At 35.8% G+C, this 58,582-nt stretch overlaps 3 protein-coding genes across 4 annotated transcripts; 2 read left to right on the forward strand and 1 right to left on the reverse strand.

Annotated features, from left to right (window-relative positions):
• The first annotated feature begins 9,305 nt into the window (after positions 1–9,305).
• On the forward strand, positions 9,306–21,368 carry LOC107787339 (uncharacterized). Of its 2 annotated transcripts, none has more exons than XM_016608894.2 (8): positions 9,306–9,634; positions 17,389–17,481; positions 18,040–18,251; positions 18,794–18,938; positions 19,016–19,088; positions 19,700–19,846; positions 19,961–20,086; positions 20,777–21,368. In XM_016608894.2, the coding sequence occupies exons 1-8, from the start codon at positions 9,378–9,380 to the stop codon at positions 20,846–20,848; spliced, it is 1,125 nt and encodes a 374-aa protein (XP_016464380.1). In that variant the 5' UTR covers positions 9,306–9,377; the 3' UTR covers positions 20,849–21,368. The 2 variants fall into 2 exon arrangements, with proteins under 2 accessions (XP_016464380.1, XP_016464381.1); XM_016608895.2 differs by having other exon boundaries at positions 9,353–9,634; positions 17,389–17,509.
• A 1,971-nt stretch (positions 21,369–23,339) lies between these two features.
• LOC107787338 (signal peptide peptidase-like 3) lies at positions 23,340–39,723 on the forward strand. Its single transcript, XM_075231300.1, has 14 exons — positions 23,340–23,683; positions 26,192–26,350; positions 26,527–26,638; positions 26,760–26,879; positions 28,750–28,901; positions 30,749–30,922; positions 31,739–31,773; positions 31,874–32,030; positions 32,259–32,312; positions 32,421–32,513; positions 38,097–38,239; positions 38,755–38,825; positions 39,124–39,207; positions 39,300–39,723. Exons 1-14 carry the CDS (start codon positions 23,555–23,557, stop codon positions 39,401–39,403), a joined length of 1,587 nt encoding a protein of 528 aa, XP_075087401.1. The 5' UTR covers positions 23,340–23,554; the 3' UTR covers positions 39,404–39,723.
• A 4,200-nt stretch (positions 39,724–43,923) lies between these two features.
• LOC107805316 (importin beta-like SAD2) lies at positions 43,924–57,921 on the reverse strand. Its single transcript, XM_075231301.1, has 22 exons — positions 57,717–57,921; positions 55,800–55,935; positions 55,556–55,643; positions 55,159–55,308; positions 53,861–54,023; positions 53,217–53,401; positions 52,945–53,112; positions 51,101–51,246; positions 50,878–51,005; positions 50,535–50,711; positions 49,802–49,961; positions 49,678–49,719; positions 49,460–49,587; positions 49,180–49,378; positions 48,206–48,337; positions 46,288–46,391; positions 46,023–46,202; positions 45,501–45,640; positions 45,270–45,409; positions 45,072–45,178; positions 44,724–44,784; positions 43,924–44,611 (listed from the first exon to the last, which is right to left on the reverse strand). Exons 1-22 carry the CDS (start codon positions 57,804–57,806, stop codon positions 44,451–44,453), a joined length of 2,985 nt encoding a protein of 994 aa, XP_075087402.1. The 5' UTR covers positions 57,807–57,921; the 3' UTR covers positions 43,924–44,450.
• Between the last annotated feature and the right edge of the window lie 661 nt (positions 57,922–58,582).

Consider the following 58,582-nt stretch of genomic DNA (forward strand, 5'->3'; position numbering starts at 1 on the left):
GGCCAGGTGTAAGACCAGGCTTTGGCCTGGCGAGGCCAGGTGTAATACCAGGCTTTAGCCTGGCGAGGCCAGGTCTGTAGCCTGGTCCGGAATTTTTGGAGTATCCATTCTTCTATTGTTATAACCCGACCCAACTTCAATAAATAAGCCTTGAAGCTCATTTTGGAGCAAAAAAATCTGATATTTTTAGAGAGAAGGGAGAGTGTTCTAGAGAGAGGAAGAAGCTCAAGTACTTTGTTCATCAAAATCTTGTTCAAGCTTTGAAATCCAACAAGGAAATATCACAAGATCTTCACCCAAAAGGTAAGGTTCTAACCCCTAGTCTTCAATTTCGAGTTTGGGTAAAGATGGGTGATTAAGAGTATGATTCTTGGGTGTAACAGTATCATTTATACATATCAATAAGGTTTATGGAAAGATTGTTGAGTTCAAATGAGTATAGATTAGGTTGAAAATGGTAAAAATCTTCAAAGACTTTAATTGAAGATTTGAGAGTCGAGTTGATGTCGGAATTTGGTGAAATTTGTATGGTTGGACTCGTAATTGAATGGGTTGTCGGATTTCATAACTTTCACCGAATTTCGAGATATGGGCCCCACAGATGAATTTTTAATTAATTTCGGGATTTTTATTAAAAATGTAGTGTTTTCTTATAGAATTGATTCCTATAATTTTTAGTGATTGTATCAAATTATTTTGGCTAGATTCGAGCTAGACAGAGTTGGATTATCGTGGAAAAGGCCTTATAGTGGATTAAATTAGAGCAAGACGAGGTAAGTCTCTTGTCTAATCTTGTGAGGGGGAAATTACCTCATAGGGATTAAATTGAATAATTATTGATAATTGCGGGGGCTACGTACGCACGAGGTGACGAGAGTCCGTGCGTAGCTACTATTAATGCTAAAGTCCGGGTAGTTTAGGACTCAAAGCATGAATTACTTGTGTAAATTATATTTTTTGTTTAATTAATATTAATTGATATATATATATATGAATATATTGTGAATTATTTTTCAGATAAAGATATTAAAGGGTAGAAACCTTATATGCTTGATTTTCCGTTTAAATTAATTAATTGTTAAAAGAAATTATTCTTACTCCCAAATTTATCTCTTAATAAATATACTCTCCTTCCGGAGGTACATAAGAAAATATCCTCCTTTCTTGTGGAGCGGGCCGAACGCCTCGGCAGGATAGATGCATCTATGGATCGCGCCGCACGTCCCTCGGCAGTGTACACGACACTCTGGATCGGGCCGTACGTCCTCGGCAAAAATCGTACTTAATAATAATAATCATTACACGATACTTTGACGATTTATTGCAGCTTGTAAAGCTATTTGATAAATTGAAAATTTATTGAAATTGAATTGAAATTTGCAGCTTGCAAAGCTATTTGATAAATTGGAAATTCATTGAAATTGAATTGCAGCTTGTAAAGCTATTTGATAAATTAGAATTTTTATTGAAATTGAAGGATTTAATATATATATATATATATATATATATTTGAAAGAATTTAATTATTTTTGTTGGTTAAATAAATTATTGTTATATTCTGTGAATCATGCTGATTTAAATATTCTAGTTTATTTCAATTATTATTATTGACCCATAGTGAGTATCAAAGTCGGTCATCTCGTCTCTACCACTTCGAGATTAGGCTTGATACTTACTGGGTACACGTTGTTTACGTACTCATACTACATTTGCTGCACCTTTTGTGCATGATCTGAGATAGGTGCTAGTGGAGGGCCTATCATCACATATCCACGCCATTCCGAGGCATAGTGGTGAGCTGCCTTTCTGAGTCGTTCTGCAGCTATCAGTGTCTCTTCTTATATTTACATTCTGTCTATTTCATTTCAGACAGTATTTGGAGTTTTGTATAATCTACTAGATGCTCATGCACTTGTGATACCGGGTCTTAGCACACACATTGATAGAATTTGGTATTTTATGATTTTCTTGGATTAAAAGTTTAATCAATATATGTTTGGTTTATTAGTTGGCTTGCCTAGCTGTAGTGTTGGGCGCCATCACGACCTATAGGTGAAATTGGGTCGTGACAACATGGTATCAGAGCACTAGGTTCACGTAGGTCTCACGAGTCATGAGCAAGTCTAGTAGAGTCTTGCGGATCGGTACAGAGACGTCTGTGCTTATCCTCGAGAGGCTACAGGGCTGTTAGGAATACTTCCCTTTTTGATTCCTCATCGTCCGATTCGATTCCTTTAAGGCTTATGCCTACATTTTTTTCATATTCAATCTTATGTGATGTGAAGCGCTTGTTATAAATTGGGGATTGAGGAAATTTTTAATGGTACTACAGATGTAGTACAAGATGCTTCTCCCTGTGTAATTAATTGGGCTATTGTCGTCGCCTTGCGAAAGGCCGCTCTATCATTTCAAATTAAGTATCAATACTACCTAAGGTTTTGAGATTTGGCATTAATTGTTATGACGATTCGTGCGTTGTTATCGCACAGTGTTTATGAAATGGTAAAATGCCCGTCTATGTGTCGGGGCAGTAAACGACTTGAAAGAAGGTTTTCTCAGTACATGATTCAAAGGTTCCATGTTTTAATTCCAGCGGAGAAAAGGAAATCGGACTATGAATGTTCAGGTTTGGGGTTGATGGAGTAACGAAGCTTGATATTTTCGAGTGTGGTAGAGTTCTCAATTTTGATGTGGTGTCATCGCCTTGTAAAATGCGTTAAGGTTCGTCGGTGTTATGGTTTTCTTCAACTCGCCTTCATGACGGGGAGTTAGGAATTGGTATAGGGGAAGCAGTCGTTATAGATCGTGGTGTGCAGTGATTCAGGATCGAAGCATCATTTCTAGTGTTGATGTCTCAAGAAGGATGATCGTCAGAAAGGTTTAAAGCTGGTAACGAGCTATTGGTTCAAGTGCTATAGAGATGGATTTTGAGTTAAAACAACAACTGGGCAGCGAAGGATGAGGAAGGACATGTGGTAGGTGCCTTGCGGTGGTTAGGCTCCGAAAAGGCCAAGTATAAGAAAACAGAAGCATAGTAGTTGCTTAAAGGAAATAGTTGACCAAAGTGGGAAAGTGCTAAGGTAGCACATGGGTTACGTGGTAGGATGATTACACGTCTTGAGGAACGTTTGGAGTGATTTGGGATGTAGAATGGACAATGACTAGGTCTACGGACTTAAGTTGCAATATTAGCTGCTATATTGAGGAAGATTGGATACAACATGAGGGAGTTGCTTGATATGAAGAAGGATACAACATGACTTTGGATTGGAAGGTATTGTCGCACCTCTAGTTGACGTCCATGACTTTGCTTGATAGGATACAACATGAATTTGCTTGATATGAAGAAGGATACAACATGACTTTGGATTCAACAAAGTACAATAAATAATATTTTAATAATCAAATAGATATTGAGTTTGAGATATCTTAATTTTAAAAATATCAAATGGCTAACTAAGATTCTCTTGTTATGAAAATAATTATATTGTGGATGTCTATTTATTATTCCGCTATAGATAATCTTTCTGAAGAAGATTATCCATTTAGTACTCTGTTGAAGTTTATCTACAAGCAGCTGATGCAGGCAGGTTGTAAGCAACTCAATAAAATGGTTGTAAGCAGCTCAATGAAATGGTTCGAAGTAGCTTCTTATTAAGCAGGCAAGTTGCAAGCAGCTCATGCAGACAGCTTACAAACAGCTAAAGAAAAGCCTTGCAGCTGCTTCCTGAAAAGCCTCGCAACTGCTTCCTTTCTTCTATAAATAGAGGAGTTTTCAGTTCATTATATACAGAAGTTTGAAAGTTGAATAATATATCAGTTTCTCTCTATACTTGTCTTTACTTTACATTTTTTATTTTATAACATGTTATCAGCACGAGATTCTGCCATCTCGAGCAAATACTTTGAAAGTATCACAGGTACGAACTTTCTTTTTCTAAATAATGTCAAATATTTCTAAACTTGAATTTGTAGCCCTAGATATATCGGGCAAAAGCTACATGTCTTGGGTGCTTGATGCCGAAATTCATCTTGATGCGATGGGTCTGGCAGACACCATCAAGGACAAAAATCATGCATCAAACCAAGACCGTGCAAAAGCAATGATATTCCTATGCCATCACCTTGATGAGGGCCTGAAAATGGAATATCTTATTGTTAAAGATCCAGTCATACTGTGAGATGATTTGAAAGATAGATATGACCACCTGAAGATGGTCGTTCTTCCACAGGCACGATATGATTGGACTCATCTAAGGCTACAAGATTTTAAATCTATTAGTAAGTATAATTCTGCTATGTTCAGAATTATTTCCCAATTGAAATCATGTGGTGATAATATTACTGATCATGACATGTTGGAGAAAACTTTCACCATTTTTCATGCCTCGAATATGCTCATGCAGCAGCAATATCGAGGAATGGAATTCAAAAAGTATTTTGAACTTATCTCACATCTTCTTGTAGCCGGGCAACATAATGGGCTATTAATGAAAAACCATGAAAGCCGACCTACTAGTACTTGTCCATTCCCTGAAGTGAATGAGACGAGCTTCCACCAAGCTAAACGTGGAAGAGGACATGTCCCCAGTTGTGGTCATGGCCGTGGTCGGGGAGAAAACTCTAATCATGGTAATAATAATGCACCAAAGAACCCTCCTCATCACCAACACTTAAAAAGGAAGGAACAAAAGCATGAAGCGGTACAAGCAGCAAAGCCAGAAAATGCATGCTATAGATACGGAGGAAAAGGGCACTGGTCACGTACATGTCGTACGACAAAGCACATGGTTGAGCTGTATCAAGCCTCCCTGAAGAAGACAGAAAAATGTTGAAGCAAGTTTTATTTCTGAAGATAATTTAGACTTCATGCATTTGGATGTAGCTGATTACTTTGCACTCCCAGAAGGAGAAACAAGTCATGTGATCGGTGATGGATCTGTAGAGATGTAAATATTTTAATTTTTGTTGTTTGTAGTAGATAGTATGATTATGTAATTATTATACATAAATAAAAGTTATGCTTTGATAATGATGTTTACTATCATATTTATTTTGTTTATGTCATTTTGAAGAATATGGATAATCCTCAAATTATGTTTGGATCAAAGATCAATCACGAAGATATTTGTGTAATTGATAGTGGAATAACTCATTCCATATTCAAAGATCAGAAATACTTTTCCTATTTACATAAGGAAAAAGCAAATGTTTCTACAATTTTTAGTAATATAAGTTTGATTAAAGGCTCCGGAAGAGCTATTGTATTTCTGTCTAAGGGAACAAAACTTATTATAGATAATGCATTATTCTCCTCCCAGTCCCGAAGAAACTTGTTGAGTTTTATGAATATCCGCCGAAATGGGTATCATGTTGAGACAATAGATGAAATGAACATGGAATATCTTTGTATTACAAAGAATATTTCTGGCCAGAAGTGCATTGTAGAAAAGTTACCAACTTTATCTTCTGGCTTATACTATTCAAAGATTAGTACAGTTGAAGCACACTCTATCGTAAACCGGAAGTTTACTAATTCAAATACTTTTGTGGTTTGGCATGGCCGTTTGGGCCATCCTAGATCAATAATGATGAGACAAATTACTAAAAATTCGAGTGGGCATCCATTAAAGAACCTGAAGATTCTTACAAATGATGAATTTTCTTGTGATGCTTATTATCGAGGCAAAATGATCACTAGACCATCACCAATGAAGGTTGGCATTGAGTCCCCTGCCTTTTTAGAGCGTATACATGGGGATATATGTGGACCTATTTACCCACCAAGTGGGCTGTTTAGATATTTTATGGTCCTAATAGATGCATCTTCAAGATGGTCTCATGTGTGCCTACTATCATCTCTCAACCTGGCGTTTGCAAAGTTATTAGCCCAAATAATTCGATTAAGGGCACAATTCCCAGATTATCCTATAAAGGCTATTCGCCTTGATAATGCTGGAGAATTCTCATCTCAAGCTTTTGATGATTATTGTCTATCAGTTGGGATAAAAGTTGAACATCCTGTAGCTTATGTTCATACTCAAAATAGCCTTGCAGAGTCATTTATTAAACACATGCAGTTGATAGCAAGGCCACTACTTATAAATACAAAATTGCCCGCTATTGTTTGGGGCCATGCTATCTTGCACGCAACATCACTTATTCGTCTCAGACCGATATATTATAATAAATATTCTCCGTCACAATTAATTTTTGGTCATGAACCAAATATTTCCCATCTACGAATTTTTGGATGTGTTGTATATGTGCCAGTAGCACCACCACAACGCAGTAAGATGGGCTCGCAGAGAAGGTTAGGAATATATGTTGGGTTTGAATCACCCTCTATTATACTCTATCTTGAACCATTGACGGGAGATTTATTTACTGCTCGATTTGCAGATTGTCGATTTGATAAAACAAATTTCCCACAATTAGGGGGAGAGAAAAAGGAAATTAAAGGAGAAATTGTGTGAAAAGTTTCATCATTATCTCACTTTGATCTATGTACCCCTATATGTAATCATGAGGTCCAGAAGATCATCAATTTACAGAATATAGCAAATCAAATGCCAGACGCATTTACTAATTTGAAAATGATAACTAAGTCACATATCCCCGCAGAGAATGTGCCTATCTGAATTGATGTCCCAGCAGGACCATCTACTAGTATGGGAGCTAGTGAACCTAAAGCACGTCTGAAGCGTGGTAGGCCTTTGGGTTCTAAGGATCGAAATCCTAGAAAAAAAAATCGACAAATGATCGAAATGATATTATGAAGGGATCTCCTGAAGAGACCCAAGATCTGATTAGTTCTGAGATTCCTGACGAAATCAATGAACACGAGGCTAAAGTGAGTGAGGAACTTTTAATAAGTTCTACTGATGATGGGATTAATTTAAATCGATCTGAAATAGTGGTAGATAATATTTTTGCATATAATGTTGCACTTAACATTATGCAAGATAGTGAGGATCTTGAACCCCGGTCTGTCAAAGAATGTCGACAAAGATTTGATTGGCCAAAATGGCAAGAGTCAATTCAATTGGAATTGAAGTCACTTGCTAAAAGAGAGGTCTTTGGACCAGTAGTCCAAACACCTACTGGTATAAAGCGAGTTGGTCATAAATGGATTTTTGTGCGAAAAAGGAATGATAAAAATGAAGTTGAGAGATACAAAGCTCGCCTTGTTGCACAAGGATTCTCACAACGACCTGGAGTCGATTATGAAAAAACATATTCACCCGTTATGGATGCCATAACATTTCGATATCTCATCAGTTTAGCCTTACGTGAAAGGCTTGAAATACATCTAATGGATGTTGTTACAACTTATCTATACGGGTCACTTGATAATGATATTTAATGAAAATCCCCGAAGGATTTAAAATGCCTGAAGCATATTCAAAGTCTCGGAAAATGTACTCAATCAGAGTACAAAGATCTTTGTACGGTTTAAAGCAATCTGGGTGCATGTGGTATAATCCCCTCAGTGAATATTTGCTGAAAGAGGATTACATAAATGATGTTATTTGTCCATATATTTTTATAAATAAAATGGCTTCAGAATTTGTTATACTTGCTGTTTATGTTGATGACATAAATCTTGTTGGAACTCCAGAAGAGCTCCCAAAGGCAATTGAATATCTTAAGAAAGAATTTGAGATGAAAGATCTTGGAAAGACAAAACTTTGTCTTGGTCTGTAAATTGAATATTTAGCAGACGGGATCTTTATCTATCAATCTGCCTATACAGAAAGGGTCTTAAAACGCTTTTACATGGATAAAGCACACCCATTGAGTACACCGATGGTTGTTCGATCACTTGAAGTGAATAAATATTTGTTCCGACCTCCAGAAGAGGATGAGGAACTCCTTGGTCCCGAAGTACCATATCTCAGTGCAATTGGTGCACTAATGTATCTTGCTAATGCTACAAGGCTTGACATAGCATTTTCTGTTAATTTACTAGCAAGATATAGTTCTTCTCCTACACGGAGACATTGGAACGGGATTAAGCATATATTGCGATATTTAAAGGGAACTATTGATATGGGTTTGTTTTATGCTAACAAAGATAGTGCAGATCTTGTTGGTTATACAGATACAAGTTATTTATCTGATCCCCATAAAGCTAGATCTCAAACCGGGTACGTTTTTATATGTGGAGGTACTATCATATCATGGCGCTCCACAAAGCAATTTATTGTTGCTACTTCTTCAAACCATGCTGAAATAATAGCTATTCATGAAGCAAGTAGAGAATGTGTATGGTTGACATCAATAATTCATTTTATTCGGGAAAAATGTGGTTTGGAATGAGAAAGAAGCCCCACAATTTTATACGAAGACAATGCTGCATGCATAACTTAATTGAAGGGAGGATTTATAAAATGAGATAGAACGAAGCACATTTCACCAAAATTATTCTACACACACGATCTTCAGAAAAATGGTGACATTGATGTGCAACAAATCCGTTCAAGTGACAATCCGGCAGATTTATTCACTAAATCTTTGCCAAATTCAACTTTTGAGAAGATGGTATACAAGATTGGAATGCGGAGACTCAAATATTTGAAACAAGATTTTCATCAGGGGGTGTAAAATACGTGATGTACTCTTTTTTCCTTACTAAGGTTTTTTCCCATAGGGTTTTCCTTAAAAAGGTTTTTAACGAGGCAACTAGAAATGCATATTACTAAATATGTGTATTCTTTTTTCTTCATTAGGATTTTTTCCACTGGGTTTTTCCTAGTAAAGTTTTAACGAGGCACAATACCTTTTAGTGAACATCCAAGGGGGAGTGCTATGAAAATAATTATATTGTGGATGTCCATTTATTACTCCGCTATAGATAATCTTCCTGAAGAAGATTATCCATTTAGTACTTTGTTGAAGTTTATCTACAAGCAGCTGATGCAAGCAGGTTGTAAGCAGCTCAATAAAATGATTTGAAGCAGCTTCTTATTAAGCAGGCAGGTTGCAAGCAGCTCATGCAGACAACTTACAAGCAGCTAAAGAAAAGCCTTGCAGCTGCTTCCTGAAAAGCCTCGCAACTGCTTCCTTTCTTCTATAAATAGAGTAGTTTTTAGTTAATTATGTACATAAATTTGAAAGTTGAATAATATATCAGCTTCTCTCTATAGTTGTGTTTACTTTACAATTTTTATTTTATAACATCTCTTAAATAATTACAAATGATATACACGTAATAAGAGGAAAAAGGAAAGATTATTACTTTCAAGAAAATATGGGGACGTGGCTGTATATATGTGGCTTCATTCTGTCCAATCACTTTGGAAGTTTTTTTTTTAAACTTTACTTCCAACTTTAGCTTCAGCTATCTCACTAACCAAACTGTGACAAGTCTGAATATGGCGATCTCAAGTTGTTCATCAATCTTCATATCCAAATTGGATTTCCCTGTTTCATGTTCACAAAGCATAACCAACAAAATATCAATTAGTTCAATTCCTTTTCTTAGAAAATCTGTTAGTACTAAGAAGTTTTTTATTTCCATTAAGACTCCAAAATCTTGTAGCTATATATCCAATTCACTTGTAAATGACTATTCAATTGATGAAACATCTAAAGAAAGCACAACCCAAGTTCCCATTGAAGTCAAAACCAGGTAAAATTCTATCCATTCTTTTGTTTGTTGTGTATTTATGTTGTCTATTTGAATATTCAATTGTATTTTACTGAATTCATCTTTTAGTTGTGGCTGTCTGAGAGAATCTGTAATCTGTACCTATAAACTCTAGTGTATTACAGGGAAAACCTTTCCCCGCTCCTCCCCCCCCCCAAACCTCCACCCCACCCCAAATCCAAAACAAACAGAAAAAAGGAAAAAACAAATTGTTGCCTTTATTGCCCAATTGACTAGCAAGATTGCAAATTATTATATAGGAGTTCCGAATGACACTTTCCCTGTGTTATGAAATGAGCCCGTTTACAGGGGAATATATAGCCGATCCCAGCTTGTTTGGGATTGAGACGTGGTTGATTGATTAATTGTTATAGAGTTGGATTGGGGCTAATGACAGATTGAAAATGTAGCTAATGCTTGAAAAGAATAGGCTAACAGATATATTGTAGAAGAATTACATATCCAAAAGAAAGAAAAAGGTTCTATAGGAGGATAATTAAAGCATAAAGCACATTAAGCTGAAACGAAAACGAACTTAGGAAAGACAGTCTGAATTTCAGCATTAAGGTTCCTTTGGAATTCATATGTTGGAAAAGGAGAATAGGAGGGAAGAAAATAAATTGTGATCGTCGGCCTAATATGTGGGATTGGATATAGGTGTTCGTAACACGCGACGGAATACAATAAAAATCCTAGGAAGATCTTTTCGTGTTTAAAATTTATTTACATGTCAAAGATCGGATCTAAGACGTACCTGGTGAAGAGAATCTCGTTGCAAAATTTTTTCGATAGTGCGAAGACCCTATACGTATCCACACCGAGACCGATCCTTGCTATCAACTCTTTGATCAATGAAACCCGTGAACAAATTGAATGAAATTGTGTACTGAATATTTTCTAAAACATTTCAGCCAAGAAGAACGAAGAAAACTATTTTCTTGTCAAGAACGTATTTCTCTTAGAATTTTGTGCGGTGCATACACCTTGTGATTTTTCACACTGACTTCCTCTTCACAGATATGTGTATATATATAACAACAACAACAAAAAAATTGGACTTCACAAATATGTGTATAAATACATGAAGTGAAAACAATATTCTAATAGGGCAAGTCAAAGATGGAGGCTTCAAAGATGGTGGCTTCCTTTTTGTCTTTCAAAGTCCATTCCAAATTGGACTTCAGAGAATCCTCCTTTTTGAAAAAAAAAATCCAATCCCATATCAATTTGTCTAATTGTGATGGTCGTACTTTAGTTAGTCCAATTGGACTTTCACGTCCCTTGATACAATTCAAATTGGATTATAAGAATAAATGAATATTATATATCACCTTTATATAGATCAATATCAATTTATTATATATATCACATATATATTTTAATTGAGAGATATAATTTTAATTTTCTATTCCAAATAGAAAACTTCAACTTGTCCACAATATTAATTATATCCTCTGTGCTAGCAAAGAATATAATAATATTTCATTTAGACTAATAACTAAATTTATTTGACTAATTACATTCTTTAATTTAATTATCAAATAATAAAGTAATTAATCCTTTAGCAAAGATCAGAACACTCGTTAGTGTGCGACCCTATAGGTTCAATACTAAGGCGGTAGTTAATTGATCACATCAATATACTAATCAAGGGTGGCGTCTAGCAACACTCCTTAACGACCGGATATAATGAAGTATACAACTTACTCTTAAGAACCAGTAGAAGAATAATGTAGTAATTCCTCCGGTTGGACCCTATGTCAATCATATGATTGATCTTATTGAAGAACTTGAGAAGTTGGGGTGCAAACTGGGTAAAGAGCTTTCTCAAGATTTGATCTTGCAGTCACTCTCTGAATCCTTTTCACAATTTGTTATTAATTTCAATATGCATAAAATGGATTGTGATCTTCATGAGATGCTTAACATGCTGATTGATTATAAGAATCAACTTGCATCTGAGAAGAAGAAAGGAACTGTCATGTTGGTTAGAAACTCTTCTACGAAGAAGGGTAAGGGTAAAAATAAACCCAAGAAGAAGTCTACTGCGCCTAAGGGTGGTGTGACCAAATCCAAAGGCAAAGGAGGCAAAACTGACCAATCTGATGCTGGATGTTTCCATTGTAAAAAGATAAGACATTGGAAGAGAAACTGCACGGAGTATCTTGCAACTCTAAATGATAAGAAACAAGGTAAGACTCGAATGAAAAATATTTTCAAAGTTTCTTTAACTACTACTGATCCTTCATTGTGGGTATTAGATACTGACAGTAGTTATAACATTTGCAATATGTTGTAGGATTCCAAATAAGTAGAAGGTTGAAGAAAGGAGAAATTAATCTAAAAGTTGGAAATGGTGCAAAAGTTGCGGCCGTAGCTGTAGGATCAATTTCTTTAATAATGCCTACGGCAAAGTACTTATGTTGGATGATTGTTATTATGTTCCTAAATTTTTTGCGAACATAATTTCAGCTTCTATGTTAGACAAAAGTGGTTTTCGCATACCTTCCAATGTTCCTCACAAGGATTTGCCTGATATCGGCTAGTCATTCCTAGTGCATAAGCCACATCAGAACGTGTACATGTCATGGTATACATGATAGCTCCCACCGCACTAGCGTATAGGATCCTACTCATGCGTTCTCTCTCTTCAGGTGTTTTAGGACAATCGTCCCTACTGAGAGTAATTCCAGTGCCTATCGGTAGATAGCCTCTTTTGGAATTATCCATGTTATACCTCTTTAAGATGCTATCAATGTACAAGGACCGGGAAAGCCCAAGCAGCTTCCTAGATCTATCTCTATAAATCTTTATTCCCAATATATAAGCTACTTCTCCTAAGTCTTTTATGGAGAACTGTTGAGATAGCCAAATCTTGGTACTTTGCAATGCTAGTACATCATTCTCGATGAGCAATATATCATCAATATAAAGTATTAAGAATATAATTGTGCTCCCACTAACCTTTTTGTACACACAAGGCTCTTCTTCGCATCTAACAAAATTAAACTTTTCAATTGTCTTGTTAAAGCGAATATTCCAACTTCTAGAAACTTGCTTTAGGCCATAAATGGATCTATGTAGCTTGCAAATTTTATTATGATCGGGCGAAGATGTGAAACCTTCAGGTTGTGTCATGTACACATTCTCTTCTAGTTTACCATTAAGAAAAATTATTTTCATATCCATTTGCTATATTTCATAATCGTAGTATGCTGCTATAGCAAGCAAAATCCGAATCGATTTGAGCATTGCCACGGGAGAGAAAGTCTCATCATTGTCGACTCCTTCTTTCTGATGATATCCCTTGGCAACAAGACGTGTTTTTAGGTCTCCACCTTTCCGTCCGCTCCAATTTTTTTCTTAAAAACCCATTTACATCCTATATGTTTTATATCCTTTGAAGGTTCAACTAAAGTCCATACTTTATTCTCCTTCATGGATTCCATTTCGGATTCCATGGCCTTTTGCCATCTCTCATAGTCAGAACTTTGTATAGCCTCTTCATAGGTCTTAGGGTCATCATCATTATGATAAACTTCATTTGATACATCATCTTGTACCATTAGATTTAATCTAGTTGGTACATGACGTTCTCGTGTAGACCTTCTAAGAGGTGCTTGTACAACTTGCTCACCTTGTGTTGGATTTGATTGTTGTTCAATTTGGTTTGGAACTGGTTCATTAACCTGTTCTTGAACTACATTTAGTTCTTGAACTTCAACCGTTGAAGATAGCAACTTTCTTATCAACTTCAAAACATCCAATAAAAGTTCTTCAATTAGTGTCTCATGATCTTGATATTGTGTTGATTCATTGGTTTCTTGAACTTCACCAAGTTCTATTTCTCTGCTATATTTTCCTTCTAAAAGAAATTCCCTTTCCAAAAGGTTGCTCATCTAGCCACAAACACTTTATGGCCAGAAGGGTGATAGAAATAATATCCCATTGTTTCTTTGGGATACCCAATGAACCTACACTTATCAGATCTTGAGTCCAGTTTATCAGATTGCAGTCTCTTAACATAAGCTGGACAACCCCAAACTTTAATATGCTTAAGGTTAGGCTTACGTCCTTTCCATATCTCATATGGTGTTGTAGAGACTGACTTAGTGGGAACTTTATTAAGTTAGTATGTTACTGCTTCCAAAGTATATCCCCATAAATATATTGAAAAATCAGTGAACCCCATCATAGATCTCACCATATCTAATAAGGTTCGATTTCTCCTTTCAGACACACCGTTATGTTGTGGTGTTCCTGGAGGTGTCCACTGTGAGAGAATCCCGTTCTCTTTGAAATACCTCATAAAATCTTCACTAAGATATTCTCCACCTCTATCAGACCTTAGTACCTTGATACTTTTACCCGTCTGTTTCCCAACTTCACTACAGAACCTTTTGAACATTTCAAAAGATTCAGATTTGTGTTTCATAAGGTACATAAATCCATATCTTGACATATCATCAGTGAAGGTGATGAAGTAAGAATATCCAACTCTAGCTTGAATTTTCATAGGCCCACAAATATCTGTATGAATTAGTCCCAATAATTCAGTAGCTCTTTCTCCACTTCCAGTAAATGGAGATTTGGTCATTTTTCCTTTGAGACAAAATTCACAAGTTGGATATGATTCAAAATCATTCCTGTCAAGGTACCCTTCCTTGTACAACTTGTTAATTCTTTTCTCTCAAATATGACCAAGTCTACAATGCCAAAGGTATGTATGATTTACTTGATCATCTCTTTTTCTCTTAAGACTTGAAACATGCATAATCGAATTAGCATTCACATTAGGTAAGACATAAACATCATGCTGGAGATAGCCATTCACATATAAATTATCACCATAATAAATAGAGCAAATACCATTGTTTATAATAATGCGAAAACACATTTGTCTAACATAGAAACTGAAATTATGTTCAAAACAAATTTAGGAACCTAATAACAATCATCCAACGTAAGTACTTTGCCCGTAGGCATTATTAAAGAAATTGATCCTACAGCTACGGCCACAACTTTTGCACCATTTCCAACTTGTAGATTAATTTCTCCTTTATTCAACCTTCTACTTATTTGGAATCCTGTAACATATTGCAAATGTTATAACTACTGTCAGTATCTAATACCCACAATGAAGGATCAGTAGTAGTTAAAGAAACTTTGAAAATATTTTTCATTCGAGTCTTACCTTGTTTCTTATCATTTAGAGTTGCAAGATACTCCGTGCAGTTTCTCTTCCAATGTCCTATCTTCTTACAATGGAAACATCCAGCATCAGATTGGTCAGCTTTGCCTCATTTGCATTTGGGTTTGGTCACACCACCCTTAGGCGCAATAGACTTCTTCTTGGGTTTATTTTTACCCTTACCCTTCTTCGTAGAAGAGTTTCCAACCAACATGACAGTTCCTTTCTTCTTCTCAGATGCAAGTTGATTCTTATAATCAATCAGCATGTTAAGCATCTCGTGAAGATCACAATCCATTTTATGCATATTGAAATTAATAACAAATTATGAAAAGGATTCAGAGAGTGACTGCAAGATCAAATCTTAAGAAAGCTCTTTACCCAGTTTGCACCCCAACTTCTCAAGTTCTTCAATAAGATCAATCATATGATTGACATAGGGTCCAACCGGAGGAATTACTACATTATTCTTCTACTGGTTCTTAAGAGTAAATTGTATACTTCATTATATCCGGTCGTTAAGGAGTGTTGCTAGACGCCACCCTTGATTAGTATATTGATGTGATCAATTAACTACCGCCTTAGTATTGAACCTATAGGGTCGCACACTAACGAGTGTTCTGATCTTTGCTAAAGGATTAATTACTTTATTATTTGATAATTAAATTAAAGAATATAATTAGTCAAATAAATTTAGTTATTAGTCCAAATGAAATATTATTATATTCTTTGCTAGCGCAGAGGATATAATTAATATTGTGGACAAGTTGAAGTTTTCTATTTGGAATAGAAAATTAAAATTATATCTCTCAATTAAAATATATATGTGATATATATAATAAATTGATATTGATCTATATAAAGGTGATATATAATATTCATTTATTCTTATAATCCAATTTGAATTGTATCAAGGGACGTGAAAGTCCAATTGGACTAACTAAAGTACTACCATCACAATTAGACAAATTGATATGGGATTGGATTTTTTTTTCAAAAAGGAGGATTCTGTGAAGTCCAATTTGGAATGGACTTTGAAAGACAAAAAGGAAGCCACCATCTTTGAAGCCTCCATCTTTGACTTGCCCTATTAAAATATTGTTTTCACTTCATGTATTTATACACATATTTGTGAAATCCAATTTTGTTGTTGTTGTTGTTATATATATACACATATTTGTGAAGAGGAAGTCAGTGTGAAAAATCACAAGGTGTATGCACCGCACAAAATTCTAAGAGAAATACGTTCTTGACAAGAAAATAGTTTTCTTTGTTCTTCTTGGCTGAAATGTTTTAGAAAATATTCAGTACACAATTTCATTCAATTTGTTCACGGGTTTCATTGATCAAAGAGTTGATAGCAAGGATCGGTCTCGGTGTGGATACCCATACGGTCTTCGCACTATCGAAGAAATTTTGAAATGAGATTCTCTTCACCAGGTACGTCTTAAATCCGATCTTTGACATGTAAATAAGTTTTAAACACGAACAGATCTTCCTAGGATTCTTATTGTCTTCCGCTGCGTGTTACGAACACCTATATGCAATCCCACAGTGGTATCAGAGCACAATAAATAACTTGTCAATTACTATGATGATCTCAGGTCAAAGGAAACTCTTACATCACATCTTTCAAGAGAATATTCTATTGACAATTTATGGTAATTCTAACCATTAAGAATTATCCAATTAATCGGTTCAATGATCATATCTCTATATGCATCATCTATTTATGTGATTTAGTTAATGAGATCAATTAATCTTTATCCCATAAAGGCGATTACATAAATATTGATCTAACCGGATTTCTAATGTCCAAATTAATAATCCTACGATCAAGAACAAAATTTAAATTAAATTGTAACTCATTATCATGATCTCCATCATGATGACAAGTCTCAAAATTTAATCAAGGATTTTATTAAATTAATCAAGCAATTAATAATAACTATGATAAACGAATATCAAATGCCATATATTTTTATATCAAATAACATTCACAAAAATATGTTCAAATCATCAAATATGAGATTGGATCTAGGGCATATCTAATATATCTCTAACATAATAATGAAGCAAATTAGTATATGAAAAAGGAAGTGCTGTTTCATCCTAAAGCTATTTGTTTTTGTACAAAAATTACATTATTGCTATGCTTGGAATGTATTTCAAGAACAAGCCGTTAGGATTTAATTGGAAAAAAAGGTAGCCGGTGCACTAAGCTCCCGCTATGCGCGGGCTCCAGGGAAGGGTCGAACCACAAGGGTCTATTGTACGCAGTCTTACCCTGCATTTCTGCAAAAGGCTGTTTCCACGGCTCTAACCCGTGACCTCCTGGTCACATGGCAACAACTTTACTAGTTACGCCAATGCCCTCCAGGATTTAATTGAAAGTTTCAAATAAATCATTTCTGGCAAGATAGAGAACATAACTGCGACTATCACTATTTTGTTATTTAAGATTTCTGAATGACGTCATTTAAAATATTGTCTGATTTTGCATTTTCCGTCTTCAACTGTTTATCTGTTTGTTTTGGTCCTGCAGTATGTGGAACTGGAGGGGCTATTCCATTCGATACCAGTATTGTGGCAACAGTGGCCCTGCGCTCATTTTAGTCCATGGTTTTGGAGCAAACAGGTCAACATCAATCACATTTTGCTTATAGGTACTAATTTGCAAAACAACAGCACAAACATAATATTCCCTTCCCCTCCATTTCAGAATCCTTTTCTCTTTTGGCCTTTGAATTTTTAATCACATAGTAGATAACAGAATTTGAACTTTAGAATGTAGTTTATCTTTGATATATTTACTCCTTTTTTTATATTAAAGCCAAAACTCTATTATACTAAGATTCTTCGAAGATGCTTGAATGGAAACTATAGTACATTACAGAGAACTTCACGATCAATTTGTTATCTGGACAGAGTATAGAAGATGTCTAAAGTTTGAGGTCTAATTTTGCATCAATTAAGTTAGTTTATGAATGTAAACCTTTCAATGTAACATTTCTTTTATAATTGCAAACCAGAACACATGGTTAACGTGTAGCTCTTTTTGCTGGCTGTTGGTTGATTTGGTTTCATTTGAATACAATTTCAACTATTGGCACCCTTCAAAAAGATCATGTTTGGCATTTTGTTACTGTTTCATTCTGTTTGAACCGCCGTTTAGAATGATCGTCTTTTCCCACAGTGACCATTGGAGAAAAAATCTACCTGTTCTTGCACAATCACATCGGGTGTTCTCTATTGACCTTATTGGTTATGGCTATTCAGACAAACCAAATCCTCGTGAGCTTGATGTAGACAACTTTTATACCTTTGAAACATGGGGTTGCCAGCTAAACGATTTTTGTAAGGATGTTATCAGAGATAAAGCCTTCTTCATTTGCAATTCCATTGGAGGTGACCCCTTCTCTTTATGTTTTGTTTATGAGCTTAAAAATAATGTACCTTTTACTGATTCAATGATTTTTCGACTGATACATAATTCTAGAAGACTGAGCCTTTTGTATATTAGTGTGAATATTCCAATTGATGCTCGAAAGTTCACTGAGACATCATATGAGATAAACAGATAAATTATGTACAAGAAAATCTCATTATATTTATTGTTTTCACTTGTAAAAAAGGAAAAATGAATTGAAGTTTGAGAACCGAAATCATGACATTGTGTTTTTTGCTATTGTTACCGTACATCACTAGGATATATCACATATATATGGTTTTAAGTACTAAAGGTAAAAAAACCTTGCTATTTTGTTTATTTTTATTTCACTTTCATGCAATTTTTATGTGTGGAGTAGTCAAATAGTTTACTCGCTGCGGGCTCCCTTTTGAACTAGTGGAATTCACTTATTTGCGCTTATGTGCTTCTTTCATATTTTTATGCTTTAATTTATGTGATGTTTGTAACCCATAAAAGAACTTTCTGGATACCTCTGCAGGACTTGTCGGTCTTCAGGCTGCAGTTATGGAACCACAACTCTGTAGAGGCATTCTTCTTTTAAATATCTCGCTCCGAATGCTGCATATAACAAAGCAGCCTTGGTTCGGAAGATCACTGATTAAAGCATTTCAGAATTTATTGAGGTGAACTTCTTTATTCATTACATCTCGAATCTTTTGCTATCTGCAACAGACTCATGTTCTAAGTGTTTTTGACTCAGAAATACTGCAGTTGGGAAATTCTTTTTCAAAAGTGTTGCTACGCCTGAATCAGTGAAGAATATTCTATGTCAGGTAGATAATTTAAAGCACCATTTTGTCTATAATGTTATATCTATCTGAAGAATTAAAAAGTAATTGCTAACAGAAATGTTCACCAAAAGTATAAAACAATGATCTTGAGATATCTTTCAATGTTTAGCGTCCGTCAATTGTTATTCAAGATAGCATAATTTGGGAGGAGTGGACATACATGAACTATTAAAAAGAACAAAGAATCTGACATCTAAGGCCAAAAACTTCACAGGCTACTTGTAACTTAAATTTTGGCTTGGAATAATTGAGAATTTTCAAATTTAAGCAGCTTAAAAGATTACGTTTGTCATAGTTTTAAGGTTGAAAATATTCAACTATTTGAGGTCGGTAAGTATGCATTTCTTTAAAGGGTATTGAACTTAAGTGGAGCATTAGTTGGTTTAGAAGAAACTACTATGACAAAAAGGTCAGAGGGATGCCGCTTTAGCAAGTGAAGCACAGCAAGAGATGACCAAAACATCGCATTTGAAAAATCTGTGGTATGCTGGTCACATATTTGGAGGATCTCTAGTGTATTTTTACAGTTTGTTTTCGTTTCTTTGTTGTGACTATAGCAGAAATCGATAAGATAACCAAAACTTTCTTTGCAGTGTTACTATGACACATCCCAGGTGACAGATGAGTTAGTACAGGCCATCCTTCTTCCAGGGCTCGAGCCTGGTGCTGTCGATGTGTTTCTTGAGTTCATTTGCTATTCAGGGGGTCCTCTTCCTGAGGAACTACTGCCTCAAGTAAAGGTGATCCTAAATTTATTGCTATTTTTTCTGTACTCTAATCGATTATTTATTTATTTTTGGGAACTAAATCTTTTTTTGGAATTCAATGTTCTTCCACAAATGTGCAACTTGCAGTGCCCTGTTCTGGTGGCGTGGGGTGACAAGGATCCTTGGGAGCCAATAGAACTTGGAAGAGCCTACGGCAAATTTGATACAGTTGAAGATTTCGTTGTCCTCCCTAATGTTGGCCATTGTCCTCAGGTCTTTCCTCCCTCTTTCAAATGCAGACGCAATTGTCAAATGCCTTTAATTCATTATCTGCAATTTTGCAATCATACTCGCAGACGCAAGTTCAAAATTCAAAATTTGATGGGTTCAACCTTTAAGGTCTTTAGCGCTAAACTTATAGTACATTTAAAGTTATGAGTTCAGAATTTAATATTAAACTTGAAAGTTTAGTGGTTTCACACACATACTCTCAAAGTATGGAAAATACTAGGTTAAGTTGAATCTATTAGACAAGGCTCCATCCGCCGCTGCATACTAGCTCAAAGTACGTAGCTTATATACGAAGCAATAACGTCAAGAAAACATGCTTCTTCAAAATTTGCATGTCATCTTTTTCCAAAGGATAACTCTTTGTTTTCTTACGTCTACCAAGAGAAGAAAAGCTTGATTCTTGTACAAAAGGGCAGCTCGGTGCACTAAGCTCCCGCTATGCGCGGGGTCCAAGGAAAAGCCGGGACCACAAGGGTCTATCGTACGCAGTCTTACCCTGTATTTCTGCAAGAGGCTGTTTTCACAGCTCGAACCCTGACCTCCTGGTTATATGACAACAACTTTACCAATTACGCCAAGGCTCCTCTTCAAAAGCTTGATTCTAGTGTAAAATATATTACAAGTCTGAGGACTGTGTCTCGTCATTGTGACATTTTATTGATTTTCTTGTAGGATGAGGCACCTCATCTTGTGAACCCACTGGTGGAATCATTTGTTGCCCGCCATGCCAACGTTGCGAACTGAGTCGCTGAGCCTGTAGTCTTGCTGTTTACATCAAAATATACACGTTTGTTCTCGATCCAAGGACGACAAAGGTTGCTAGTCGAGAAAGACTGAAAGAAGTATATGGGGAGAAGAAGGAAAAAGTGAGACATAGTTTACTCAGTTCATGTGTATGTAAATAGGTACAATATTTCTAGTTTTCTCTATATGATGCAGGTCCTTGAGCCTCAATATTTTTTCGAATATAACGTTGTTGGTCTCGAAACCATTCTATAGAACTTGTTTTCTTTTTATGTGAGTTCGAGTCACTCCAAGAGTAAGGTGAGGAGTTCTTGGAAGAAGGGAGCCGAGGGTCTATCAGAAACAGTCTCTTTGCCTCAGGTTAGGGATAAGGTCTGCATACACACTACCCTCCCCAGACCCCACTAGTGAGATTATACTGGGTAGTTGTTATTGTTGTAGTTGTTGTATGTACTTCCTATTACATAGCTAACACAACATGTAAATCGTAGTGCTCCCTTTCAACCATTCGTTTTGGTTCTATTTTTTTCACGTTTTACTTCTACATGTTTTTCATGTTTTACTTCTTCTCAGATATTGAAGAAAAGGTTAAAAAGTGGATAACTAAAGAGTGCAAAATAAACACAATTTCTGTCTTTTCTCATCAATCTTGGCGATATGTTAAAACAAAGAGTTAAAGTTTTGTGTACCGTTAGTGTAAAAAAAAATATGCCATCATGTAACATTGACTTGCTATATAGTTTACCAATATTATTTTAATTTTTTTTTCCTGTTTTTACAAAATCCATGGCTGCTTTCCCCCCCCCCCCCAAAACACCCCCCTCCTCCCTTCAAATACTCGTTTTCCTACTGTATTCACAGTTTATTATATGAATATATTTAATGGATTTCTCAATATATATAGAATCGGGCCAGAGCTACTGGGTTCGTAACATAAATTGTGCCTATGCCACTGATTCAATGTTTTTTTTTTCTTTTCTCAATGGTTGATTTACACAAAAGAAACAAATTTCCTATTAGCTTTTTAATTAGTTAAAGATAATTAAAGTCTTGCTCTCCCTTCCTTCCCCATTAAACTACGTATATTATTGTGTGGAACATAAATAAATTAGTACCATCTTCTTCTTTAATTAAGAATCATTCTAACCAAATTTGGATTAGTTCTTTAATTTTGCTTGCTACTTGTTCAGTTAAGATTAAAAAGCTACCTCAGGAAAATGCTAAGCCAAATGTTAATCAATTCATATATATATATATGCGCACTGTTCAGGACTCCAGGTTAGCCAAATTGTCCTGTTTCAGGCTTTTAAAATTTATAACATATCATCTTTTAAGTTTTATATTAATTTTTATATTTAATTATTAAATTCGATTAACTTGAAAGTGTATATCAATTATTGTTAGACGATTAAGAAAATAACTAGTATATGTATTACTAAAAAAATTATCCGATAAGAATATTTTAATAGATCATATGTTTGTCAGTTTTTTAAATTTTTACTAATCATATATTCACTTATCAGAACTTTATCTATACTTTAACAGAGTAAGATTGAAATAATATTCATGTAACAAAAAAATTCAAAAAAACCCGAAAAGACAAAAAAAGTCAAACCAATCCAAACTGATATAATTGATTTGGTTTGATTTTGATAAAAATCGAACTAACCAGGTTCATGTACGCCCCTAGTGGTGGTTTAAGAAAAAAAACCGCAGGCAAAAATTTACCCAATTACCCCTCTATGTTTTAGTTATGCATGCTTATTCTTAATTTAGGATATTTTGCATTACTTTGACTTCAATTCATGTGGCCTACGCTAAATAAATTGTGTATATATATATATATACAAAGGAGTCAAAGTCTTTATTTATTACAGTTTTAATTTGTTAAATGATTGGTGGCAAAGCTGCAAAAGTAAGTATTCATTGTATCATGTAAGCGAACCTAGGTACGTTAAGGAATATGTAGAATGCGATTTAACAAAGATAAAAAACCATCTTATAATGTAATTTACTAGTCCGATTTAGTAAATATGACTTACAAATTATAGTGAAATCGTGCTTGAAAAATAAATCTAGTTCAGAAATACGATTTATAATTCAAGTCGGACAAAAAGTGATGTATACTTATAAATTGTAAGTATATGCCAAATGCAACTTATAAATAGATTTGCTAATTTAGAACTCATAAGTCGCATTTGTCAAATTTCTCAAAATCTGACTAATATTGCTACAATGGGGTTTTATAAAACGCAAATTTGGAATGAGACTTATGAATAGCTATTAGCGGATGCGACTTATAAATCGCATTCTGATTACACAACGCCTTCACCGAATGCTACTGCAAGCTGGAATTGAAACTTATAAATAGCATCTAATAAATGAGACTTATAAATCTCATTCACCGAATGCTACTTGTAAAAGCATTCTGAATTTATAAATTTGATCGAATGCGACTTATAAATATGCGGTTTCCTCTGTACGGAACTTTATTGAAGAAACTTTAATAATTTTTCATTCGTTTAACTGTAAACTAATGAAATCCCAATAACGACCGCATCACCTACTTTTAACCCCTCTCTCTCTCTCTCTCTCTCTCTCTCTCTCAATTTCTGAGCAAAAACACAGAGATTTGCTTTTGAATCTCCCAAAAACCCTATGCGGAGATAGGGTTATTGGAGTAGAAAGCGGATCAATAATTTTATTATGGCATTTTCATGGCGTTTAATCGGACTGTGCATTCTTCTTCTATCATCGATCGTTATAGCCGATGATGATATCTCACGCGCCGCCCCTGCTAATGCGTCAACCTCCTGCAACAATCCTTATCGATTGGTAATTTGTTTTATTCTTTCCTATTATTCAGATTCCTTCCACTCATAGTTTATTTGCGAAAAAAAAAAATGGTGGTAGTGGCGGTTAGAGAGTATCTAATCAATTTATATGTGAAAAATAACTAAAAGTTTAAAAAAATATAAATTTAGAGCTCATAGTTTCAAAAATGTAATAGGATCTATAATAAGCTGAAGGTTGAACTTATCAAATTTAAATCCAGAATTTGACTCTGCCTGGTGGTAGTTATGTGGAAACGTAGTTGGGAGAGAGGTTTCTCTTCTCGTATTTTTTGAGTTTTAGAAGGCATAGTTTATTTGAAACCAAATTATTAGGTGTTGGAATGAAATGGGTACAAATAGAACGGTATGAATATAGAGGAGTGGCGGAGCCAGAAATTCATACAAGGGGACATAAAAGAATACTAGAGTGTCACACTCAGGATTTGAACTTGTGATTCAAGGCAATTTTTGAACCCCTTTACCACTACACTAGAATCATTCTTACCGATAAAAAAACTACACTAGAATATTTCTTATGTCAATGAGATTCGACAGTTCATATATAACCAAAAAAAATATATTTTAACCCTATTTTCTCAGTACAATTTTCCTTAAAAGGGGGTTCAACAACCCCCTTGGCTCCCTTCAGCTCCATCACTATATAGAGTATTCATGTAGCTAACCCTGACTAGTTTGGGACAAAGATCAGGAATTCCAAATAGAAATTAAGATTGAATGGTGGGCTGTTAAGCCCCTTATCACAAATAGCGGACAAAGTGAGTTGTTGTCGCTGTTATTGTTTTGTCTTAAAATTACTCTATATGGTAGTGAAATAATCTTACAAGGTTGCTGATACCCTGATAACCAAAACTTGTAGCCAAATTTGAGCTATCTTCTAATCAATATTTAATTCTGAGGTTTTAGTTCGGCGAGAGTATCATAAGGTTCACAAAGTTTAGTAGTATGAGTTATGCACTAGCAAAGTCTACTAGTGAAATCGTTATGGAGATCTTACAGGGAGGAAGATGCCTACTGGAGAAAGATAATTAATGCTAAGCATGGAATACAAAATAATTGATACAAAGTTTACCTCCTTACCTTATGGAGTAGGCAGTCCCCTGGAGGTACATTAGCTAAATGGGGAAGACTTCAAGGAACACATATACTTTGAATTAGGAGATGGAACAAAATAAGATTTTGATTAGACAAGTGGTACCTTCACAAGGTAGGGGTAAGGTCTGCCTACATACTACCCTCCCTATATCCCACTTGTGGGAATACACTGGGTATGTTGTTGTTGTTGTTGATTTGACAAGTGGTACGGAAAGAACACACTAAAGAATGCATTTCCGAGCATATTTCTAAAGGATCTACTTCGGTGGCAACTTTTGCTGATTGTAGAGATAATACTGTGGGTGCCTTCATTAAGAAAGAACTGTCAGGATTGGAAAGTCAGTTGCTTGATAAGGCTAATAGACAAACTGGAACAGGATAATTTACAAAGACACATACACTCTTGGGATCTTGACCATATAAAGGGATATGGAGAATTAAAGCTCTAACCAAGGTGATTTGTTATAGAGCTGGATAATGATGTATGAAGCTTGCAAAGACAAGACAACTTGATGAAGAGAGGATTTAACCTTTCAATAGATGCTTTCTATGTAAAGCAGACATTTTTTCTTGCTTTGTCTGGTGGCCAAGGACATTTGTAGCATGTTCCTAAACATGTTTTGAGTTCAACAGGTGATGCCAACTAGTCTTGAGGAGGCTTTTGTAAGCCGGTGCCTAAGAGAAGTGGAGAAAGAAAGAAAAAGATATGGCAAGCAGTACCAAATTTTATATTTTGGACACCATGGAAAGAAAGGAATGCAAGATACTTTGAAGAGACCTCTGCTATCCCTGTACTAATGCCTCTTGAACCCTTTTTGTTGGTGTAAACATACAGATATATCTGATGTAAATATGTTTTTGGACTTACATTGGATCCCTGAGTTCTGCATAGGAGCTATTTACACTTTTGAAATTATGCTCTTCTGGACGCCAGTATTAATAAATGTATCTTTACTTCATCAAAGAAAAAACAAAAGAGCAGTACAGAGAAGTTCTATGTGCATCCAATCCAATGAGAAAAATAAAGATCTAATCACCGAGTTGTATGCATGTGAAAATAGGTGTCATTATTGTGTTACATCTTTGAATTCGACAAAAGGTAGCTTAACTAGTTTTAGATTGAGATGTAGTTGATCGATTATTTGATCGGTTATTTCTGTATCTGTTTCTTGGTGATTTAGGAGGGTGAGGGGTGCTTAGGAATTAGGAAGTTGGGTTCTAACCATCTGATGTCATGTCATCTTTCAAAAGATGTAAATTTTAATGACTACAAGAAGATTGAGTCAATCCATTTTTTTGTTGTGACAAAGTATTCTTTGATTTAATTCTGTTATGTACCTCTGGACACATACTGAGTTACTTCTTCATACCAAGTTATTTCTTTCTTTTTGTACAGGTTCTGGTGAAGTTGTGGATTGATGGTGCTGAGCATGAACAAATAGGTGGCTTAAGTGCGGCATTTGGGTCTCTTTTACCCACTAATACTAAAAATACCCCCAGATTGCCTGCTACTTATGCAAAACCCTTGAATGGCTGTTCTAGTTCCTCTTCTAAGGTATTTATTCCAGATTCCTGACAATGTCTTTATTCTTAGGTAAATAGCCAAAATCGCAGAGGCTTTTCAACTCGTAATCTATAATTTTTGGTTGCAATTCTTTCTCTGACATATGAAGAAGGTCAACTTTTGTTATACATTGCATAAAGCAGAGATTTTTGTTTACTTTGGTCTAGTTATCAGGGTCTATTGCACTAGCTCTTCGCGGTCAATGTGATTTTCTAACGAAGGCTACGGTTGCACAAGCAGGAGGTGCTGCAGGGATTTTGATGATAAATGATCAAGAAGGTTGTCATCCATGACTTATTGCCATTTCAGTTTTTATTTTCTTTTCGTTTTTACTTTTTTGGTGATTTTGTCTCCCCCGTCTCTTCCAGAAATGACACTACTTTTTCCTGCTATCCTTTAGATCTTTTGGAGATTACTTGTCCGGACAATTCTACGGTATCAAACATAACAATTCCTGTTGTGACCATTTCAAAAGCCGGAGGAGATGTCATTGAAAAATATATCTCTGCTGGAAAGAAAGGTACAGTCTTGGCTTCATGTATATTAGCTCCATTTTCTGTCAAGGGTTAAACTTTCTGTTGATTCTAGTTCTGGTTTTCAAGGTATCTGGTATCTTAGGATACAATTTATACTTTTTTATAGTACATGCATTGTTTTTCACCACTTTCAATTGTCGTAATGTGTAGTGCGATTCTTGTATCACTGTATAGCATATGTCTTGCAAAAATCTGTTCAACACATGTCCTTTTTTCAGGATGTGATATGATCCATATTTTTATCAAACCTAGGACCCCTTTTCAGGAAAGATATGATATGGTCTTTTTTTTTATCTTTTTTACATGTGTGCCTTCAACATATATGAAGTGCGAAATTAGTATGTTTGTTGTGCATGCCATTATTATTTTGGTGCTATTTCTTTCTAACAAGCTTGGGGTTTTTTGGGGGGGGGGGGGGGGGGTCTAATTTTTTTGGGTTGGGTTTTGATTTAGTTTCCTTTTTAAATTAGAATTCTGATTCTTCTTGTTTCTCCTTGTACTTGTGTTTACTAACTGAGTGCCATTTACCTGTTAGAAAGACCAATTGAGTAACATCAAGCTGCCCCAAATGATTTGAGACTATATGAGTCTCATCTCATAAGGATGGCTGATAAATAGATTTTGGATGCTATTTCACTTGAAAGTGCCGTTTAAACACCTAAACTATATAGAAGAGTTGAGCTACAAGTTAGACTTAAGCGGTATAAGATGTTCAGTTTGAATGATTGATTCAGAGTGTTCTAGAGATCTCTGCTTTTCATCTCACTTCATCCTCATTTTTAATGCTCAGTCATCAGATGATGTGGTTCAGGAAGTTCTGAGAGTTAAAAGGCTAGTACTGGTTGATTGGTTAAGGTTTCAGGTCATGGAAAGGGCTTTAGGAGTATACCACAAATGTAAACTGAGAATAAACGGAGTTTTAGAGGTTTTCAAAGTTGGTTTTTTGCTGCTGCGGAAGATCTAGGAGATCAGATGGTGCTCATGACACAAGGATCTGGTTTGGGCTCCAGGACAATTAGGGTAGTTTGTAAAAGTTGAAGTGAGAAAGGAGATATGGAAATTTGAGAAGTTTAGGTTTTCGGCACAATGGATTGAAGGATTTGAGTAATATGGTTTTTTCAGTAAGTGTTTCATTGGAAGAGGTATACTGCAGTAGAAAGTCTACACAAAAGGTTGACTTTTTTCATAAAAGCATCTCATCATCTATACAGGGTGTGTTATTCAAAAAGATTCAAGACCAAGAATGTTTCTTGGACCTGTGAGAAAGGCTTCTCGATTTCCGGTAAAGCCCATGGTTACGTTCACTTTGAACAGACAATCCACATGAGTGCCAAAGCAGGAGCTCCTGAGCAACCTCTAAAGCTCTGTTGGAAATATTTGAGTATTAATTACCATTTCAAAAAAAATAAAAAAAATACTGAGTATTGTAAGATTTCTTGTAAAGATTACAAAGATGCCTGAGGTGGCTTTCACCGGAGAAATAAGTTATTGGAGGGTCATTGATTAGAGTGGGCTGGGTTAGTCTTGAACTAGTCCTATGATGGATTAAGAATATCTGCATATTAGTCATGGGAGACTGGGAGTGAAAAGACATCCTTCATATGGTAAGTAATGGTATACAACTGGCTTTGACGATGGGATGACTTGTTCTTAAACACCGTGACTGAGGATAGAATATTCATGCTCACTATTGAGCATGTGCATTTAAACTATATAGTAGCGGCTTCTCTTGCTACTCTGTCCATTGTGCATTTGTCATCATGCTTGTTTTAATTCTTGTTATCTCTTGTTGTTCCTCTGTTCTTGGATCGTGGAAGAATTACAACATGACGGGCATACTTTCTCTTAATGCAGTGGAGATTCTGTTGTATTCGCCAGATCGCCCCATTGTGGACTACTCAGCAATGTTCATATGGCTGATGGCTGTTGGCACAATTTTTTGTGCATCTTTTTGGTCCGAGCTTACTACATCTAAGGAAAGCAATGGCTATGAACAGGCACCGGAGGTTACAAAAATAAGCATCCTGATATATCTTTTACATTTAATTTATACAGCCCCTTATGTTCTTACAAAATTAATTAGCAATGCTCTGCTTGTTTAATCAACTTTTCATACTGTATCTTGAAGTTGATATCCTAGTTTTTAGGCTGCTGCATTGTGTTGGATTTTGGAGTTATACACTTAGGAATAGCTGCAGTCTTTCAAAAGTTTATCTACCCGCATCACCAAAATATCCAGGAAGGGACACACATATATCTAAAGTCACTCGTAGTCAATACATAATATATTCTTTTATCAGTCAAAAGAATTTCATTGATGTTGGCACTAGGATGGAAAGAGTTTCTCATAAATTGAGATCGAGGAAGTAAGTCGTTTCCTTCTACTGCAACTACTCTCTCTAGCATCCCAGAAGATAGAGCAGGAGGCTAGAGTATTGGGCTTTTGGGAGATATCATCTGCAAATATAATATTCCCATCACTAAGTGGTTCTTCAACCAAATATTAACACACTAAACTAAATTGAAACTCAAAAGAAAGCAGTAGATATTATGGCTAAATGCCATAAAAATAGTAGTCTATTAAGAACCCTTTTTAAATTATTTCTGGTATCTCCCAAAGATAAGTTTATGCAGTCAAGATTGTTGTATGGACATTGTCATCCTGTAAACATTCATGTTTAGTGATATTTGAGTGTCTTTCATCGCATAATATCATTTCAATGCACAAAGAAGGTAATAGTGAGGTCTGTTGGAAATAATTTCAGAGGATCTTCTTTATAAAAAATCGTTTCAGAGGATCTTTTGGAATGGTTAAGCATGTGTTGCTTTGTTTCATTTGTATTATTACGAGATTGTACCCTCTTTTAGCCCTTGTGTTCTTTTGATGAAGTAAGTAATTATCATTAATAAAAGGCATCCAGAAGATGCAAAATAGAAAATACAATGGTAGCAAAAAAGGTTAGCTCCAGAATAATGTCTATGCTAGAATCAGGGAGCTAACAAAATCCAAAAAAATTATCAACAAATTTAGCCCTTGTGTTTTCTTTTGACTTAATGTAGTTCTGAGCTTTTGAAGCAGGAAGATACAGTGGGATTACTTATTTTGCTTTGTTTAAAAGTTTATTCTGATTGCTGATAGGGTAAGTTGGACGCTAGTAGCTCAGACAAGACACTCATTTATTTACTAGTCCTGTGACATGTAGTTTTGCATGTGGATTCTACTGGTAGGAAATTTGATTGCGACTTAGGTGAACCACCGGGAATTATTAGAGCATGAGAAGATGGGGAGAAAAAGTTACCAAACAATTTTTTTACGATGAGAAAGTGCTAGGATTCTTTATGTTACCTAAGCTAGAGGATGAATATCTTGCATTATGGGTGAGTATGGTCCATTAAAGTGGAGAGGTATCAGGAGCAGAGTGGTGCTTGGGGCATTTTAGCTATGCTTCCCTGACATGACTGAAAGCTGAAAATTCTTCTTCGTCGAAGGAAAAGGAAAGAATGCAGATGATAGGTTCATGGCAATAAAAAACACTATCACTGGCGTAACATGTATTAGAGATTGATTTTGTTATACTGTGCGATTCTTAAACAATGAACTGATGGCAATGGTACAGAATACTTGGTCACTTGTCTTAATTTAATGTATCTAGCTTGTTACAGTCTATTGCTGTGTAGCAGGTGCTCCATCTTTTTTATGTTTGGAGGTGATTTATGTTTCTTATTTTTATCCTATGTGTCCCTTCTTTCCCATTCTTTTTGCTTGGAGTAAAAGATTCAGACAAATCACAATTAGTTTTGATGATTAATGGCTGTCACACTAGTTTATATGTTCTTCCTTTCTCATTTTTAGGTAAATGCTGGAGGCGCCAGGGAGGAAGATGACAAGGAAATTCTAAATATCACTACAAAGAGTGCTTTAATATTTGTCATCTCAGCGTCTACTTTTCTGCTGCTACTTTACTTTTTCATGTCGGCTTGGTTTGTATGGCTGCTGATAATACTTTTCTCTATTGGTGGAGTTGAGGTACTTAAATAATTCTCTACTTTGACTTGATCACGAAGTTAAGCTAACTTGTTTTGAACTTGGTTAAGGCAAAACCATCTCACTTCATAGCATTGCGTTTCTCTTCTCATGGTGCTAGTAGTTGACAGATTATAGGTCATCTATTTTGTACTAAAAGGGAGCACGATGATAAGCAAAGACGATGCCATCCACAAATTAACCACAAACAAGCCTTTCAAAACAACCCGAAACCAGAAACTGCACACAAACTGACCCACACAGTCAAATCAAACAGAACCTGATTAATAAGCCACAAATGGAACCCATCCCCACAAACCATACTAAACCTTCAATCACAATTTATGTTCCCAAAATGACCCACTAATTATAGCGTCCTTTCAGCTGATTAACTTATTAGTTATGCTGTACATAGCATGCCTAGTTATAATGTAATAAAGCTATGCTTTGTAAACCAAATTTAGTCAAGGGAATGCACCAACTGTTAATTTTTTATTCTTTTTGCCTGGTTGAATCAAAGATAAAAGTGATCTATTTTTCCATGTGAGCTCATACGAAGATTTAATGAAATTTTCTGCTCAATGCATTTTCTATGGTAATGAAATTTTGTGCTCAATGCATTTTCTCTATAGTTCTGCTGGACAATGTTCTTTAGAAGGGTTACCCTTCTCCAGCTCTAGAAGATTGAAGCTTATGGACACATATTGAGCATTTTTTGCATTTTTATGCATCTTGGTTGAACAGAACTTAGGTTTCTTTCAGTTTGGTTGACATTGTCTCTGCTTATTGACTTTTAGTGCTTAATTGTTTCCTTCTCAGGGAATGCATAGCTGTATAATATCCCTAGTATCAAGGTATAATATTTCCAAGAGTGATTGTTTGTCTGTCAGATTAATGTATGGAATAGATTTCTAATTAGCTCTTCTACTTTGTTTCTGTCAATCTTGTGAGTAGCAAATGTAAAGGTTGTGGAAGGAAGACGTTGAATTTGCCGCTTCTTGGGGAGGTTTCTGTTCTATCTCTTGTGGTCTTGATAGTCTGCGTGGCATTTGCCATCTTCTGGGCCGCAACTAGGAAAGCGTCATACTCTTGGATTGGCCAGGATATTCTGGTAAGCTTATTAGTAAAATTCGTTCTTGAAATTTCATGCATTTTCTTGCATAACTGGAAACATTTTTTGCACTTTGATCTGTATGCTGTTACTATGAACCAGGTAATAATCTACTCAAGCCAGTTATCTAATTCTCTGATAAATATGCATCATAGTCACTTGAACTTTCACTCTTCTAATATTTGCACTCTCAAACACAGTTAAAATTAAAGAACTTTTCTTTGCCAGGGAATTTGTTTGATGATAACTGTTCTGCAGTTGGCTCAGTTACCTAATATAAAGGTATGTTGATAGCTTCCATATATTTTTCTACGAGAGGAGTTTATAGCTTATTTTGCTTCACTATGATTACTGTTCTAATTTAATTTGATGATTACTGTTTTGCTTTAGGTTGCTACAGTGCTTCTGTGTTGTGCATTTCTCTACGACATCTTCTGGGTTTTCCTTTCACCTGCTATATTCCATGACAGTGTAATGATTGCAGTAAGTTCTCTCTTTAGCTACATCTATTTCTCTGTACCGTCCATGCTGACTTTCTGTATTGTGGTGAGCTCCCAATTTTAACCTTTGTGTAGGATGTGTTATATCATATATCATATTTGTTTTGAGTAGAACTTAATTCCTAAAAGTTTGATTGCATATTTAACCTAAATGAATATGGAAAGAATCTATGTCAGTTAAACAAGACTTATAGTGAACACTGGTCTTAGACTCATTTGTATACAGCTGATTCTGTACTCAAGTATTTGTGCCTCATAGGATAGACTTACATGCAATGACATAGCACGAGTACAACTTATCACCTAGCAGAACCATGGCTAGTTTATATATTAGATTCTTTAGTCCACTTGGCTGGTTTTGAAGGCTAGGCCCTCGTGCTGGCAGAAAAATCATTGGAATTGTGTCATTTATCTTCTCCTTTTTGTTAGCAAGAAACTCGAATTCTGCATGTTGATTGAGTGAGTTCACTGTCTGTTTTGTGAAAGTCTTCACTCTATGTTGGAATGTTTAGTTGTGTAGTAATGATTCAATCGTTTTGTCATTTATATAGGGTTTAACCGTTTTGGCTGTCTATTAGATTATATAAGGAAATAAGCTTCAATTCAAATATTAGAACATGAGCATGCTCATATGTAACAATGATTGTTTTGATAAGGTATTTTAGTCACAAAAGAACGAAGAACTTGCTAGGGCTGGCGAGAAACAGAAAATCGAGTATAGTTCTGTTTAAGTGAACTTAATTTTATAAAGGAAGATAACATGAGTATCAAAAGATTCAAGGACTACTGAAAGAGTAACCCGAAACTGCAAGGAATAAACTTGAACAGAAGATATACATCAAAATTTCTTGAATTCTAGGACCCGGGGATCTCGAGAACATAGTAATCAATAATTAAAATGAAGACTCATTGATAGTTTTCTTTAATCGATATGGATTGTGGACATCTCACTTGTTAGTTTACAGATATGTATAGTGTAGTCTTGTCCCACATTGGAAGAAGAGTAATATCTCCTTGTAGTGTATAGCTATAAATAGGGACCTCTTGTATTGTATTTATCATCCAATATCAATAACATATTTTCTCCCATGCCTTCTCACATGGTATCAGAGCATTAGTGAGAAAAGATCGTTGTGCGTCATTCCAGCGTTAACCGCGAAGAAACAACTTAGTCATCGTGCAATTTTTCCGGTGGCCTAAGGCTTGTCTAAGTGAAAGTCACTTTCTGTCGGTGTTGTGCTAAAGCCAACACCACCACGAGGTAGATCACCCTCCGACGACCAACCCCTGAAATTTTATCCAGCAGAAAAGCCGCCACGCTCCTTCACGCGCCAGCAACAACTTTTTCGGCGAGGGTTCCGGCCCTTTTTTTCGCGAAGCTTCTTCAGGACAGTGTGCTCTCCTCAAAATTCCGAGCTTACCCATCTAATTCAAATCAAATTCCGACCACTTTTATATTTTTCCGACGTGAACAGTGACCTTTCCGGACGTTTTTTTTGAAAACATTTCTTCAGGACAGCTCGCTCGCAAAGGAATTCCGAGTCTATCCATCCTGGTTTCGACAAATTCCGACAACTTTGGAATTTTCCGGTGAGCTACAGTATTTCCGGCACAGAACAGTGTTCTGTTTTCCTGCTGTAAACAGTGTTTTTCAAACTATTTCTTCAGTTTTCTCACAGGAGTTACTTATTTCCAATATTTCAAGTTAACCCTACTACTACAAATTGTAGCGACTGAGAACCGATGCTTTGAATAGTCAGATGGTTTCTTTAGCAGAGTATATTGAGTTTCTTCAGTATAAAGCATGTAAGCAGACATCTTCTGAGATAGCTTCTGTTGTTCAAAAAGGTAATAGCGTGACTTGTTTCTCCCAATCTTCATCCTCTGAGTCTTGGGTCATTGAATCAGGTGCATCAGATCATATTTCTGGTAACAAATCTCTTTTCACTACTATTTCGTATTCTCAATCTCTTCCAAAAGTCACAATGGCCAATGGGTCTCAAACCATGGCAACTGCAATAGGTCAAGCAAGCTCACTTTCTTCCTTACCTTTAGATTCAGTCCTTTATGTTCCCAATAGTCCTTTTAATCTCATAGTTGTTAGTCGCTTAGCCAAATCACTTAAATGCGCTGTTTTATTTCTTGATGACCATGTTTTTATATAGGAACGCAGTACGGGGCGGATCATTGGTACTGGGCGTGAATCAAACGGCCTTTATTACCTTATCCTTGCTAAATCACATGGACTCACATCTTGTCTTCCTTCTACAACTTGTTTTGTTACTGATTCACCAGATTTATTACATAAACGGTTGGGACATCCTAGTTTGTCAAAACTTCAGAAAATGGTATCTGGTTTATCTCACTTGTCAGCTCTAGAGTGTGAGTCATGTCAGCTCGGTAAGCATACCCGCTCCCATTTCCCTCGGCGTCTTGATAATCGAGCAGAGTCACCTTTTACTTTAGTCCATTCAGATGTTTGGGGTCCTAGTCGGGTCAGTTCCACCTTGGGATTCCGCTACTTTGTCAGTTTCATTGATGATTATTCCAGGTGCACTTGGATATTTTTGATAAAAAATCGATCTGAGCTGTTTTCTATTTTCCAGACCTTCCACGCTTAAATTCAAAATCAATTTGGGGTTTCTATTCGCACATTTCGTAGTGATAATGCCCGAGAGTATTTGTCTTCCCCATTTCAGCAGTTTATGAAATCTCATGGGATTATTCATCAAACATCTTGTCCGTACACATCTCAACAAAATGGGGTAGCTGAAAGAAAGAATAGACATCTTATTGAAACTGCTCGTACCCTACTCATACAATCTCATGCTCCGTTGCGTTTTTGGGGGATGCAGTTCTTACATCTTGCTATCTTATTAATCGTATGCCATCTTCAGCTATCCAGAACCAAGTTCCATTCTCTGTCATGTTTCCCCACTTACCTTTGTTCTCTCTTCCACCCCGTATTTTTGGAAGCACTTATTTTGTCCATAACCTTACTCCAGGAACAGATAAGTTAGCTCCTCGTGCTCTTAAGTGCGTATTTCTGGGTTTCTCGAGAACACAAAAGGGATATCGATGCTACTCTCCTGACCTCCAGCGGTACCTTATGTCCGCTGATGTTACCTTCTTTGAAACCCAATCATACTTCACAGGTTCAGGTCTTCACTTAGATATTTCTGAGGTACTACCAGTTTCATCTTTTGGAGATTCTGTCACTCCAGCTCCACCACTTACAGCTCCAGTTGTAGCTCCACCACCTATAGCTCCAGTTCCACCACCTACAGCTCCGGTTGTAGCTCCACCACCTATAGCTCCAGTTCCTCCACATAATCCAGTTCAACCTTCTGTAGCTCCACCACTCGACTTATCATCATCGTCCACATCCAGCATCAGGCCCAGGTGATTCACGCCCCGCATCAGATTCTGCACCTACTGCGGACTTGTCTCCTCTTAGTCAACCAATTGCACTCCGCAAAGGTGTACGATCCACACTTAATCCTAATCCCCACTATGTCGGTTTAAGTTATCATCGTCTGTCGTCACCTCATTATGCTTTTATATCTTCTTTGTCCACTGTTTCTATCCCTAAGTCTACAGGTGAGGCACTATCTCATCCAGGATGGCGACATGCTATGATTGACGAGATGTCTGCTTTACATGCCGAGTGACACTTGGGAGCTTGTTCCTCTTCCTGCAGGTAAGTCTACTGTTGGTTGTCGTTGGGTTTATGCAGTCAAAGTCGGCCCGGATGGCCAGGTTGATCGGCTTAAGGCTCGTCTTGTTGCAAAAGGATATACTCAGATTTTTGGGCTTGATTATAGTGATACTTTCTCTCCCGTGGCTAAAGTAGCATCTGTTCGTCTCTTTTTGTCCATGGCTGCTGTACGTCATTGGCCTCTTTATCAGTTAGACATTAAGAATGCTTTTCTCCACGGTGATCTTGAGGAAGAAGTTTATATGGAGCAACCACCTGGTTTTGTTGCTCAGGGGGAGTTTAATGGTTGTGTGTGTAGATTGCGCAAGTCACTATATGGTTTGAAACAGTCCCCTCGAGCTTGGTTTGGTAAGTTCATCACAATTATTCAGGAGTTCGGCATGACCCGTAGTGAGGCTGATCACTCTGTGTTTTATCGGCATTCTGCTCCTAATCTGTGTATTTATCTAGTGGTTTATGTTGATGATATTGTTATTACTGGTAATGATCAGGATGGTATTACTAATCTGAAGCAACATCTCTTTCAGCACTTCCAGACTAAGGATCTGGGCAGATTGAAGTATTTTCTAGGTATTGAGGTCGCTCAGTCTAGCTCAGGTATTGTTATTTCACAGCGGAAGTATGCCTTAGACATTCTTGAGGAGACTGGAATGATGCGTTGCAGACCTATTGACTCTCCTATGGATCCGAATGCTAAGCTTCTACCTGGACAGGGGGAGCCTCTTAGAGACCCTACGAGATATAGGAGGTTGGTTGGCAAATTGAATTACCTCACAGTGACTAGACCTGACATTTATTTTCTGGTAAGTGTTGTAAGTCAGTTTATGGATTCTACCTGTGATAGTCACTAGGATGCAGTTGTTCGCATTCTTCAGTGTATAAAGTCAGCTCCAGGCAAAGGATTACTATTCGAGGATCGAGGCCACGAGCAGATTGTTGGGTACACATATGTTGATTGGGCAGGATCACCTTTTGATATACGTTTTACGTCTGGATATTGTGTTCTAGTAGGAGGTAATTTGGTCTCGTGGAAGAGTAAGAAACAGAATGTAGTTGCTCGATCTAGCGCCGAAACCGAATATCGGGCCATGGCTATGGCGACGTGTGAGTTAGTTTGGGTCAAACAGTTGCTCAAGGAGTTAAAGTTCGGAGAAATCAGCAAGATGGAACTAGTGTGTGATAACCAAACTGCTCTTCATATTGCGTCAAATCCGGTGTTCCATGAGAGGACTAAACACATTGAGATCGACTGTCACTTTGTCAGAGAAAAAATACTTTCAGGAGATATTGTTACAAAGTTTGTAAAGTCGAATGATCAACTAGCAGATATTTTCACTAAGTCTCTTATTGGTTCTCGTATTAGTTACATGTGTAACAAGCTCGGTACATATGATGTGTATGCACCGGCTTGAGGGGGAGTGTTAGTTTACAGATATGTATAGTGTAGTCTTGTCCCACATTGGAAGAGGAGTAATATCTCCTTGTAGTGTATAGCTATAAATAGGGACCTCTTGTATTGTATTTATCATCCAATATCAATAACATATTTTCTCCCGTGCCTTCTCACATGGTATCAGAGCATTAGTGAGAAAAGATCGTTGTGCGTCATTCCAGCGTTAACCGGGAAGAAAGAACTTAGTCATCGTGTAATTTTATGTTTTAGTGGTTCAAAAATTGCTTTGTGTTTTTCGCTATACGGCAGTAGAATTTTGGTTCAATTGTTTAGTGGTTACTTCAATAAGCTGGAATAATACACGAACTTTTGTCCTTCACTAAGATGATTTAACTCTTAGAAGCTAACATCATATTTTCTCACTGACATCTTCTTGAGTTCTTCTCCTCTCATAGGTTGCCCGTGGTGACAATGCTGGAGGAGAATCCATCCCAATGCTTCTGAGAGTTCCTCGGGTATCAGATCCTTACGGTGGCTATGATATGATTGGCTTTGGGGACATTCTCTTTCCTGGTTTGCTGGTTTGTTTTGCTTTTAGGTATCCCTTTGTCCTTCATCCATCTTGCAAACAAAAGTTTTTACCCTCTCCCAAAAATGAAAAAGAACTAAGCACATTGTCTAGGTGAAACAAGAAGAATATTCCTCTGTGTAGTTGTTTTCTACCTTTGCTCTTCGAGGATATTCAGATGTTATATGTTTATAGATAGGTTGAATAAAAATGAACTGTAGTCACGCGTCTTTTGATAATTGCCGATCTGTGTTCTCATATAAATTCTTCTTATTAGTTATGAAAATATCTCTCTAAGTATCTTATTGAAGAGAGAAAATGGTTCCTATGACAGTGATTAAAATTGAAATTAATATTGGGAAAATGTATTGGATCTAGAGCTGAAAGATGTTTTCAATGCTAGGGTTGCTCACTTTAATGAGTCGACTACCTTTTTCCTTTTACAGAATTAACGTCATTTAATATCCTTTCATCTGATAAATCACTTTCTTTCTAGAAAAGGCAATCGAACCTCCTGTTAATCCTCTTTGCTATCTTTTTTGCAGATTTGACAAAGCTAGAAGGAAGGGTATACTAAATGGATACTACCTCTGGATGATAGTTGGTTATGGAATTGGTGGGTACTTTGAAGTATTATTTCTGTCTGTTTTTAGCTACTTTGCTAATTTTGTTCTCCATCCCTTTTGTAAATGATGTTATTCAGTTGCTTGAAATCATTAACACTTTGGTAACACGCAACTGAATAAAAAGTGTGAAATATAAATATGTCTTAAAGCACGTTTTAACGAAATCAAAATCATTGTTGACAAGTAGAGATCCTGAAACCTGTTATTCTTTTCCTTTTAGCACTTGTTTTAAATTTCCTCCCCTACTCATTCTGTATCCTATTCCAAATCAACTTGGAATTCTTGCAGGTCTTTTATTCACATACTTAGGTTTGTATCTAATGAATGGACATGGTCAACCTGCTCTTCTATATCTCGTGCCCTGCACGCTAGGTATGTCAGTTTTACGGCCTCTTGAACCAAAATTTGTGTTTGGTCTTTATATATCTTTTTTTTGTGTGTGTTTTTTAACCTTTAATCTTTAGGAACTTATGTGGTGCTGGGATTGATGAGGGGCGAACTTAAAGACCTATGGAACTACGATAGTGAATCAACAAAAGTTGCAGACTCACTATTGGAAGATGCTTGATAGATGAGAGAATTAAACATTAAATCTACAGACACTGATAGATGGGAGAAGAAATATTAAATCTACAAGCACAAGCCGTTGATGTATTCTTTCCATGCTATTTGTATAAGCTGTTCATAAAAATTCAAACTTTATTCAGGAAATTCTTGGCTGTGTTTTATATGTATATTTCCGTTCATGACAATGTTCTCTCTTTCACCTTTAGTTTCCACTGCAGCTGTTCTTGATTAGTATGTACAACTTCACAGTAATCATACAAAAGAAGAGAAGTTATAATGTAACAGATTTAGTAGTCAAAATTTTCCCTATTGTTCTGCAAATTGCTGTTTGATCATCTCATTTATTGTCCCCTAAACTGCTTTTCATTTGAAACATCTTGTTATTTGCCGATTGAATTACTTTTCATCCACAGTACATACTCTTCGAGTAGCTATTTGTATCGTTTTCTGCAGTTTTGTTTTTTCAGTTAGGCAGTGGGTAATTAGTTTCTTTGCTCTGCAGTTAGAGACAAAATAGTTTATCGATATAATCCTAAAGGGGAGACTGAATTTGCTGCAATAATAGTTTGAACTCCTCTCATTATGTCGATATAAACCTCCATTTCCTTGCCCTTTTTCTCAGAAAAGCTATTTGCCCTGGGTCTTTTGTCTAGCGATAACTGTTAAGAATATAGTATGTGATGTGGGGAATAAGTGCATTTCACAGGCTTGAACCTTGCCACAAATAGAAGTCTGGTATTTACGTAAAAAGGCAGACATATTATCCACTGAGTTTCAAATCGTGAGTTATTGGTCCTCGAGAATTTTTCGATTATTTAAGAAGAGAATTGAAATCTATTCTCCAACTGGAGCTTGAAGCGAGCAACGCTTACTGGAATTAAGAAAAGTATCAAACATTTATGAGTTCAGTTCAATACAAATTAAGTTGTAATTAAAATAACTACTTTTGGCATCCAGTATACAGAAATACCGATATTAGTCCAACCCAAAGTTGAAATTATTCTTGTTAGAATCACTTTGTGCACCATTTGTTGAAGCACAAACTCATCTAAAGCACATGACTTAACTCATATTCCTTCCCGTCCATAATAAGTGATCATTTGCTCTTTGGCACACTCCTTAAGAAAATAATAACTCCTAAAAAAAAATAGGTATTTTGACTAAATTACCCATAATTAAAATTTACATATTGTTAACTTGACATACTGGGATATGTAAATAAAAGCAAATTTTGGAAAAACAAAATTAATTCATTCTTGATTATATAAAAGGTCACTTATTTTGGACCAAAATAAAAAGACAAAAAATGTCTCTTATTATGGACCGGAGGGAGTATTAAGCAGTAACCCCTACTAGCTACTGCTGCCCATGTTAGCTCTCTGCTTTACATTTGGAGACATGTCTTCAAAAAACCTACAACAGATGAAGTCATGCTTTAATGCATATACCGATTATACATGTCCAAAAATGAGATTGCTCACATATATATTTTTTATTATTATTAAAAAAACCCTCCCAAATTAGGAGGATCTATAGTGTTTCCACACTTTCCCTCCAACGTTACTCGAACCCAGGACTTAACGGTCGTGGGTGAAGGTACAAATGATGAAATCATGCTGACTTTAGAGATCAAGATCTAAAGATGTGGCTTAATGGTCAATAAAGTGGATGCAAACCTTAGAGATCAGGATTAAAATTTAAGCGGAGGCAAAATCACTAAATATATTCCCATCTCTTTAAGACTCGATGGTTGGATTTACCCGATACCTTTGCATGTGAGAGGTGTAGTAGACGGAACCAGAATTTGAAGTTACCGGTTCGGAATTCTACTCTTTTTGAGTTACTGAATTCTAAATTAATAATTTATACATATTAAATAAATTTCTTAAAACAAATATAAAATTTGGATCAAAATTACTGGGTTAAGCCAAACCCACAAGTCCACAACACAAAGGCTTGCTTCGGCCCTGAGTAGGTAACTGATGGATAGTCAAGCCGCGCGGGAGCTGATCGCAACACCACCATTATAAAAAAAATCAAAAATCATAAATGAGGATGGACCAAAAGAATGATTTCAGAAATATAATCTAATGTGATTCAGAAAATTAATTTGCGAGGTAATGACAAAATGAGTTTTGAAGAACTTAACAACAACAACAACAACCCAGTAAAATCCCACTAATGGAGTCTGGGGAGGGTGGTGTGTACGCAGACCTTACCCCTACCCGAAGGAATAGAAAGGCTGTTTCCGAAAAACCCTCGGCTCAAAAAAAAACAAAAAGACAAAAGGGACAAAAAGGAAAACAATATTAGTATCATAACAACGTTTTGAAGAACTTACATTTCCATAATTCTCTTCCTCTTATCACTGCAAATGTAGGAGCTAAGCTGTTCAATCCCCATATTGGAAAAAGTGTTGTCTAAATCACGATTTAACAAATTACATATATCTAAATTTGCAGAGGACTCAGCTGTACCAGGTGTAATAGAGAGATCTTCAAGTTTCCCTTTAAGATTCTTAATCAAAATAAAACCTGCCAAATAGATATTATGAGAAAATAATAAAGAGATCAAACTTCACTTGAACCTTTATAATAAAAAAATCTCCGAACGTCAGTAGCGCACGGTAAAATATGAAAATGCCCTTTTACCCTAATTCACTTAAATATCAGGTTTTTGTATGCACTGCATTATGAAACAGTCACACGCGTCTAATTCACACATCATATGTTGCGCTCTTACCACTAAATACTGGGGGCTTTCACTTAAAATGATGTAAAAATATTATCATTTAAGATAAGAATTACTTTACAAAATATCCGGAGCTGACACATAAATTTCTTTTTTTAAAGGAAGTAACAATTAATCTGGAACAAAACTAGATAAATAATTCAACAATTTATACAGCAAACAGCAAATATTTCACCAATTTTTCACTAGTGCAAGCTTCAATATAACCAATAAATTTTGTTATAAATTCTGGAGAATAAGAAAAATTGTTAGCTAAAGAGTCGTGGCCAATTTTTTGGGCACGTTGTTGTATCAACACTTTCAAACCTATTAATAAATCCTAACAATTCAACCAAATAAAACCTAAGATATATCACCCAAAAATAAAAAATAAACACACACACACACACTGAGAGAAAACTTACAAGTTCAGACTCGGTTAAATAACAAAGCCATCGGACATCTTCAATCCTATTATTCCCTAAAACACCCCTTTCTTCTTTCATCTTAATTGAAAAATTGTCCGAATTTAGGGGGAAAAAAAGAAAAAGAAATTAGTAGAAGAGAGGTTACACCTCTAAAAGCAATGTCGAAATCATATCACGTAGCCACCGTAAATGGCTGTTATTTAAGAATTAATTATTTCAATTTTTCAGGATAAAAAATATCCTTCATTGTCCTAAAGTTAAATTTTTTAGTTTAAAATTTTAGGACAAAATAAATACTACTCCTATTTCAAAAGTACTTAACATTGACTGTGAATTTGAACATAGATTCTTCAAGTTTTTGAAAATAAAATTTATATTTTCGAAAACTACATAAAAATATTATAACTCATATTAATTCATAACTTAAAATATTTATAAAAAATATGGTCAAAGAAGAGCGTCTTAGACTTCCCAAATAGTAATCGTGTCAATCTTTTGAAAGGGAGGGAGTAGTTAAAGATTTGTGCACTTGCCCCTTAAAGATTTGCATTAGTAACCTTACCAGTCTTGTTTGGATTTCCATGTAACAATTATTTTAACTTATTTATTATGGTTATTAATATAATAAAATAATTACGACCTGACTAATTTATCTTTTTTGTGTCTTTCATAAAATTAATGAACTAATAAAAGGAGTGCAATATTAGAAAGGATTAATGATAAAGAATTAAGATAAGCGTTATCGATCTTCAACCCATAAGCGGCCCCTAAAGTTGGCTTTGTTTTTTATTTTGCCACTTTTACTTCGATCTTTTTTATTTTGACACTTCAACTCATTCTCTCATGTGCCACTTAAACACAAAACGATGACTTATCACATTGTGATTTGCACCTCTTTTGAGCTCGTGGAAAGCTGAAATTTTTTTACTTTTAAATTTTTTATCTTTCTGCTTCCTCCTTCCATCTCCGCTACCAATTCCGCCGTCAACACCACCAACACCACTTTTTCAAAAGCTGAAAGATAAAAAATTAAAAAATAAAAAAAATTCAGCTTTCCACGCACTCAAAAGAAGTGCAAATCACACAATGTGACAAGTCAGCGTTTTGTGTTTAAGTGGCAATGTGAGAGAATTAGTTGGAGTGTCAAAATGAAAAATGTCGAAGTAAAAGTGTGAAAATGAAAAGTGAAGCCAACTTTAGGGGGCATTTATGGGTTTGGCCTTTATTTTTTGAATCAGAATTAAGAATACTGCTTCCTTCCAAATAAACAGGAGATCGATTTTTACTGTTTGGGGTTGAATAACACAAACTTTCGAGAAAAAATTGGCAATCCCCAGCTTTTTATCCAAACTCCAGTCAAATGTAGACTCAGAAATAGCCAGTATGATTAATTTGAAGGAATTTATGGAGTCCCTAGAAAGAAAGAAAAAAAGAAAGAAAGAAAGAAAGAAAGAGTGCCTTTGAAAGGGCAAAATCAAAGAACTATTCAAAATGATGAACAAATAAAGCTATGATTTTCCTCATGAGTTACACATCAAAGAATATGAAATGTTTTTTACAATAAGCAGCAGTGCTAATTGCACAAAACCTCTGACATGAGAAACACCTACTAACCCAAAAATTGACCAATAAACGAAGAAAGGAATGATAGCTGCAAAGAGGCATATCTTTCTTGGTAGGCTGTAACGAGTATCTGATGGAATAGCCAAGGTGCACGCAAACGGCCCTGACACCACACTTTGCCTCATAGCCCAAAGAACCACAATGTACAAATGGATATGATATCAGACTAACCACTCGAAACATACAGAGTTGGCAACTCATTCAAGCCTCTCTCCAATAGTTCTTGAATGAATGGAACAACCAAAGAACTTGAAGCAAATTGAATTTTCATGAAGCAACGGTCGTTGATTCCTTCTCCATTTTCTCCTTATCAATCTCTACTCTTCTCTGCTCAGCATGCTGAGCAATGCTATCTGCCAGCGCTTGATAATGGAAGTCCAAATTTTGGGTGAGGCTCTGGTACCTCAATTGATCAGATGCTTGCATTGCTGGATTCAGACGTCCCGGGGAGGAGGGGTAGAAATCAAGTCAGTACATTGCCTAATACCAACCTAAAAGCACTCCTGATATCAGTTAAGCAGAGGAGAAGCAGCAGCATACCTTTGATAGTTTCCATAAAGAGAATGAATGGGTCCTCGTCAATAGCACGGAAAGCCTTTGCCTGCAAAGCATGTCAAGCGCAGAAGAAATGATAACCCTAACAGGATAACGTTTTTATCACACCTTTAAAGGATTGCAATAGTACAGGTCCGCTATTATTCTTTGTTCAACATAAACAAGACAGTCAAGTCATAGCCGACTACAAGTCCAAAAGAAAAAATAGATACACTGTTTTTTTGAATTTTTAAAAGATACTCTATTTTTTTATGATTTTTTAAAAATAGATACTCTAAATAGAGGACACAGATACCTATACTTTTTGAAGAGCACCATTTTAAAGGTACTCACCTGCGCAGCCAATTTTATAATCCTATTGCTGTCAGCTTCATCTCCTTCCTCGGTTTGCAATCCTCCATCCATGTTATCATCATCTTCAGCTTCCTCTTCGTTAGCAGCTTCCGAAAACAATCATAAACTAATTAGATGAAAGTGGACCACAAGATTCAATGATATTATGTGGAAGGTGGGAGGTAATAGAGGTTTAACCTGCTACTTGATCCTTATAGACAACAAGCAGATCAAGAATCGCTTTGAAAATACGCCCTAAGGTTTCCTCTGGCAGTTGATCTGCCGGAAGAGAGAGTAAAGATAGCAAGCCCAAGCAGCAAACCTTCTTGTCATGTTCCCTGCAAAACCAATATAACAGGTGTTAGAAGTCCTGTTCTCCATTTTGCAATATCTCTCCTTTCCATCCAAACAGAAAGCAAGAAGGCTTACCTTTTAAAGTTAACCTGAGCTCCACTTTTTTTAGTTTGTCCCAACATCTCAAACCAAAGATTAAAGATCTCTGTAGCAACACCAAGCTTTTGAAGTATGTTGAGTGTCATGGACCCATTGTAATAAAGAGTAACAGCAATCTGCCAAAGGAAAATCATCAAAGAATGGAACATTAGAAACAAATAGTTAGAACAATTAAACTTAAGTGATCTACTACACACGGTCCATAAACCATTACTCCCGGTACTTGAATACTTCACCTCGTATTATATACAATCAGAAGCAGAGTGCAGTCAAGTGCAGAAGAGGTGATAACTCCAATATACATCTTTACACTTCCCAACATTTAAATAAGTAAAAAATTATCTATTACCTGCATTCGGCTCGGTTAATATAGACTCATATATGCACCCGAAGAAATCATCCAAAGTCTTATCATTTTTATCTTAAGTTCATGTAGAAGTTAACAAGTTAGTGCAGGGCCTCATTTGGAAATTCCTCGGTTTAGATGAATTGTATTACCACTTGGATCAAGAGGCACTTCAGATATGGTTTCTCAGTTTGACGAAGACGCTTGATTGTTATTCTGATATATGGCTCAACCCAATGATCTACCTGTCCCTTGCTGTTCTGGAATAGAACTTGGATAAGCTTTGGTGCTGGCTCAATGATCCCATCCTCCAAACTCTCATCTCCCATGACCTGTTCAAAAATTTAAAGCAGTATTACATATTTTAATCTGCCTCACTCGAGCAGGGCCAAACTGCAGTGTCAATATTCCACTTACAGATGAAATCATATTCCAAAGACTTTGTTGGTAGTCTGGATCTTTGCATGTTAGGAAGTGGGCAGTGCTCCTGGATATATAGTTGTCTAAAGAAACCAGAATATCTGCAAAAATATAAATCCAAAAACAGTCAAGGGAACTAGATCAGGTAATGGAAGAAGAACTGTACTTTTCAACAACAACAACATACCCAGTATTATCCCATATCGTGGGGTCTGGGGAGGGTAGTGTGTACACGGACCTTACCCCTACCTTGTGAAGGTAGAGAGGTTGTTTCCAATAGACCCTCGGCTCAGGAAAACATAAGAACTGTACGTTTCTGTTGCATATAAATGATAAAGCATTTACTATCCAGTGAAAAGACAAAGAACATGCCGCATTCTGCAGCACCAAGCATCTCTAACAGAAGAATTCACCAAAATATGTTAAGCACTACAGTATTGGTGCAGCAGCAATACAAGAACATAACGACAAAAGCCTTTGGAGAAATTTTAGTTAGCAGCCAAGCCAGATATGTTGTTTTTGTAAAGTGACAAGCAGCTCTGACAGTTGTTTCATGTGAAAAAGTCAAAGTCGGAAAGTGTGTGGAATTTAGAAAAGCAAAAATGCTTGACCTAACATATATAAATTACACATTCTCAAAGGATAATATAGCAATAATTGGGTTTTCATTTTCGGTAAAAGCATAAAGGCTGATGAGCAAAGCAAGGGTCTCAGCTGCTTTATAATTCTTATGACTCAAACCATTTAAAAGAATGACATTGATTTCGAAAGGGGAAAGCTCAAGAAGTATCTGCCTTAGGATATCAATTTAGCCTCAAGTGGTCTAGTGCAATATTTTTAAAAGCGAGAAGCGCGAAAAAACGACAAGATCCATGGAACTTGAAGCAAAAAACATGCTTTTTGAAGTGAAGCGCATAATTTACGAAAAATTAAAAATTACCTGACATGAATTTAGTACTATAATCTTACTTTACCTATCAAAAAAGAAGTACTATAATAATCAAGTTGTAATTAAATTAACTAGTTTCGGCATTCAACATATATAATGCCGATATTAATCCAACTCCTCAAAGTTGGGATGCAACGTACGCACACTTCTTGTTTGGATCACTTTTTGCATCACTGTTTGAAGTGCATGGTTTCACGCATGAACTGATAAACGCTATCTTCATAATACTGGTCTGACAGTTGATGAATCTTCAATGGAGATCATTGGAGACCAGTGTCTGGTAGAAGAGGCAAAAAAAGGTGATCGTTTCCCATCTGTCTAAGTCTTGGTGGGCGAATTTACCAATACCTGTCCTGGTGGGAGCATGCATCATTGGTGAATAATCGAGCTTCGAGCAAGCTGGACATTACTTAGTTCTACAACTGTGACATCATGCTTTCAAAGTTAGGGAGAATAAAAGGTGCCCGCCAAGATGACCCTTCCTTGAAAGGGTGCTAAAACAGCAATTACCGAACCATCTATTATGGATTGCAGTTATTTGCATCACCAACACCCTTCCCAACCCATTAATTAAAAGGAGGAAAGCCAGAAAGAAAAAAGTAGAAAGAGGAAAGAGAAGAGTACAAATAAGATGCATGAAAGCCATCCAAATTGACAATGCCTACCAGCAACTATAAAAACAAAGACAAAAAGCTTCTCATCCATGAAACTTCGATCTATCACATGCTACCCTTTGATAGAGATGATTATTCTTTCTCGAAACTTTAAATAATCATCATGCGACTTAATAGATCATAAAATGACTTCCAAGAAACCTGTTGAAGATCTAAGAGTAGCTAGTGTCTCATAGCAAATATGCTACCACCAATAAAGGGAAGAGAAACCCCATTAAAACTACCAATCCAACAAAATAGAAAATATCGCCCTACCCAACAGCAAAGTACAAGTGATATATTTTGGACATACTTGGAAAGAAGTCAATAGCCCAGTCTAGAAGTGCTTCCATCATTAATGGCCAAAGACTCCACATTTCCATGGATATTGTTGGCGGGAAAAATGTCATAAATGAGACAATTTCCGTAACTTCTTTGAAGATCTCTGCAGGAACATGAATCAGTGAGAAGGGAGACATACTTTTTCCCTAGAGGTTTACAAAGGTATCTAATTTGTTTCAAGATGAGGACTCACAGTTCGAACTACGTTCTGCAAACATATATGACTTAGGATACGCTCAGCCCAGATTTGTCACATTTTTACTAAAATTTCGCTGAACAAATAAGAAAGCAGAGAAAGATTGATTCACCATGTTCTCCTAAGCAGATAGAGTGGGAATGAAGGAATGCTCCCTTTTGTTTTAATCGAGAAGGAATGCTCACTTATACCTTAGTTAAACTAAACTTTAGTTATTTTTTTAATTGGAACAGTTTTTAGCTTTCACATTCTATCCTTCAAAAAAATAATTAACTTTTGGCATGATAGTTGTAGTCATTCCAGAGATTAACATTTCAAAAATGTAATTTAAAACACATAAAAAGTAAACAGAACTTTTCCACTTCCCCTTCATTTTACATAGAGGAAGTGAAAAGAAAAAAGAGAGCAAAATCACTTTCATCTTGACCCACTTACCTTAAGAAATAGGACAGAGAAAGCATATTGTATCTTCATATCCTCTTTGCTTTCTCTCAAACCAAAATGCACTTCTTAAACTTCTCTTCCATTTTCCTTCTATTTGCCTTCGCCCTAACAAAAAACGAAGTTTGGCTGATGGCATCAGCTAATGTCACAGCACGACTTCAAGGACAATGGATTTTGTCCATTATACTATGTAGGACATATTGCTGAAATCTAACTTACAGAATTCGGAAACTTTAACTTCAACCAAATGCTTTTGTCCTACTAAATAGCAAAAAGTTAAACAAGCTCAACAAAGACTAAAGCACCTTGTCCATCAGTAGTCAGCATCCTACGCATTATTGGGACAAGTGTCGGCTCAATGTGAACAAAGAGGTGTGGCAGATGGCTAATTGACTCAATGATTGTGCCTATGGCTCGCAAACATCCAAATGCAACCGGAGAACCAGGATCATCACCATCGTCATCATCTTCAGCCGTGTTAATATATTTCCAAAATGCAGCAGCCTAAAAAGAACAACTTCTATTAGATTCCACTGAGCAAGATATCATTTGCATTCAAATTCCTCTAATAACATATACTCTCACCAGATTATGGCATAACCGATGAGCATAAGGAGCCATCTCCACACCAAACTTGTACACAATAGTCTCAAGGGTAAATACAACATCGCCATTCTCAACTTCATTCATTAGTTTGTAAATTTCTGAATGCGCTTGTTGTGAAAAGATTGTTTAACGAAATCCATCAAGAGATGCTTAAATTTTTTATTTTTTACGAAATGAAATAAAAATTTAGCACATACCATCTAGTAGTTGAGGAAGAATGTGCCGGATTTCATTCAAATCTGCGAGGATAAACACATGGCCAAGTCTAAACAGGGCTCAGTGAGATAAATATAAGAGATGATAGTGTCAACTAAATGTTACCTCTGCACGCATCAACAAAGGTACGTAAAGCACAAACAGAATCAACACGAACTGGGAGGTCAGGGTCATGCACTCCAGCCACCACAAAGTGTAACGCTTTCCGGAAGTTATTTGGATCTGAGAAGTTTAAATGGGCATATTCTCCAGCAATCCAAGCTGCCTAATATGGTAGAAAGATTAAATAGCTTAATGCAGTGACGCTACATCCAAATCAGTTTCAAAATTTAGAAGGAAAAAGGAGGAAATGGCATATCCCTATCTGAAATAAGAATTTGTTCAAAGATGAGGAATAAGTCAAGCATCAACCTTCATTCATAAATTGAAAAAGGAGCAGCAGCAACATGGGTTTAACATTACAAAAGGAAGCAGCTACCAATATTTAAATGAGTTAATTAGTGTACATTGGCTCCTTGAGCTATCGAGGCTTTGTAAATATTTTACAATCAGACAAACAAAGAACAATGGAGTCAACATTGCTTGAAATAGATATCAAGATAGTTAAGCTGTATAAAAGGACGGCATTGAACACAGATCATACGCTATTCATTTCACCATAAAACTTATCACATCGGACTCTCATGGGGAGGATCGGTGAAGATAAGAAAGTATATGTTATCGTTCAGTATATGCCTCTCAATTAACTAAGGGAATCAGAAAGTGACAGAACGAACAACTTATCAAGGAGGATACAAAGTGCATGTTAATCAAGAAATAGGCAACATATCCTACACACCTTGGCTCGAAGATGGCCCACGGGACAGCTGAACTCCGGGAAAACATGCTGTACAAGCATAAGCTCAAGATCAGACTTGTATGGTTCAGTATGTTTTAGTTTGTAACATAGAGTTCCAATTGCAAAAAGGGCTCCATCTTTCTGCCTATAGGGCTTGTATTCTGGAGCTGCCTCCTCATATCTAAATTATGAAATTGTCAAAAGATAAATGCAAAGGTCTGTTATCATGAAACTTACTATAACTGAAGGAATGTTGAAATATACATGTAAAGTATGAAATTGTCAAAATACATAAGGTTTGTTATCATCACATGTTGAACTGAGTTAACTAAAAATATTGAAAATATCTCTTAAAAATTTCCACAATGAACAGCATAAATTTTTGAAGGTTCTTTATACCACGCTTTCTCACTAACTCGGTTACAAAATCCCTCGCAGCAGCTCTAGGACTATATGAATCCTCAATTACATCTGCAGAATTGTAGTGAGGAAAGTCATTGTATAGTGACAAAACTCAGTCATGTTCTGCTGAGATAGTGGTATATATCAGAAAACAAATCAATTACCATAACTCTTCCTCACATATTCATGAGGATCTTCCTCCCAAAGCTTTTGATCATTATCATTGAAGCACATAAGTGGAAATATGATCTCAAAAAGAACAATATCAAGTCGTGGTTGCAACAAGATGTACATGTTACTCTTGGAGATGCTGCCAGTAAAAAGCAGAATGAAATAAGCATGCAAAGGAACGTAAAAGCAATAGTCTCCTATCAGATACCAGAACTACAAAGAAGAAAAAATATCCAGAAAGTTAGACAGGCGAAAAAGATAGTGCCAGAGGAACAAAACATGAAGTGACAGAACAGCGGCAGTAGCATGTCCCTAAAATTGAAAACTAAAACCAAGGCTTCATTTCAATGATTAGTTACCTATTAGAAACCTAAATCCATAGAGATAATTTATAAAACTGAAGAAGTGACAAATTTGGCATATGGTGGTAAAAGAGCAAAAACATAGTTTTCCAAAAATACCAGGTCTTAGATTTTCCAAAGACTTCCAAGCACAAAATCATATTAAACAATGCCTCTAACATATGGCACCCTGAAATTATGTTCCAGTTTATGAACCAAAAACTAGTTTTCTTCTCAGCATCCAATACATTACAAAGTGACTAACGGACTTAGAGAGTTGTTTATTCTCGTCAAGAACTCACCTATCTAAGACTTCCCATCCATAAGTTTGGCATTTTATGTGATGTAGTTTGAGTAATAACAAAGTTAAATAAAGTAATATGCCTTTTGCGCTGCATCAATGAGTGTGCAAAAATACATTAATTAACGTCCAGTAAGTTAGTTTCTATTCTTCTTCTTTTTTTGATAAAGAAATGAAACAAAGTTGATTAACGTCCGGTAAGTTAGTGTGATAGAAAGAGCATCACTTGGCTGTCTAGCGGAAGGTAAGTTAGTGCAGTGAGAAAAAATACCTCATTATCTTTTATTTGTTTAAATGCTGGATAGAAATGAAAATGTATACATTAATTTGTGGATATATATCATTTTAAGATGTCCCAAAAACATAAACTGGTGAAGGCGTATCTGATCTCTCAGTACTAGTGTTACAATCCTGGAGATTTCCTTGGTAGAAACTTTGGGTAGAGAAACCCTTTCTAAACTAATTTATATCCCTTTTTCTTGATAAAGAAACTAATTTGTGTCCCTTTGTACTACATTCTCATTGACTAGGGTCTCTCTCTAAATTACAACTGAAAAACCTCAAAGAAGTAGCTTTACTCAATTACAAATGAGCTTTATGTCATTTCTTAAGACCTACACCTGATCACCACATCTTATATTTTTCTTCCTGAAAAATTAACACCAGAGCACTCAATTTTAAACATTGACTAGTATAAAGAAATGGATATTTACTTTACTTTTTCTGTAAGGTAAATAAATGAATATTTCCTTAATATACTTGAAACCTACAATAGACAACATGGTGTGGCTCACAGCAAAGCTAGATGTAAAAGCTAGAAATCTAATCATGTTACTAGCATTTGATGCCATTGTCTCCTTTCCTCAGTAAAAAGACTATCTTTTTTTTATAACAGTGGTATCCGGGCCAGCTTGCGCGCAACTCGACTAATTCCACGGGATACATGCTACCTCCCACCTGTTGACCAGCAACAGGTACCAGGTAACTCTACTAACGAAGGCTTGGACATATGGGAAAGAATCACCTAGTATTTTTCACCCTGAGATCTCAATCGTTCTAAATCCACTTCATTGACCACTAGGCCATACGTAAAAAGACTATCTTATCAAGGGGAATAATCAAGGAGAGGTTTTCAGATGGGCACGCATTATATAGTTAACTGTGGTTCATAAAGCAAGAAGCAGTTTGCACAAACCTATTGCTTAGATATTGCAAAACGAGGTGGGTCACTCTATCAGGCAAATAACAACCGCCACGTAAAACATTCAACAAATTAAGGTGACATTCAAAAAAATTCCCAGCATAATTCTCCTGAAACGTTTGAGCTTCATTGTCTGGGGTTTGAAGTTTCACATCTCCAAACCTGGGATATACAGAGAAAAAAATTGGAAGAGTTAGGAAACAAAAGGTGTTAGATAATATTAGCAGTAAGCCATAAATTGCAGTGTCAAGTAAGTGTCATTCTACCACAAGGAAAGTCGATTTAATATGCGAACAATCCACTTTTTCACCTTCCACCATTCCCATGATTTCCTTATCTCAGGATCAGTTGGTTGGCCTACCAAAGGAACGGGCCTCTCCAATATATTCAGAAAAAGAACTAGCCAAGCATTGAATACATTTGGATCAAACAACTTCTTTGGAATCTCCAACTGAGAAAACGGTTTAAGATGGAAAAGATATTCTCAGGAGCCAATTTAGCTATCTCATCGGCACTGAAATCAATAACCAGAACTCACATTGTTTATGCAAGCCAGGTTAAATCTGTCTATTATTAGCCAGATCAAAAATTTATCATGCCTTAAGAAGATGAAATAAATTGCAAATTCAAACAAACGCCCTACAATGATCACATGCTTCTTCAGTCAGATATTGTAAAACAGCAAGAAACATTAATCATAATGTTCTTATAAGAGAACTGAAACATATCCAACTTGATGGATTAAAAAATTGAATAGAAGGAAGACCGGCTCCCTTCTCTACAAATACAGAAAAACCAAAATTTCTGACGTTACCTCCAAATATATTCAGTAAAGTTGATACAACTAGCACTGCAGAAAAAAGTGAACTAATAGGAGCGTTGAGCTTAAAACAATTTAACCCAAACATACATATATAGATGACCAGAATATTTTGCAGATGAGCTTGATCAACTCCGCTACTTCAATTGACGGATTCGCTATCTGAACAAGCCTGTTAAATATACTATGAAGATGTGGAAATGTTTCCTCAACAATGTGATAAACGGGTGTCCTCTCCTCATCTAATCTGCATCTGGCAAATAGATACAAAACATGAGAACAGCAGAAGAGACAACATACTTTCACCAATCCAGTAAAGGATGGTTAAGAAGAAAGTTTCGCATAATAAGCTTTGCTTGAACAGCCACACAACAGAACCCGCTAAACAGTTACACCCCTCCCCCACCCCCCAAGAGCTTGTGAATGGCATAAATTTCTAATCGAACTTGTTGTGCCATTCCAAAAAGGTATGTATGTCAAATTGGATATACTTTATGAAGGAAATAGTATACTTTCATCACTTCACAACAAGGTATTTGGTTTTTCCACATCACTACAGCTACAAAATTTCCCCTCCCCTTGAGCCGAAATTGAGATACACATGTTCGAACACTCTAATTTATAAATAACTACAACAAAAGGCAAAAAGGGTTTCATCACAGAGTTGAAATGACAATGGAAGACTTTGGAACAAAGATATCAACTCAAAATTCAAATACAACAAACCATCAACAACCTCCCACCCAAACCCAAACCCCACCCAACCCAAAAAAGAAAAGGCAAAAAGAAGATAAAAAACATATGAACCTATACCATGTTTTGTTGTTGTCCAGTTCAATGGATTGTTAAAAGATGTAACTACAGCGTAGCCGATCACATCCAAGAAATTAAAGAGCTACTTTTATAGGTTCACTACCTGCAACCTAAACTCTATATATTTTTACAACAGTGCAAAGGTAATTGCCACTATAAGGAATGTGCTTTGCAGCCTATGTTCTAGTTCCATTTTGTTTCGCAGAACTTAATGATATGAAATGTTCCACCAAAAATGTAGGACTAATTTTACTATTCTTGCAGAGAACTGCAGATTGCATGTTTTGTTGGGCTTTTGTAGAGAGAAATAGTAACATGCATATGCACCTATATACATGAAATAGTAACATGCATATCTACCCTTTATACATGAACATTATTCCATGAAGACTTGAGAATACAAAGGAAAAGAGATTCAAAAACATAAAAACCATTTCCTGAAGCACAGACTTCACCGGGTTTCGAATCAGCAGAAAAATACTTAAGTACAGTTTGCATTAATAGCTTTTACACTGGCAAAAAGAAAGATAAGAGAGATTGTAAAGAAAGTGAACTCATTTGTATCACAGACTCACTCGTATTTCCTAGAAAGAATTCTCAGGACAAACAAGACGCCAGAAACTTGCTGGTCCAGTAAATTATGCTTCACCCAACGCAAAAGCGTAGGCCACTTCTCTGGATAGTCTGCATATATCATTGTCTTTAGGGATTCTCCCAACTGTACTCTGGTCACAATAACGAACATATCCGAATGTCAATGACAAAAGATTCATGCTTTGTCTCATCATATAGGAACTGTGTGCCACATAATAATTGCAGTTAAAATACTTGGAGCATACAGTCCCACGTGCATATAGACGCATCAGATGTCACATTATCAAATTAACAACTCATAGCCTATATCATTAGAGTGCTAGAATAAGAACATATAAAAGAAAATATACAGAACAATACATAAATGAGCCAACATACCTCAGCAATGAGGGAACTTGTGCAACAGAAATGAGAACATTTTGCCTCACCATTTCTTTATCACCTGGCAGAATTTTTGATTGCTCACCTACATTGACACAATTTCCTAGTAAGTATGAAAGTTAAGCTGCCACTTAAATGTAGCTTGAAAAATGCCAGAAAAATCAAAATTGCATGTAAAATCGAAACATCATCACATGTAGACAAAAAATTCCTATTCTAAGGTTTTAGAACAGATCATTACCAGGATCATGAGGCGACCAATTCTTTGCAATGAAGTTCTTATAAAGAATGCTAGCCACCTCCTGGACAGCCATGTCAGTAGACCCATCTACTATGATTTGCAGTAATCTCACCAAATGTTGGGGAGTGTATTGGAACTGCAAATAGAAGAGCATTCATTAATAGATAAATATTACCGTCCGATGTCTGACTAATTACTGCAGATTTAAATACCACGATAAAAGAGGAACCTCATGTAAATACCATGGAATAAGGTATGATCCTATTCATGGAGATTCCGTAACTATTCCAAAAATGAAAAGTTCGACACAATTGGGGTTTTTTTTGGAAATTGGAAGCAGTTACTAATTCATGATCTGGCATGTACAGAATGAAAACTTCATTCTCGATTCTACGAGAATTTTTATGAAAGCCTTTCATTTGCTTCTCTTCGTTGGAAGTTTGATTTTCCCATAATGTATCCTAATTTTTGGCCTAATTCTTCTTCTGATGATCGATTCAATCTCTGATCAAAAAGCTCTAAGATTGTAAAACACTGATCAATTCAACCTCAAAAAGAAAGAAATGAAGAATAGTTTAAATTAAGCAATATAGTGCAATTGTCCAACTTAACTAGCTGCAATAATTGTTGAACTGAACTCTTTGACAAAAAGTAATGGAATCAGTGGAAGATGGAGTATACAATCAACAAGTTCAACTAAAGCGTACAATCAACAAGTTCAACTAAACTCAACATTTTCATCATGGAGGGATTACAGATATATATGTGAAAAGATCACCAAAACTTCAAAAAATATTAAATTTGAGCCCATAATTTTAAAAGTGTAATTGGTTCAATGGTAAGAATCTAAATGTTGAACCTATTAAATTTAAATCTTGGATCTGCCTTGAACGGGATGTGCAAGTTTGAAGTGGGAATCCAATTACATAACTCACTCTCAGCAAACTCTAAACACTGAGCTTCTCTTTCTTAAAGTAATCACAATGTGCAATTTTCAACAAAAGACACAATCAAGATAATTGCCAAACTCATTAACAAATCAAATATAAGTTCACAAACACTCAATTGATCTAATATTTGATACTAAAATGGCCCACACCCATGATCATGATTGCCAACTATTTGCATCCCTTCTCAATTTAGAAACTATCATTTCATATCTAGAATGCATTTTATGACTATGTGAGTTTCCTATTAATACGACCTGAATTACTAAAACCTCTACAAGTAGCTGGAAAAGGAGTGATATGTCGCGTACACAAGCTAATTAAAGTGAATGTCCATTCAGCACACAAATTTTTCGGCTCAAGTTAGTATTGGAGGTAACGACTTATGCTAAAGGAGCATGTTAGCTTATTTCCCATTTCATTTCCCCAGTATTAGTTCAATAAATAAACCCGCTTGTAAAGTGGTAGGTCATTACCTATCCTTTTAAATAACGAAATAGTCCTAGTTTTTTTTTTAGCTTAGCTCCTAGTCTCTCTTTGTTTTTACCTTCTCTATTGTGTTAGCCATGATTTGAACTTTATGAGTTCGAGTTTGAAATTCTACAACAACTGGTTTGATTTACTGGGTTAGGAATCTATTATTTGTACTTATTTAGTGGACTTTTAACACATATGCAGAGCCAAAGCTACTGAGTACTGATGAATACATAACTTGTAAACTAGGTTTGCCCCTGACTTAAATTGGCCTCAAATAGAGCAATATATAAAGAATTCATATCACCAACTCCAACTAGCTTGCAATTGAGGCGTAGTCGATTGATTAATTGAATTATAACACAACAAATCCAATTTTATTGAATACAGATTACATCAAGCAACTCAAAGCTCAATTTTACACCTTAATAGATTAAACAGACAAGAAGCAATAAAGCCCAAATTTTGAAAAGAAAAAAATAGATAAAAATTACACCTGATTAAGACTCTCTTCAGCAGCTTTACGTTCATCGCTGTTGGGACTAAGTGCTCCGCGAAGAATTATGGCCAAACTTTGAAAATCCATAATTCTAAAGAAAAAATGAAAATATGAGGAAAAAAGTCGTTAAAACTTAAGACAGACGAAAGTGCTGTGTGTGTCAGTTAAATCATCAGTGTTTAGGTGGCGGGAAGTAATAGTAGGACAACAGAAGTGTAGTTTAATTGGCTGGTTTTTGTTTTTAAAAAGGTACCTATGACTTTTACCAAACATTTAAAAAAAAAAAAAAAAAGCTAAATAGACCAACTTTTGAACTAATCCGAACAACTCCTTAATTGTTTGCGTTGTTTAAGGAAAAAAAATATACATAAGGGGCGAGGAAGGGAAAATAGAGTTACAAGGCGAAGAATCTAACTCTCACCGACAAGTTAAAAAAAAAATTGTATGCTACTTCTTTTGTTCTTATTAGTTTCGAAAAGAATGAACCTTTTCTAATTTGAAAAAAAATTAACTTAAACTTTCAATTATATACATAATGTGGGTCATGTTTAAGACCACATATTTCAAATGACTTATATCCACATAAATGTTATGGATATTTAGAACCACATATTTCAAAAGTATTCATTTTTTTCTTAATTTCGTGTCCAGTCAAATAGGTTTACATAAATTGGAACGGATGCATTAATTTTCTAGGGATCTATTTTGTTTTTAAAAAGTATACCATGGATTTGATTGGTTGTCTACATAAGAAATAAGTACAACCTCGCATCTTGTTTGTAATTAATTTTTAATATATATATATATATATATATATATATATATTAAGTACATGTAATATTCTCTACAAAGATAGACAATCA

This window comes from Nicotiana tabacum, chromosome 15 (assembly GCF_000715075.1).
Source record: "Nicotiana tabacum cultivar K326 chromosome 15, ASM71507v2, whole genome shotgun sequence".
NCBI lineage: Eukaryota > Viridiplantae > Streptophyta > Magnoliopsida > Solanales > Solanaceae > Nicotiana > Nicotiana tabacum.

What these genes read in the sequence shown, in the direction of transcription:
- LOC107787339 (XM_016608894.2), top strand. Translation starts at nt 9,378, where the DNA reads ATGGCGATCTCAAGTTGTTCATCAATCTTCATATCCAAATTGGATTTC. An exon ending in CCCATTGAAGTCAAAACCAG is followed by an intron (nt 9,635 to 17,388) that starts GTAAAATTCTAT and finishes TTGGTCCTGCAG; the next exon opens with TATGTGGAACTGGAGGGGCT. An exon ending in TGAAGAATATTCTATGTCAG is followed by an intron (nt 19,089 to 19,699) that starts GTAGATAATTTA and finishes CTTTCTTTGCAG; the next exon opens with TGTTACTATGACACATCCCA.
- LOC107787338 (XM_075231300.1), top strand. Translation starts at nt 23,555, where the DNA reads ATGGCATTTTCATGGCGTTTAATCGGACTGTGCATTCTTCTTCTATCA. An exon ending in GTTCTAGTTCCTCTTCTAAG is followed by an intron (nt 26,351 to 26,526) that starts GTATTTATTCCA and finishes ACTTTGGTCTAG; the next exon opens with TTATCAGGGTCTATTGCACT. An exon ending in CTGGTTTGTTTTGCTTTTAG is followed by an intron (nt 38,240 to 38,754) that starts GTATCCCTTTGT and finishes TCTTTTTTGCAG; the next exon opens with ATTTGACAAAGCTAGAAGGA.
- LOC107805316 (XM_075231301.1), bottom strand. Translation starts at nt 57,806, where the DNA reads ATGGATTTTCAAAGTTTGGCCATAATTCTTCGCGGAGCACTTAGTCCC. An exon ending in TGGAAATTTTTAAGAGATAT is followed by an intron (nt 50,712 to 50,877) that starts TTTCAATATTTT and finishes TAATTTAGATAT; the next exon opens with GAGGAGGCAGCTCCAGAATA. An exon ending in TCTTCCTCAACTACTAGATG is followed by an intron (nt 49,588 to 49,677) that starts GTATGTGCTAAA and finishes TTTCACAACAAG; the next exon opens with CGCATTCAGAAATTTACAAA.